This window comes from Oncorhynchus kisutch, linkage group LG23 (assembly GCF_002021735.2).
Source record: "Oncorhynchus kisutch isolate 150728-3 linkage group LG23, Okis_V2, whole genome shotgun sequence".
Lineage (NCBI taxonomy): Eukaryota > Metazoa > Chordata > Actinopteri > Salmoniformes > Salmonidae > Oncorhynchus > Oncorhynchus kisutch.
The window spans coordinates 9094149-9165761 of NC_034196.2; the positions used below are offsets into that span (position 1 = coordinate 9094149).

The 71613-nt window shown below is 44.0% G+C and overlaps 3 protein-coding genes across 7 annotated transcripts in view; 2 read left to right on the forward strand and 1 right to left on the reverse strand.

Annotated features, from left to right (window-relative positions):
• Positions 1-7608: 7608 nt before the first annotated feature.
• On the forward strand, positions 7609-46351 carry clip1b (CAP-GLY domain containing linker protein 1b). 3 transcript variants are annotated; one of them, XM_020470172.2, is made up of 20 exons: positions 7609-7729; positions 10695-10914; positions 11008-11495; positions 11621-11745; positions 11908-12109; positions 12263-12460; positions 12598-12701; positions 12943-13003; positions 18204-18308; positions 18789-18950; positions 19201-19296; positions 19547-19604; positions 19752-19849; positions 20440-20514; positions 32194-32300; positions 35234-35290; positions 42753-42840; positions 42992-43210; positions 43386-43498; positions 43633-46351. In XM_020470172.2, exons 2-20 carry the CDS (start codon positions 10827-10829, stop codon positions 43865-43867), a joined length of 2679 nt encoding a protein of 892 aa, XP_020325761.1. In that variant the 5' UTR covers positions 7609-7729; positions 10695-10826; the 3' UTR covers positions 43868-46351. The 3 variants fall into 3 exon arrangements, with proteins under 3 accessions (XP_020325761.1, XP_031658817.1, XP_020325763.1); XM_031802957.1 differs by having other exon boundaries at positions 12263-12448; XM_020470174.2 differs by lacking the exon at positions 18204-18308.
• A 666-nt stretch (positions 46352-47017) lies between these two features.
• On the reverse strand, positions 47018-55608 carry LOC109877941 (B-cell CLL/lymphoma 7 protein family member A-like). Of its 2 annotated transcripts, none has more exons than XM_020470178.2 (6): positions 55362-55608; positions 52016-52100; positions 51729-51825; positions 50374-50523; positions 49555-49685; positions 47018-49125 (listed from the first exon to the last, which is right to left on the reverse strand). In XM_020470178.2, exons 1-6 carry the CDS (start codon positions 55451-55453, stop codon positions 49057-49059), a joined length of 624 nt encoding a protein of 207 aa, XP_020325767.1. In that variant the 5' UTR covers positions 55454-55608; the 3' UTR covers positions 47018-49056. The 2 variants fall into 2 exon arrangements, with proteins under 2 accessions (XP_020325767.1, XP_020325766.1); XM_020470177.2 differs by having other exon boundaries at positions 47018-49131.
• Positions 55609-66615: 11007 nt separating this feature from the next.
• LOC109877946 (vicilin-like seed storage protein At2g18540) overlaps positions 66616-71613 on the forward strand; it is a 12481-nt gene continuing 7483 nt past the window's right edge. For both annotated transcript variants that reach the window (XM_031803172.1, XM_031803173.1), the window contains exon 1: positions 66616-66710. The gene's annotated coding sequence lies outside the window, so the exon portion shown is untranslated. The remainder of the gene's footprint in view (positions 66711-71613) is intronic.

Consider the following 71613-nt stretch of genomic DNA (forward strand, 5'->3'; position numbering starts at 1 on the left):
ACTTTTGTACCTGTTTCCTCCAGAATCTTCACAAGGTCCTGTTGTCCTGGGATTGATTTGCACTTTTCGCAACAAAGTACGTTCATCCCTAGGAGACAGAACGTGTCTCCTTCCTACCAGTATGACGGCTGCGTGGTCCCATGGTGTTTATACTTGCGTACTATTGTTTGTACAGATGAATGTGGTACCTTCAGGCATTTGGACATTTCTCCCATGGATGAACCAGACTTGTGGAGGTCTACAATTTGTGTTCTGAGGTATTGGCTGATTTCTTTTGTTTTTCCAATTATGTCAATCAAAGAGGCACTGAGTTTGAAGGTATGCCTTGAAATACATCCACAGGTACACCTCCAATTCACACTCAAATTATGTTAATTAGCCGATCAGAAGCTTCTAAAGCCATGACATAATTTTCTGGAATTTTCCAAGCTGTTTAAAGGCACAGTCAATTTAGTGTATGTAAACTTCTGACCCACTAGAATTGTGATACGTGGCTCATAAGTGAAATTATTTGTCTGTAAACAATTAGACAAAACTAGACAAAACTATAATTTGTTAACAATTAATTTGTGGAGTGGTTGAAAAACTAGTTTTAATGACTCCAACCTAAGTGTATGGTAACTTCCGACTTCAACTTTATACGTTTCTTGAATTTTCTGTCACAGGTGCCTTTTCTTGTGGTTTCTAGCTAACAATATACAAATCAAAGCAATGGAGCTTATAGTGAAGAAAAACCTTGTGGTAAAAAAAAACATTCATATTGGGGCAACAAGTTTGCAAAAGGCTATCATATCATGCAATTATACCATTTCTAAAGTGGTCATATGTATACAGTACCAGTCAAAAGTTTGGACACACCTACTCATCCAAGCGATTTTCTTTATTTTTGCTATTTTCTACATTGTAGGTATAATAGTGAGGACATCAACACTTTGAAATAACACATGGAATCATGTAGTAATCAAAAAAGTGGTGAACAAATCCAAATAAATGTCATATTTTACATTCTTCAAAGTAGCCACCCTTTGCCTTGATGACAGCTTCGCAGACTCTTGGCATTCTCTCAACCAGCTTCAGGAGGTAGTCACCTAGAATCCATTTCAAATAACAGGTGTTCCTTGTTAAAAATGTATTTGTGGAATTTCTTTCCTTCTTAATGCATTTGAGCCAATCAGTTGTGACAAGGTAGGAGGGGTACACAGAAGATAGCCCTATCTGGTAAAAAAAAGTCCATATTAGGGCAAGAACAGCTCAAATAAGCTAAGTGTAACGGCGTTCTTCGTTTGTAGAAAGAGAGTCGGACCGAAATGCAGCGTAGTGGTTACTCATGATTTTAATGAAAAAAAGTGACGATACATGAAATAACTTATGAATACGAAAAACACCAAACGGAACGTGAAACCTAAATACAGCCTATCTGGTGAAACTACACAGAGACAGGAACAATCACCCACGAAATACAAAGTGAAACTCAGGCTACCTAAATACGGTTCCCCATCAGAGACAACAAGAATCACCTGACTCTGATCGAGAACCGCCTCAGGCAGCCAAGCCTACACTCGACACACCCCTAATCAACCACAATCCCAATGCCTACAAAAACCCCCAATACGACAACACAATTACCCATGTCACACCCTGGCCTGAACAAATAATTAAAGAAAACACAAAATACTAAGACCAAGGCGTGACAGAACCCCCCCCCCCCAAGGTGCGGACTCCCGGACGCACCTCAAAACCATAGGGAGGGTCCGGGTGGGCGTCTGTCCATGGTGCCGCCACCAGCTCCGGCTCGGGACGTGGACCCCACTCCATAAATGTCAGAGTTCCTCCCCTTCGCGTCCTGGGATAATCCACCCTCGCCGCCGACCATGGCCTAATAGTCCTCACCCAGAACCCCACAGAACTGAGGAGCAGCTCGTGACTGAGGGGCATCTCGGGACTGAGGGACAGCTCGGGACTGAGGGGCAGCTCGGGACTGAGGGGCAGCTCGGGACTGAGGGGCAGCTTGGGACTGAGGGGCAGCTCGGGACTGAGGCAGCTCGGGACTGAGGGGCAGCCCGGAACTGAGGGGCAGCCCGGAACTGAGGGGCAGCCCGGAACTGAGGGGCAGCCCAGTACTGAGAGGAAGCCCAGTACTGAGAGGAAGCCCAGTACTGAGAGGAAGCCCAGTACTGAGATGAAGCTCAGGTAGGTAGTAGGCTCCGGTAGATCCTGGCAGGCTGGCGGATCTGGAAGATTCAGGTTGACTAGCAGATCTGGAAGATTCTGGTTGACTAGCAGATCTGGACGATTCTGGTTGACTAGCAGATCTGGAAGATTCTGGTTGACTAGCAGATCTGGAAGATTCTGGTTGACTGGCGGATCTAGCTGCTCTATGCAGACTGACAGCTCTGACTGCTCCATGCAGGCTGACAGCTCCTTGCAGACTGGCAGCTCTTTGCAGACTGGCAGCTCTGGCTGCTTCAAGCAGACTGACAGCTCTGACTGCTCCATGCAGGCTGACAGCACCCTGCAGACTGGCAGCTCCTTGCAGACTGACAGCTCCCTGCAGACTGACAGCTCCCTGCAGACTGGCAGCTCCTTGCATACTGACAGCTCTGACTGCTCCATGCAGGCTGACAGCTCCTTGCAGACTGACAGCTCCTTGCAGACTGGCATCTCCGGCTGCTTCATGCAGACTGACAGCTCTGACTGCTCCATGCAGGCTGGCAGCTCCTTGCAGACTGACAGCTCCTTGCAGACTGACAGCTCCTTGCAGACTGACAGCACCCTGCAGACTGGCAGCTCCTTGCAGACTGGCAGCTCCTTGCAGACTGACAGCTCCTTGCAGACTGACAGCTCAGGCTGCTTCATGCAGGCAGAAGGCTCCTGCAGCGCTGTAGAGGAGGAAGGTTCTGGAAGCGCTGAACAGGCGGGAGACTCCGAAAGCGCTAAACAGGCGGGAGACTCCAGCAGCGCAGGAGAGGAGAAAGGCTCTGATAGCGCTGGAGAGGCGGGAGACTCCGACAGCGCAGGAGAGGCGAGGCGCACTGTAGGCCTGATGCGTGGTGCGGGCACTGGTGATACTGGAGCGAGGACACGCACAGGAAGCCTGGTGCGGGGAGCTGCTACCGGAGGACTGGTGTGTGGAGGTGGCTCTGGATAGACCGGACTGTGCAGGCGTACTGGAGCTCTTGAGCACCGAGCCTGCCCAACCTTACTTGGCTCGATGCCCACTCTAGCCCGGCTAATACGAAGAGCTGGTATGTACCGTACCGGGCTATGCACCCGCACTGGAGACACCGTACGCTCACTAGCATAACACGGTGCCTGCCCGGTCTCTCTAGCCCCCCGGTAAGCACAGGGAGTTTGCGCAGGTCTCCTACCTGGCATAGCCATACTCCCTGTAAGTCCCCCCCCCCAATACATTTTTGGGGCCGACTCTCAGGCTTCCATCCGCGTCGCCGTGCTGCCTCTTCATACCAGCGCCTCTCCGCTTTAGCCGCCTCTAGTTCTTCCTTGGGACGGCGATATTCTCCAGGCTGAGCCCAGGGTCCTTTTCCATCCAGTTCCTCCTCCCATGTCCAATTCTCCAAGTGATGCAGCCTCTCCCACTGCAACTGCTCTTCACGATTAACAGGGAGAGTTGGCTCAGGTCTGACACCTGACTCATCCACTCTCCCTCTGAGCCCCCCCCCCCAATACATTTTTGCTGCTTTTCGGGTTTCCTTGCCAACCGTGTTCCCTAGTATCGTCGGCTCTTATCTCCGGCTGCCTCTGCTCTCTTCAGTGCCTCCACCTGTTCCCATGGGAGGCGATCTCTTCCAGCCAGTATCTCCTCCCAAGTGTAACAACCTTTGCCATCCAATACGTCTTCCCATGTCCATTCCTCCTTTCGCTTTTCCTGCCTGTTACCACGCCGCTCGGTCCGTGTGTGGTGGGTGATTCTGTAGTGGCGTTCTTCGTTTGTAGAAAGAGAGTCGGACCGAAATGCAGCGTAGTGGTTACTCATGATTTTAATGAAAAAAAGTGACGATACATGAAATAACTTATGAATACGAAAAACACCAAACGGAACGTGAAACCTAAATACAGCCTATCTGGTGAAACTACACAGAGACAGGAACAATCACCCACGAAATACAAAGTGAAACTCAGGCTACCTAAATACGGTTCCCCATCAGAGACAACAAGAATCACCTGACTCTGATTGAGAACCGCCTCAGGCAGCCAAGCCTACACTCGACACACCCCTAATCAACCACAATCCCAATGCCTACAAAAAAAACCAATACGACAACACAATAACCCATGTCACACCCTGGCCTGAACAAATAATTAAAGAAAACACAAAATACTAAGACCAAGGCATGACACTAAGAGAAACGACAGTCCACCATTACTTTAAGACATGAAGGTCAGTCAATACGGAAAATCTAAAAAACTTTGAACGTTTCTTCAAGTGAAGTCGCAAAAACCATCAAGCGCCATGATGAAACTGGCTCTCATGAGGGCCGCCACAGGAAAGGAAGACCCAGTGTTACCTCTTATGCAGACAATAAGTTCACTAGTGTTACCAGCCTCAGAAATCGACAATTAACTGCACCTCAGACTGCAGCCCAAATAAATGCTTCACGGAGTTCAAGTAACAGACACATCTCAACATCAATTGTTGAGAGGAGACTGCGTGAATCAGGCCTTCGAATTGCTAGTTAGAAACCACCTCTAAAGGACACCAATGAGAAGAAGAGACTTGCTTGGCCAAGAAATATGAGCAATGGACATTAGACCTGTGGAAATCTGTCGTTTGGTTTGATGAATCCAAATTTGAGACTTTTGGTTCCAACCGGCATGTCTTTGTGAGACGCAGAGTAGGTGAACGGATGATCTCCGCATGTGTGGTTCCCACAGTAAAGCATGGAGGAGGAGGTGTGATGGCGTGAAGGTGCTTTGCTGGTGACACTGTCTATGATTTATTTAGAATTCAAGGCACACTTAACCTGCATGGCTACCACAGCATTCTACAGCGATACGCCATCCCATCTGTGTCACGTCCTGACCGTAGTTCCTTTTTTATGTCTCTATTTTGGTTTGGTCAGGGCGTGAGTTGGGGTGGGCATTCTGTGTTTTTTCTATGTTTTCTATTTCTAGGTGTTTGGCCTGGCATGGTTCCCAATCAGAGGCAGCTGTCAATTGTTGTATCTGATTGAGAACCATACTTAGGTAGCCTTTTCCCACCTGTGTTTTGTGGGTAATTATTTTTTCCTTTTGTGTTTGTGTGCACCTCGGTTGCGTCACGGTCTTTGCTGTTTACCTGTTTGTTTTTTGGGTTATTTCGGTTTCACTTTCATTAAAAGATGTGGAACTACATGCCCGCTACGCTTTGGTTGATTTATGACAGGGAGTTTGAGGATAGCGAGCGTGACAATCTAGTTGTGCTTAGTGGGACTATCATTTGTTTTTCAACAGGACAATGACCCAAAGCAAACTAACCAGCCAACATGTGCTCAGCATATGTGGGAACTTCTTCAAGACGGTTGGAAAAGCATTCCTCATGAAGCTGGTTGAGAGATTGTAAAGAGTGTGCAAAGCTGTCATCAAGGCAAAGGGTGGCTACTTTGAAGAATCTAAAATATATTTTGATTTGTTTACCACTTTTTTGATTACTACATAATTCCATACGTGTTATTTCAAAGTTGTGATGTCTTCACTATTATTCTACAATGTAGAAAGTAGCAAAAAGAAAGAAAATCCCTTGAATGAGTAGGTGTGCCCAAACTTTTGACTGGTAATGTATATACTGAACAAGAATATAAACGCAATATGCAACAATTTCAAGGATTTTACTGAGTGAAAGTTCATATAAGGAAATCAATCAGTTCATATAAATTCCTTAGGCCCTAATCTACGGACATGACTGGGCAATGGCGCAGCCACCCACTGGGGAGCCAGGCCCAGCAAATCAGAATGGCTTTTTTCCCCACAAAAGGGCTTTATTACAGACAGAAATTAACCTCCTCAGATAATCCCGCAGGTGAAGAAGCCGGAGGTGGAGGTTCTGGGCTGGCGTGGTTACCCACGGTCACGGTCTGCGGTTGTGAGGCCGGTTGGACGTACTCGGCTTATGGTAGAGAAATTAACATTAAATTCTCTGGCAACAGCTCTGGGACTAGTCAGGATCGAGGAAAAGATTAACGGAGAAAAGTACAGAGAGATCCTCGATGAAAACCTGCTCCAGAGTGCTCAGGACCTCAGACTGGGGTGAAGGTTCACCTTCCAACAGGACAACGACCCTAAGCACACAGCCAAGACAAAGCAGGAGTGGATTCGGGACAAGTTTCTAAATGTCCTTGAGTGTTCCAGCCTTGAACCCGATCAAACATATCTGGAGAGACCTGAAAATAGCTGTGCAGCAATGCTCCCCATCCAACCTGACAGAGCTTGAGCGGATCTGCAGAGAAGAATGGAAGAATCTCCCCAAATACAGGTGTACCAAGCTTGTAGCGTCATACCCAAGAAGACTCGAAGCTGTAATTTCTGTAAAACCTGTTTTTGATTTGTCATTATTTGATATTGTATGTAGATTGATGACATTTTTTTAAAATCAATTTTAGAATAAGGCTGTAACATAACAAAATGTGGAAAAAGGGAATGCACTGTATATATACATTTTAATACAGACTAGATAAAAAATAAGTGAAAATTGACAAATTATCCTATGTATTATGATAATTTTCTGGTAAAGAAAAGTGGAGGTGTAAAACTCTGCACCCCCCCCATTTTTATTTGCTCCATGGCTCAGGCAGACAAGTGGACACAAGTGTCACGCCCTGACCTTAGAGAGCCTTTTTTATTCTCTATTTGGTTAGGTCAGGGTGTGATTTGGGTGGGCAAATCTATGTGTCCTATTTCTTTGTTGGCCGGGTATGGTTCCCAATTAGAGGCAGCTGTCTATCATTGTCTCTGATTGGGGATCATACTTAGGGAGCCTGTTTTCCACCTGAGTTTGTGGGATCTTGATTTTGTACAGTTACTATTTAGCCTGCAGAACGTTACGTTAATTTGTCTTTTTGTGTGTGTGTGTGTGTGTGTGTGTGTGTGTGTGTGTGTGTGTGTGTGTGTGTGTGTGTGTGTGTGTGTGTGTGTGTGTGTGTGTGTGTGTGTGTGTTCATATAAATAAATAAATAAAGAAAGATGTACCAAGCTGCGCCTTGGTCTCCATCCTGTATATAATAATAATTCCATCCTGGTGGGTGGTAACATTAAAATAAAACCCAGCCCTAAAACAAAAGGTAAACTGAAAAGAATGTGTATTTCATATCATAGGAAAAGACACTGCAGTCACACGGATTTGCAGGAAGTAGGCAATTTGGATATATCACTAAAAGACCAAATATATCATAGGTTTACTTTGACTAAAACAATTACTTATTTACATCATTGGGCAACATGAGTAAACCTGGCCATCGTCTTTCTACTCGAAAAAGTGCATTTCTACTGGAGTGGGCGTTCCAACAATATTGTTTGTGATTTTAAATGCAGTTAATAAGTAAAACCATTTTCAGGGGAACTTTTATTTTGGAAATTAGCCCGGTGATCACCTGGCCTTAATGCCGCTATGTTCACAATGCTAGGCCGTTCTTATTATACATCAGTGTGCTGGGCAGGGTTTGTGAATTAACGGGCGTACTGTTGCAGTTATTTTAATCGCTTCGATCAAAACAGTGATTTATCGACTACACTTCAGGTAAGCAATATTTGTTTTATATATACCACTCATATCCCCATTTGTTTTTCTTTTTATGCAAGGGAAAGCTACCTAGATAGCTAGTCACTATCTGAAATTCCGACAGGGAGGGACAGCAGGGAAGGAAGGCATCGGGAATTACACCCACTGGTCCAAAGCAGAAATGCGTAGCGGGTTAGGTAGCTAGCTGGTTATTATCTCTAATTACGTTCTTATTCTCTAATACAATACATACGTGGATGAGAACATATCACGTCCTTTCAATAAAGCTAAACTGTTCAAGTTGCTGCGAGTCAGTTTAATTGATTTTGCCAGAGCTCAGCTAGACAAGCAAGCTTCACATTCAGACCAGGATCTGTCATTACTCCCCTGTTCTAACCAGCTGGTTAGCCAGCAGCAACTAACCAGCTAATAGAAAACTATTAGAAGTATCCTTTCTGCTATATCAGTCAAGAGCCATATAGCTTGATAGCTTCCAGCCATGAAGACTGGTTTACTAATCGTATTATGGAAGCCAGGGATGTGGAGAGAAATTCACCTACTTGGAGAGACTGACTCGTTTAAAGGTGAGCTCAGCAAAGGCAAGCTGCATTTCTCCTCAGTAAAGCTGTCCTGTAACGGATGCTTTAGTCAGCTAGCTAGATATTTGACGAGCAATAATAGCAACCATTCCTTAATCCTCAGTCATTACTTGAACCGGTCTATCTATTTGATTTAGACACCTATACTATTTATGGTCATCAGCAAGATTCGCTTAAAAGCAACAGTTAACTTGGCATCGTTTCTATATTAATGTGTTATAATACGTTTATTACGATCTGGAAAGAGTCGTTTTTACAGAGAGTTAATAGCAGCCAGAGACAGCATCATGCTCGCATTGTTGTGGTCTGACACCCGGAGGGGGAGGAGCGTCCCTGGGTACGTCACCACGCATCTGGCCTTGACCAGACTGGCCTTGTTGTTCGACCTGCATTTTGATATTAGGACTTGAATTTAGAAATTAATTGAATTGATTGGGCCAGTTCAAAAGACCCGGTAGACCTAGACTTTGGGATAATATTCAGAAAGTACCCATGGCAATTCTGTCCCTAGAGTCTCCTGCTGTTCCCTTATTCTACCATCCATGGCCATGTAATACTGGCTGGGTAATAATTAATGAATAATGTAGCTTCATTAAGTGCACCGTCACTCCTTTCACACCCTCTTCACACACAGTCACACACCCGCCACAGTCATAGCTGATGTGTGATGAGTGTTCTGGCACCAAATGAGTGCTGTTCATTAGAAGATGGATGGATAACTTGATAATAAAAGTTGATGCACCTTTTTTTAACTTTGGCAAGGGTTTATCCACCTTTTGCGGAAAAGGGCCTAGAAAGTACAAGGTTTACTTTGTTAATCGCGAACGACGATCAGTTTACCCTCCATTTTTCTAAAACCTCTACACCACTGGATGTGACGATGGTCGAACTCGTGTTGAACTGCGTCCAAAAATTCACACCATTCCTATCGTGTGTCTCCGCCCATAGGGAAGACAACGAACAAGTAGCCAATGTTTCCCAGCTACACCCTGACTGGATGAGGGATGGGGCGGGAGTATCTCTACATAGAGGATGGCTGTTCTTCTCTGCTCTTTTTATGACCATTTAGTCATGTCATTCTGGAGCTCTTAGTCACTAGTCAGGCCTGTCCAGAAACAAGCACCAGTCTTGAATTATAATGGAGTTATAAGGATGCTGTGTCCTGTGTGTGTGTACACTGTACGTGTGAAGTGCTGCTGGGTGGGTTTGGAATGTCTTGACTTCCTGTCAACTGTGTATTTGGCCCTAAACTGACTTGCTGCTTCCTGGCTAGAGGCCAGGGGTCTCTCATTTTCTTCCCCTCACTGTCTCTCTCTCGTTCTCTCTCTCTCTTGCTCTCACCCTCTTTCTTTCTGTCTCTTGTTCTCTCTCTCTCTTTCTCTCTCACCTCTCACCCTCTGTCTGTCTGTCTGTCTGTCTGTCTGTCTGTCTGTCTGTCTGTCTGTCTGTCTGTCTGTCTGTCTGTCTGTCTGTCTGTCTGTCTGTCTGTCTGTCTGTCTGTCTGTCTGTCTGTCTGTCTGTCTGTCTGTCTGTCTGTCTGTCTGTCTGTCTGTCTGTCTGTCTGTCTGTCTGTCTGTCTGTCTGTCTGTCTGTCTGTCTGTCTGTCTGTCTGTCTGTCTGTCTGTCTGTCTGTCTGTCTGTCTGTCTGTCTGTCTGTCTGTCTGTCTGTCTGTCTGTCTGTCTGTCTGTCTGTCTGTCTGTCTGTCTGTCTGTCTGTCTGTCTGTCTGTCTGTCTGTCTGTCTGTCTGTCTGTCTGTCTGTCTGTCTGTCTGTCTGTCTGTCTGTCTGTCTGTCTGTCTGTCTGTCTGTCTGTCTGTCTGTCTGTCTGTCTGTCTGTCTGTCTGTCTGTCTGTCTGTCTGTCTGTCTGTCTGTCTGTCTGTCTGTCTGTCTGTCTGTCTGTCTGTCTGTCTGTCTGTCTGTCTGTCTGTCTGTCTGTCTGTCTGTCTGTCTGTCTGTCTGTCTGTCTGTCTGTCTGTCTGTCTGTCTGTCTGTCTGTCTGTCTGTCTGTCTGTCTGTCTGTCTGTCTGTCTGTCTGTCTGTCTGTCTGTCTGTCTGTCTGTCTGTCTGTCTGTCTGTCTGTCTGTCTGTCTGTCTGTCTGTCTGTCTGTCTGTCTGTCTGTGTTTCTTTCTCTCTCTCTCTTGCTCTCACCCTCTTTCTTTCTGTCTCTTGTTCTCTCTCTCTCTTTCTCTCTCACCTCTCACCCTCTGTCTGTCTGTCTGTCTGTCTGTGTTTCTTTCTCTCTTTCTCTCTTTCTCTCTTTCTCTCTTTCTCTTCTCTCCCTAACCCTATACTACTTCATAATGAATTACATGTCATTTTTGTGAACTTAATGAAATACAAATGAAATCTATTAAGAACTATTCCGTGTCTTGTGTCTCTCAGGCCTCGGCCTCAAGGTGGGGCAGAACAAAGTAGGTGGTGGGGCAGGAAGGCCTGGCCCCCCCATCCTGACAAGAGGCCAGCCCCAGCTTCTGCTCCAGTAGCCCATAGCCTCTTGAGGAGCAAGCAGGGACCATGAGCACAGGCAAACCCAGTGGAATCAAGCCTCCCAGCAAGATAAGCAGGCCAACTGGATTACCGACACGCACCTCCCCTTCCTCTAGTAAGAATCAGCCGCAGGGCTCATTGTGTGTGTGTGTGTGTGTGTGTGTGTGTGTGTTGTTGCTGCTACTGCTGATGATGATTGTTTTTCCAGCTGCTCCAAAGCCTGTTCCTCCTGAGAAGTCTCCCACCCAGGATGGAGAAATGGACTACCAGGTGGGGGAGAAGGTGTGGGTCAACGGCAACAAGCCAGGATATGTCCACTTCCTGGGGGGAACGCAGTTTGCCCCAGGCCAGTGGGCTGGCATCGTCCTGGATGAGGCCATCGGAAAGAATGACGGGTCGGTGGCAGGGGTCCAGTACTTCCAGTGCGAGGATGGCAGAGGAATATTCACACGACCCTCCAAGCTGACCAAGACGGCTATGCCAGAGATGGAGGCCAACTGTGGGCAGTCTAACCCTGGCGAGACAGGGGCAAACTCCCCTACCACTGCTGCTGCTGGGGCTGCTAATACCACTGGTAACAGCACCAAGACACCGCTGAGCAGAACCATGACGGGCAGTGGGTCAGTGTCCAACCTCTCTGAGACAGACTCAGCCAAGAAGACCAGAAGAGAATTGAGACTGGGAGACCGCGTGCTGGTGAGTTTGTGTGTGTGTGTGTGTGTGTTTGTGTGCGCGTGTGTGTGTCAGCTCACAGCTCTTGTTCCTTCTCTTCTACCTCCCTCTCTATCTGTCTCTCCGTCATTCTCTCTCTCTCTCTCCAGGTGGGGGGTAATAAGTCGGGGGCGGTGAGGTTCATGGGGGAGACAGAGTTTGCCAAGGGGGAGTGGTGTGGAGTGGAGCTGGACGAACCACTTGGGAAGAATGATGGAGCCGTGGCTGGATCCAGGTTAGATATGTGACACACAGGTTTATTATCAGTGGTTTTAAACTTTGACCCATATAGAGAAAGTCTTAAAAATGATACGTATTAAGAATATGTCCTTCTCATATGTTTCAGGTGTGTTCTGGATTTTTGACATCCTCTGATATCCCTTTCAAATGTCTCCAGGTATTTCCAGTGTCTGCCGCGGTACGGCCTGTTTGCGCCGGTCCACAAGGTGAGTCGTATCGGCTTCCCCAGCACCCTGGCTAAAGCCAAGGACTCCTCACGGAGACGCTCCACCATGAAGAGGAGTCCCAGCGCCTCCTCCTTGAGCTCCCTGAGCTCTGTCACCTCCTCTGTCAGTGGGAAACCCAGCCGCACTGGCCTGGTAAGACACACACAAACACGCTACTGAAAATACACACGCACACACACACACACACACGCACACACAGCGTTCTTTATCTTCTCCCTGCTATCTCTTCTCTCCACTTGTGTCCATCTTATCTGAATGTGTCCTCTCTATCTCTTCCCCCCCTAGCTGACCGAGACCTCGTCGCGGTATGCTCGTAAGATCTCTGGCACTACAGCGCTACAGGAAGCCCTGAAGGAGAAGCAGCAGCACATCGAGCAGCTATTGGCCGAGAGGGACATGGAACGCGGGGAGGTCGCCAAGGCAACCAGCCATGCTGGGGAGGTGCAGCAGGAACTGTCACTGCTCACGAAGGTACAGGGGCAGGTGAGGGGAGAAAACACAGACAACACACACACAGAAAAATACAATACACGTGGAATATCCGTCTCCCACACATGCTTTATGTTGTTGACCTATAGCAAACCATGTCAATGCATTGATATGGCACGTGTGTGTGTTAGTATGCTATGGAGATGGAGGCTAAGCTAGATCAACTGCGTGAACTGGTGGAAACAGCAGACAGAGACAAGGTGGAGCTGCTGAACCAACTGGAGGAAGAGAAGAGGTGGGTGGGTGGTGGGGTGTGTGTGTATGCGTGCATGCATGTGTGAGGGAGGGAGGGCAAATGAGAATTGTAGTAGATGGAGGGGTTTTATGGGTTGGTTATGTCAATATTGTTCTCTATGTTAGTATTTTTAAGTGCATCGTTTTGAAAGCATTGCTGTTTTTCGATGCCTGGTATGGGATAGAGGTATGGGATGTTGGAGGAGAGGAGAAGAGGATGACTCTTTCTATCTGTCTGACAGGAAAGTGGAAGACCTGCAGTTCACTGTGGAGGAAGCTTGCATCACTAAAGGTGACCTAGAGGTAAACAAATGACTCAGTACTCTGATTCTCTCTCACACACACACACACACAAACACACACACACACACACACACACACACACACACACACACACACACACACACACACACACACACACACACACACACACACACACACACACACACACACACACACACACACACACACACACACACACACACACACACACACCTGCTAACAGAATACAGACAGTGTTATTTGAGATGGTGAAATACCACGTAGAGCTGATGTGATGGTGTTACAACGTTGTTCCACCACATATTTCAACCCCGAATGAAACACTGATGCAGAATTCCTTCATATCAGCTACTTCATTTGGTCCGTCATATACATCATTCCCTCATCTGTACTGTCATGACTCAACGTTTTGTTCTATGCCACACCCTTTATACACTCAGAGTACAATGCTGGGTGTGTCTTGTTAGGTTATAAATGAACCTATTAACAGCAAGGACGATTAGTAAAGCTTAAACCAAGTTTATTCACCCATTGGGTCAATACAGCTGCATAAGACAAAGACATATTTCCACCAGTGGTAGTATATATAGCCCAATTTGGGTGGAGTCTTCTCCTTCTCTCTAAACATTACATCTTTATTGCTAGGCAGGAAGTTAAGTGATACAGGCAATAAACGGTTCCTTCTCCCTTGATGTGACCTAACCTCAACCCCCTTCCTTACTAATCCACAGCTCTCCACCCTTATCTGTGCCTGCCAACGTCTTTCCTACACTCTGTACATTCCAAGCCTAGTTGCTGCCACCATATACATTCCTCCTACAGATAAACATTCACTTCTGGTGTAGACCCTCTCAAGACCATAAGCACTCAATATTTCAATAGGATACCTGATAATTAACACTATTCCAAGATTAGGAGTCAGAACCCAGAATCCATCAGTATAAAATATAGTTTCACCAGTTGACCAGGGCTCTCTCGTCATCTCTCATTGGTTAGGTCAAGTTCTCATCCGATTGGTTAGCTGAAAATCTTTTTCATAGTCTCTCCTCAATATAGCTACTTGGTAAATTTCCTCTACTCTGTCGAAGTTCTGGTTCAGTAGCTCCAGTAGTTTGGGGATGTGCTTTTTTTTTATACCCTTATTCTCTACCCACTACAGTGTATATGTTGGCATGGTGGTGAGTTCTTTGTCCTCACAAAACTCTGCTTTTGATTGGCTTTTGCTGCTGCATTAATAAAAGTATTCATGTGGGCCTGATGATATTCTTTTAGTTATCCACACATTCTATCTGTCTTTCGTTTCATTCATTCATTCATTAAATTAAATTATTCATCTGATCATATATTTCTTTAATGTCTTTCATTTCTCAGCTCTCATTAATTCACTCATTCATGAGTTCATTCATTTTTTTTCTTTTGCTATTTCATTTGCTCAATTATCATTTCTTCAGCCACTTTCCTCCGCCCAGTACCCTACCCTGAACTTTAGCCACTGTTACTAGACACCTGGTACTCAACCCTGCACCTTAGAGACTGCTGCCCTGTGTACCTAGTTATTCAACACTCGTCACTGTTTACATACTGTTTTACCCACTTTGTATGCCACTTCGTATGCCTACCCACTTATTATGCCAATGTTGTTGTTGCAAAGTGGGATTAAAAGGGATTTAATTGTAATTTTTCTGTCAACGATCTACACAAAATACTCTGTACTGTAGAAGTGGAAGACACATTCATGAAAAACAAAACACTAATATATCTTAATTAGATAAGTATTCAAACCCCTGGGTCAATACGTTAGAATGACCTTTGGCAGCGATTACAGCGGTGAGTCTTTCTGGGTAAGTCTCTTAAGAGATTTCCACACCTGGATCGTGCAACATTTGCCCATTATTCTTTTCAAAATTCTTCAAGCTTTGTCAAATTAGATGTTGATCATTGCTAGACAACCATTTTCAGGGCTTGCCATAGATTATCAAGCAGATTTAATTCAAAGCTGTAACTTAGCCACTCAGGAACATTCACTGTCTTCTCATTAAGCAACTCCAGTGTAGATTTGGCCTTGTGTTTTAGGTTATTGTCCTACTGAAAGGTGAATTCATCTCCCAGTGTATGGTGGAAAGTAGACAACCAGGTTTTCTTCTCGGATTTTGCCTGTGCTTGCTCTATTCCACTTCCTTTTTATCTGGAAAAACTCCCAAAGCATGCGGATAACATGAGGCAGCCACCACTATGCTTGACAATATGGAGAGTGGTACTCAGTAATGTGTTGTTTTGTGTTGAATTCGATTTTCCCCAAACATAACACGTTGTATTCAAGACAAAAAGTGAATTGCTTTGCCACATTTGGTGCAGTATTTATTATTTTAGTGCCTTGTTGCAAAAAGGATGCATATATGCTTGCTTCTTTTCACTCTGTCAATTAGGTTAGTATTGAGGAGTAACTACAATGTTGTTGATCCATCTCCAGCTACTGAGTTAGGAAGGACGTCTTTATCTTTGTAGTGACTGGTTGTATTGATACACCATCCAAAGTGTAATTAATAACTTCACCATGCTCAAAGGGATATTCAATCTCTGATTTTTTTAAAACTCATCTACCAATAGGTGCCCTTCTATGCGAAGCATTGGAAAACCTCCCAGGTCTTTGTGGTTGAATCTGTATTTGAAATTCACTGCTCGACTGAGAGACCTTACAATTATCTGTATGTGTGGGGTACAGAGATGAGATAGTCATTCAAAAAACATGTTAAACATTATTATTGCACACAGAGTGAGTCTATGCAACTCATTATGTGACTTGTTAAGCAAATGTGTATTCCTGAAATGATTTAGGCTTGCCATAACAAAGGTGTTGAATACTTATTGACTCAAGATATTTCAGCATTTAATTTGTATTAATTTGTTTAAAAAAAAGAAAAAACATCATTCCACTTTGACATTATGGGGTATTGTGTGTAGGCCAGTGAAGCAAAATCTCAATTCAATCGATTTTAAATTCAGGCTGTAACAACAAAATGTGGAAAAAGTCAAGGGGTGTGAATACTTTCTGAAATACTTTCTGAAAGCACTGTATATTCTGTATTCTAGTCAAGGCTCATCCTATATTACTACTGCTGTACACACCTTTTCTATTCATATACTGTCCATAATGTCTATACACACCATCATATACATCTATATTTATATTCTGGACTGAGAGAATCTTTTCTCCCCGTGCTGCTGACGACTATTTCTGTCCGCTCATACAGGACTAATAAAGGCCCAGTTCACTCATTTTGTAAAATAAAAGATGTGTGTGTGTATATATATATATATATATATATAGTATATATACGCTATTTAGAAAAGTATGTGGACACCCCTTCAAATGAGTGAATTCGGCTATGGTGTAGAAAATCGAGCACACAGCCATGTAATCTTCATAGACAAACATTGGCAGTAGAATGGCCTTACTGAAGAGCTCAGTGACTTTCAACCTGGATGCCACCTTTCCAACAAGTCAGTTTGTCAAATTTCTGCCCTGCTAGAGCTGCAGGGGTCAACTGTAAGTGCTGTTATTGTGAAGTGGAAACGTCTAGGAGCAACAACGTCTCAGACGCGAAGTGGTAGGCCACACAAGCTCACAGAATGGCCGTAAGCGCTTAAAAATGGCCTGTCCTCGGTTGCAAAACTTACTACCGAGTTTCAAACTGCCTCTGGAAGCAATGTCAGCATTTGGACGAATCTGGGTTTGGCGGATGCCAGGAAAACGCTACCTGCCCCAATGCGTAGTGCCAACTGTAAAGCTTGGTGGAAGAGGAATAATGGTCTGGGGCTGTTTTTCATGGTTCGGGCTCCTTAGTTCCAGTGAATGGAAATCTTAAAGCTACAGCATACAATGACATTCTAGACGATTCTGTGCTTCCAACTTTGTGGCAGCAGTTTGGGGAAGGCCATTTCCTGTTTCAGCATGAAAATGCCCCCGTGCACAAAGCGAGGTTCATACAGAAATAGTTTGTTGAGATCAGTGTGGAAGAACTTCACAGGCCTGCACAGAGCCCTGAACTCAACCTCATCGAACACCTTTGAGATGAATTGGAATGCCGAATTGGAATGTTCCACGAGCAGGCGTCCACATACTTTTGGTCATGTAGTGTGTGTATATATATATATATATATATATATATATATATATATATATATAAAACCCTTACTTCCCGCGGCTATGCTGATATTGCTCATTGTAATATTTAATTCCTTTCTTTCAATTGTTTTGAGTTTGGTTTATTGTTTGGTATCACTGCACTGTTGGAGCTAGGAACAAAAGCGTTTCGCTGCACCTGCGATAACATCTGCAAAAAATATGTCTACGCAAACCAATCAAATTTGATTCGATTTTTACTTTCTTGTTTTTACTTCATTTTTTTCACCCATCCATCGCCTTCTTATTAAGAGCTCTCTCATCTCTTCTTGGCACGCCTTTTCACTTTTCACATCCTTTCATCTTGTCTCTCGCCTCCGCACCCTCTCTTCCCCTTGCTCATGAAGAGGGTGATGTCACAAAGCCTTCATCTGTCTCTCTCTCTCTCTTTCTCTCTACCTCCCTCTGGCGCTTACAGAAGAGAAAGAAGGATAAAGCGATGATGTCACTGATTGCAAGACCTTGTCAAGAAAGTGTTCGAGCACTGGGAACCAAAGGGAAGAGAACCGAATCCACCAGATGGAGCGGTCCTTAAAATAGATCCAGGCAGATCCATAAATACACTGGACAGAGTTTGGCAAACTCAATGGATCCATAGTTGCCAGACAAATGCTTAGAATGATTAGAACATTATCTTCATGTTACTCGTGGAGCCACCATGGAGGCTAGTTAGCAAAACTCTGTACTTCTGTGACTCAACCAACCAAAGATCCGAACAGAGGTAGTTAGGGTGGGGCTCAGTCTCATAGAGGTGAACTTTAGAGGGTTAGAGTCCTTTTGCAAGATTCAGGCGGTCTCAAATGGCACCGTATTCCCTGTATGTCTTGTTTTATATGGGTCTGGTCATTGAGGATTTGGCTTAATAGAATCATTGGAATAGAATAGAACCCACTGGAATAAAACATTTGGCTCTCATATGCACTTCCTACTTTCTGGTCTCTGCTATGACATCATCGTTTGCTATCCTTGTGTGTGGCATGGAGCTGGCATGTGATGCTGGTGTTGGTGTGTTCTCCTCTTCCTCTCTCTGACTAACAGACGCAGACCAAACTGGAGCATGCCCACATTAAGGAGCTTGAGCAGAGCCTTCTGTTTGAAAAGACCAAAGCTGACAAACTGCAGAGGGACTTAGAGGACACTAGGGTAATACCATCATAGGCATCATATATCCGACATCATCGGGTAATACTTCTGGATCTAACGGTATTTTTACGTTCTGGACACTGTAGGGTTGGGCGATATGTAGTGTGGATTAGTCATTAATCGCGATATGTCTGTGCGCGATATATTGTCTAGTTATTTTGCGATATCGATGTCCACAATCGTCTGGCCACAGCATTCCACAACGTTTCTCCTGCAAGCCCCAAACCCGCTGGAACAAAAAGCTGTTCTCATGCTGCTGCACTAATGCCTGAGTCTAAACTGCACACTCTTACATTGCCTTGATACTGTTTTTCATATCGTAAATAAATTAGATTTGGATTCATTTTGATATGTATTTTTGTCTGTATTGCCCAGTCCTACATCAAAGAAGCTGGAGGGGCTAGGGCTGGCCCTCTCTCCACTCTCTCCCCCCTTCATTCCCCAATTTCATTCTCCCTCCTCTCTTCCCTCCCTCCCCAGGTGGCCACAGTGTCTGAGCGGTCTAGGATCATGGAGCTGGAGAGAGAGGTAGTGGTGCTGCAGTTGAGACTACAGTCCTCCCAGCAGACAGAGGGCGCTGTGTCGCTGTCACCAGAGGAGCTCAGCGACCTCAAGGCCAGGTCCCAGTCCCAGGAGAAGAAGGTAGGATGTCTTATAGTACTGGTTAAAAAACATCCCCTTAACCCCTCTCCCAGGGATGGGCGACTTCAGTCTTGGCCTGCTGTTTGTCCTGGCTTTAGATTGCAGCCCGGCTTTGGTTCCAGCCTGTCTGTGCAGGCATTTGTTCCAGCCCGGTCATACTCATAGTCTTTGCATTTACAGTCCTCTGGTTTTTCTGTTTTTGCATCCCTTTTGACATTAGAATGTCTCCCATCTGTCTTCCCCTTTCCAGATCTGCGAAATTAGTGTGGAGCTGGACAACAGGCAGGAACAGCTTCGCTCTGTGGAGGAGGACAAAATCTCCCTGGAACAGCAGCTAACCAGCCTGGTGAGACACGTGCACACACACACACACACACACACACACACACACACACACACACACACACACACACACACACACACACACACACACACACACACACACACACACACACACACACACACACACACACACACACACACACAGTCATGATGATGAGAGTCATTATCCTTCCCTGTGTAGCTCATGGAGAAAGAATGTTATTGCTCTCTAGTGAAGTTTGTTGTGAAGTTGTTTGTTTGTTTGACCATTTCAGAGACAGAAACTGGACGCTGCAGAGAAAGACAACAAGACGATGGCACAAACCATGCATGGTAAACAGACATACAATAGAAACTTTCCACTTAAAGTTATGTTGAATGAAGGAGTAGGCTTAATCTGGGAGTAGGCTTAATCCTATGAGAGGTGCTGGTAAAGATTCATTACGAAAAGTGAAACTATCTCTACGGCTTTTGTTGCAGAGCTGGAGAAGAGAGTGGAGCAGGCGGGAAAAGAGAGGGAGGCACAGAGAGAAGAGAACCAACGCAAAGAGAAAGAGCTTCAGGATAGACTGACGCAGGTGTGTGTGTGTGTGTGTGTGTGTGTGTGTGTGTGTGTGTGTGTGTGTGTGTGTGTGTGTGTGTGTGTGTGTGTTTTCGAGTGTATAATGATGATGGTGTTTCTGTCTAATGTGTGTGTGCCTGTATGTGAACAGGTAAAGAAACGTGTGTATGCATGAAAACAGCAGCTGCGACACGCAAAGGCCACATTATGTTCTTTCATCCAGGCCCGCTGAACCCGAGCAACATCTCTGAGGCTGAAGCTGTTGCTTAACGATGTCAACATGAATATATGACTAACACACACACGCATACGAACGTCACTAACTTTTACCCGTGTGGCTTTAAAATGCAGCAGGGCGTCTCTTTCATGTAATGTTTGTTTTGTTTTGTTGTAATGTTTTAATTAAATACGTTAACATACCATAATGCTAAATTAATTAACACCGACACATTATTTAATTCCATTTTCGTAAAAATTTTGAAAAGATGTTCTTGTGGATTTAGTCATATTTTAGATGTGAAATGATAGTTTTAATCAAAAGTTAGTTATCGATCAAAATAAATTCTAGAATTTTGATATGTTTACTAAACATGTCCCCTCCCCCAGGCTGCTGAGTCGTCAGAGAGGACCACCCACTCCGTGGAGCAGCTGACCAATGAGAAGACATCGCTGGAGGCTCAGGTGAGGAAAAGGGGGCAGGGCTCAGGTGAAAAGTCAGCTTGTCATGTCGCCGATGCAAAGCAGGCTTTAACGTGGTCATACGTGTGCTTATCTAAGCTGTGTGTGTGTGTGTGTGTGTGTGTGTGTGTGTGTGCGTGCATAGCCCAAGGGTCTTGTACTTCATATTCACTTGAGTATTACAGCATGGATGTATGAGTACTGGTCACCACATAGACCCAGTCATGCATAAAATACTCCTGGTCATCTCTTGTTCTCTCTCTCTCTTTCTTACATATTTTTCTCAGTACCTTGGTCACTTTGTTGGACTCTTCCCTCTCTCCATCCATCTACCTCTGTCCCTCTGTTGCTCTCTCTCTTTCTCTGTTTACTCATCATTCATCTCTCTCTGTTTCACTCTCTTTCTCCAATCGATCCATCGCTCTCTTACTGCCCTCTTTCAGGACATCTCTGGTATTTACCGCTCTCTTCCTCATCGCTCTCTTCATCCATCCCCTCTTTCTCTCTCTGTCGATGTAGCTTTCTTTTTTTTTGTCATCCTTTGGCTCCCCCCCCCCTTCTCTCTGGACATAGTGACCCAGCCAGGCAAGCTGTGTCTGTATGCTCCAGATGGTCAGTCTGATGACTGTAGGGAAACAGATTAGAGGGGCACACACACTTAATCTGTGGAGTGAATTGCTTTGTGAGTGTGAGTGACTGTGGGTATAATTTCCAGTTAGATCTGAGTAGTATGAAAATATATGCATATAAGTCGCTCTGGATAAGAGCATCTGCTACAATGTAATGAGATTATAAAAATATTCTAAAAATCACTTTGAATAGAGATGCTGGTGGAGTGGTTTTAGTTTTGTGGAGGGTGCTTAGCCACACACACACACACAAGCGCACGCACGCACACTCTCTCTCAAACTCAAACTCACAGTCAATGTTATTCTAACACACGCTATTCTAAGTGCTGCGATGCTCTTACTGCCTCTCCTCCCCTCCCTCTCCTCTGCATCCGCAGGCTGTGATGTAATCATGCACATGTTATTGTGAGTCACAGAGTCAGTTTGGGTGTGTGTTGACCATGCATGGCTGACCAGAACATTACATTACTTGTACACACTCATATGTAGGATTTGGGGCTGTGACGTCTTGGAATTTAAGGTTATGGTAATTGGCCAGGCCAATGTGCACGTCACTGATATAACTATTCAGAAAAGGGGAGGTCATCAATTCTGTTTGTACACTTGTTTACATGGATATGCTTATTAATAAAACCTATTTGAAACAAGTCATTACACTTCCTTATGATCATGGTATTACAGTATAATTATTCAAGGTAAATATTAATCATTCAATTAAGAAATGCCAGGTTGGAGAGGATCTGTCACATTTTCGTATTGACACATGAATGGAGTCAAAATAAAGTATAAGCCTACCTTGTTCTTGTCTGTTGGATTTTCTGCATAGAAAAACAGTTAATACAGATCCTATTTCGATGCACAAAACCATTCAAACGAAGTCCTATGGGTTTCATACCACTTTACCCGACATTTTTGCCAAAACGTCACAAACCCTGCTGCTGCGGTCATTCGATAGCATTGGAATATATTCTTCAAAGAGAGGACGCCGCAATGAGAGAAATAATGTAGTCTACTGAAGACAGGCCTTTTACAATATTAAATCATGACAGCATTTGATACTTACTAAAGAGATGTAGTCCAGACATGCTACTTTAGGAAACTTTATGGAAACTCACGTAAAAGCACTCGTCAATCAAAGCCACCAGCGTATGTTTCAGTATGATATGTTAGATAAAGGAATAAAGACAGACACCAATGTCAGGTTCAATAGCCTTGTTTTTGCATTGTACAAATCCCTACAACTGGAGTCCCAGGGAACAGTCCGGCTAGTCGATTACCTATCAACTAGTCTCCGTAACATCATCCTTTTCAATAGAAAGTGCAAACATAAAGGCACAACATTAAGTTCTTAACAGTCAGGTCATAACAATAGAAAAAGCATTACATTTTCTTTTTTACTTCAGTTGTCATCTTCCTTTTTTAATTTTAATTGAATTATTTAAGAAAAAATATAGAGTTTAATTAACCGAGGGCAAGTTAACAGTCCCTTGCTTACAGAGTAAGCGAGTGAGTAAGTATTGGCTCTGACAGGGGTAGGATTAGGGGCACGGGCTGGAGAGCTTGGTGAGGTAGAAGCCTCACCTTCAGTTGGCCCATGTCTCAATTCTGCGCCCCTTACCCTTAGGCCTGGACTGTGATCCAGCTCATCTAGGTGAGTGTATGGCGTGTTCTGGTTTGTCTGCTCTGCTACACGCAGATCCACCCGATTGCGACGATAGAGGGAGCCACCAACATCCACCAGGTAAGAACGTGGTGCAACTCTCTGCAGGCATGTGCCCAGCCTCCAAAGTCCTGTGTGGTCTCCCGGCAGCGGTTTCATCCTTATCGTTTCACCCATCTCCAGCTCTGGTAGGTCCCGAGCTGTCCGGTCGTAGAAGCACTTAGCGAGCTGCTTTCTGTGACGCAGTTTGTCCGTGACGCCAACCATGACGCAGGGCTGAAGTAGCTTGTTAGCTACGGGGATGTAGTCTTCAGACGTCTGGACAGAAGGCGTTGTGCTGGGCTGCTGTCCATGTTTTCGGTGGGTGTGTTCCTCCACTGTAAGATCGCTTTACATGGGTCGTTGCTGTCGCGCAAGGCCCTGCTTAACAGGTTTTTTGTGGGTGTCACGTGGTCAAACTCCCATTCTGAGGCGAAACGCTTGAACTGTGCAGTGAATTGTGGGCCATTGTCCGAGATTACCTTGTCAGGCTGACCATGCCTTGAAAACTGCGCCTTGCAGCGCTTTATGACCGTCTCTGTAGACAAGTCAGGGAGCAGTTCAATTTCCCAAAAGTCAGAGTAGTGATCAACGATGAGAAGATAGTCCTTTTGTTTGTGGCTGAATAAGTCGATGCTGACGATTTGCCAGGCCCTTGTGGGCAGTTCGTGTGACATCATGGTTTCCTTTTGCTGTTCATGAGCGTACTCGTTGAATGTGGTACAGTTACTGACAAAGTCTTTAATTTCTGCTTGCATGTTTGGCCAGTATAATGTTTCACGAGCCTGGCGGTAAGCATGCATCACCTCCAACGTGACTGGAGTGTATGCGGGTAAGCATCTCTGGACGTAGTGATTTGGGAATAATGACCTTCTGACCTCTGAACAAGACGCCATTTTGCACGCTGATCTCATCTCGAAAGGTCCAGTATTCTCTCACTGTGAAAGGTGTCTCCTCTTTCAGGTATGGCCAACCTGCGAGAGCCATGGACTTCAGTGACTGTAGGTGTTCGTCCTTGTCAGTGTGTTGCCTTATCTGGGCTAGGCGGTGGTCTGTTACGTTTAAGTAGTCTGCCTGATTGATCTGTTGAACATCTTGTTGTTCCTGCTGTAGCGAACAGATGGCCTGCCGCTGATAGACAGTGCCTCTGCCTGTACATTGTGTTGTTGCCCTGCTCACTGTGTCGCTGATGTACATCTCTGGTCCTGGCTTGTAAATGACCTTCAGGCTGTAGTTTTGCAGAGTCAGGAGCATGCTTTGAAGCCTCTTGGGCGCATTGAGGAGAGGTTTACTGAATATGGCAATGAGTGGTTTGTGGTCAGTTTCAGCGATGACCAGGTCTCGCCCATATAAGTAGTGATGGAATCGCTGGCAGGAGAAGACGATGCTGAGGCACTCTTTCTCAATTTGTGCATAGTTTTGTTCGGTGGGGGTGAGCGCTCTCGAGGCAAACGCAACGGGCTGGCCTTCCTGCATAAGGCAGCATCCAAGTCCCCTTTGGCTGGAGTCGCTCTGGATTGTGACAGGCTTCATGATGTCGTAGTAGCGCAACACTGGCATGGATGAAGCCAGAGATTTCATCTCCTGCACTGCGTCCTCGTGCTTGGGTAGCCAGTGCCATGGTGTGTCTTTGTCCAGCAACCGGCGCAGAGGCTCACAGACTGCTGATAGGTGTGGCATGAACTTTGCAAGATAGTCTACAAAGCCAATGAGACGCTGTACTCCTTTTGCATCAGACGGGTTTGGCATGTCGAGGATCGCTCTGACCTTGTCTGGGTCCGGCTTCAGGCCTTTTGCCGAGACAATGTGGCCATGGAAGTGGACGTCTTTCACCTTGAACTGCAGCTTCTTCAGGCCAAGGTGAAGCTTAACTGATCGGCAGCGCTCCATCAGTGCCAGGAGCTTCACATCGTGGTCGCGTTCTGCTTCTTCGTCTGTGTCACCACAGCCTACGATCAGGACATCATCGGCGATGGGTTCAATGCCCTTGAGCCCAGCCAGTAACTCGTGCTGCTTATGTTGGTATATCTCAGGCGCCACTGAGACACCAAACGGGAGCTTGAGCCAGCGTTTCCGACCCCAGGGGGTCCAGAAGGTAGTCATGAGGCTGCTTTCTTCATCCAGCTTGCATTGAAGGAATGCATCTCGGGCATCCACCAAGGTGAAAATCCTGGCCTTGGGAAGCTTATAGAGGACATCCTCCAGTGTCGGCATCATGTAGTGGGATCGTTTCAGTGCTTGGTTCAGATGCTTTGGGTTGATGCAGACCCTCAGCTTCTCTGGTTTTTTCACTATGACCATATTGCTGATCCAGTCAGTTGGTTCAGTCACAGATGTCATGTGGCCATCGGCCTCATACTTGTCCAGCTGGGCCTTCACAGCCACTTTCATTGCAATGGGCACATTGCGAGGAGCACACTGGACTGGAGTGATGCTCTCATCCACTTCAAAGTGTACCTCCCCAGGCACAGATTCAAAGGGCAAGTTGAATACATCGTCATATCTGCTGAGTAGTTGTTCTTTGGACAAGGGTCCATGCTGGACATGATCCACAATGTGCAGGTCATTTGGTACAGTGAACTGCATCAGTCCCAGGCGTTCGCATGTAGAGCCTGAGAGGAGAGGATGTTGACTGGTTTTTACAATCTCAAACTCCAGCTTGTGTTTGTGTCCCCGAATAACACTTTCGGTCTCAAAGGTGCCAATAGAGCTCATTAGCTCTCCTGAGTACAGCTTTAGTCTAGTATCGCTGGGCAATAGATGTGTGTTAGGTGCCAGATTGATTTTGTCTTTGTAGCTCATTACGTTGCATGTAGCACCAGAATCCAGTTGACATTGTTGTTGCTTGTTGTGTAATCGTAGTGTCACAAACCATTTCTTCTCTCTTGAGTGTACAGCCCCAATGGATTCATGCATGTAAATGTCACTTTCACTTTTCAGCTCTGAACATTGAGTGACATCATCAACACAGTGAATCTCGCCCTCACTCACCCTTCTTTTGCTTTTGAGACACACTTTTGCAAAATGATTATTAGTTCCACAAGCTCTGCATGGTTTTCCGTAGGCAGGGCAGTGCTCTTTGCCACGTGTGTGTGTATTCCCACAGTATTTACATGCTACAGGGCTCTCTGTGTTCACCGTTCGTGGTGAATTGCTCTGCCTCGATTGGTTTAGTCTGAATGTCTGCCTAGCAACAGCGTGAACAGTATCAACGTCGGAGCGTGGGGTTTCGATTTCCATTGCTCTCATTCTCATGTCAGTGACTTCAGCAGTGCGGCACATTTCGATGGCAGTTACTAATGTTAAGTCTCTCTCTCTCAGTAGACGCTGGCGTGTATCCTCGTTTGCAATTCCCAGCACTATTTTGCCACAAATCAATTCATCTTTCAATCCCCCGTATTCACAAGTGGCGGATTTCTCTCTCAAACGGGTTACAAAGTTGTGTACTGACTCACCCTCTTCCTGTTTACAGCTTCCGAAAACGAACTGCTCATAAATTACGTTTCTGGCAGGTTTGAAGTAATTCTCCAATGCTTCCAATATAGCCTTTGCATCACACTGTTGTCGTGCTGTGAGGGTGAGATTGTGCCGGTAGATATGCCTGCATTCGCTGCCCATTAAACTCCTCAGAGTTGCAGCTTGTACCTCGTTGGCTTTCTCATGTAGACCGGTGGCCAGCGCATAGTCCTCGAATTCATCCCTGAAGTTGTCCCAATTAGTATTCCAGTCCCCTGTGAGAACCATGGGATTTGGTGTGCCGGAATGTTCGCTGCCATAGCAATTGAATATGAGATTTCTTTGCCTTCAGTCATCGATGTAGGTAGTGATGCTAGCTAGCCAGCTAACAACGAGTTGATCAGTGTTGTGAGTAGGAAACGGCGTGTGTTCGCATATGGAACATAACTGCGCATATACTGTACTTAGCTACAAAAATAACAAACGTGTGTTTTCCGAGCCACTTCTGATACCATGTTTCAGTATGATATGTTAGATAAAGGAATAAAGACAGACACCAATGTCAGGTTCAATAGCCTTGTTTTTGCATTGTACAAATCCCTACAACTGGAGTCCCGGGGAACAGTCCGGCTAGTCGATTACCTATCAACTAGACTCCGTGACAGTGTATGTCAGACCCCTCAAAACCCCTCGTGCTCTACAGTTCTGCATAGTTCAACTCCACTGCTTTCATTGGTTCAATGAGACCTTTCAGCAATCCATACTCAGTTGGACCCAAAACACTGAGAAATACGTCTGCTTTCTTTCCATCTTTGATTTCATTTGCAGCCAGCCAACGCTCAAAACGCTCCAAATAGGAATCAAAATCCTCTTTTGTAGCCTCAAACTCTGGTACTCGACCAATGGTTGCCATTTTCACAGTTAATTGTTCAGTTTCCTTATTCCTTGTATTCCTTAATGTTCATCTAATTATTCACTTCAGAAGTTTCTGCAATTACTTCATTCACTGCACTCATTTGTATTAATGTACACACCGTGTTACGTTCCTTCTTTCTTTTTTCCCCCTTGCCAATATTTCTCCACTGAGATCGCCTAATTTCAATGGGTTCAATGAGACCGTTTTATTTATTTATTTAATCACCAGAGGGCAGTGTCGCTATTCTGGACTCCAATAGTCTTGCTACTTGGCAGCTCCTGAATACTGTACTAGCAGTGCTAGCAGTGCTTAGCCTTCTATACTGGCGAAAGAAAATAAAAAAATAACTGACGAATTACATAATTATTTTGAGTTTCATTACTCACGCAACATTCTTCCCTTCAAGCAATGTCCGTTTATGTAGTTTAATCACCTCGTCGCCACTGTCAGACATTAGCAAATATTCAAATTTCCTTAAAACGTATTAAAAAACTAGACCTACTTTAGGCATTACTGAAAGTAGGCTATAAAATAATGAATTGACAAGGAAAGTATGACAGGGACAGCTATGTTATAGTATGAAGATTAAATGTACAATCATTCAAATAGAAAACAATACACGCATCATGTCCATAACCTAGGCTATCAGCGACACTGATTATCGAGGGGAGTGTTGGGAAGATTTTTTAAAATACTGTGAGGAACTATTATAATTTGAATGGATGAAGAAGAAAAAACTTCGATGATTTACTGTGTGAGGTGAAGAAAAAATGACTGAAAAGCACAGCTGGGTACTTTCCTACATTTGACATTTGCGAGAAACAGGCCAGGTACTTCAACGCTTGCGCGCGCTACATCAACAACAAGGACAGAGAAACCAGACACATGCTCATTGCTCACGTGGAACACGTAAATTATGGTATGAAATAAACCAGAAGGTGTTTCTCACAAGTGTAGCAGGTTGTGAACTCTGCAGACAACATTTCCACTCTAAGAATGAGAACGGTAAATTACTGTAATTAATACATGCCTCAACAGAAATTAATGTGAACAAATGACAGAGATACACTGTAAATTGCCTGTTTTACAAATGGTAGGCTACCACATGGGCATTCACAAAAGTGCATTGGAGGCTATATAAAGTTTAAAAAAATGTTTTACTGAAGTGTTTAGTTTATAAATTCGACCACAAGCGCACATAAAACGTCAAAAAAACATATGTGTAAATTGGTCAAATCATAGAGGATAACACACCATAAAGCCTGGGTCTTGTTTCCATTGTGGTCCTCTTGAAACAAGGTGGCTAGGTAAAGATGGTACATGGTTGAACACAGCAAGATAATGAAACAAAAAACAAAGGAGAACATCGATCTCATCATTGCAGTTACGGGGTGCGTTCTATAGCTCTTAAGTTAACTCTCTAAGTGCCAAAGCCTATAGCGCTGAAATGTTCCGGATTGACTGACCTTCATGTCTTAAAGTAATGATGGACTGTCATTTCTCTTTGCTTATTTGAGCTGTTCTTGCCATATTATGGACTTGGTCTTTTACTAAATAGGGCTATCTTCTGTGTACCAACCCTACCTTGTCACAACACAACTTATTGGCTCAAACGCATTTACAAGGAAAGAAGTTCCACAAATGAACTTTTAACAAGGCACACCTGTTGATTGAAATGCATTCCAGGTGACTACCTCATGAAGCTGGTTGAGAGAATGCCAACAGTGTGCAAAGCTGTCATCAAGGCAAAGGGTGGCTACTTTGAAGAATCTGAAATCTGAAATATATTTTGTTTTGTTGATCACTTTTTTGGTTACTACATGATTCCATATGTGTTATTTCATAGTTTTGTTGTCTTCATTATTATTCTACAATTGTAGAAAATAGTCAAAAATGAAGAAAAACCCTGGAATGAGTAGGTGTGTCCAAACTTTTGACTGGTACTGTATAGTTTAAATAAATATTGCCCTGTTGTGCACTTCCGGTAATACCGTATACCCCGGTATGTTACAGAAACAGTATGACGGTATGAAAATCTGGATACCGCCCAACCCTAGTGTGTGTGTGACTGTGTGTGTGTGTGTGTGTGTGTGTGTGTGTGTCAGAGAGAGAGCGAGAGAGCAGCAGAGGGTGGGTGAGGGAGGAGGAACCTGTTGGGATTTACATAATGAAGGCGCTGCTCCTCGCTTTAGTACACGCGACCACGTGTGTGTGAGCTAACTAGCGAGCGTGTGCCCAGGCAACACACACACACACACACACACGCCCACGCTCTCTCCCCCTCGCTCTCTCTCTCTCTCTCTGGCGTGCACTGTAGGGAGTGGGAGCTGATGGTTTATTGATGGGGAGTCTGCGTTAGTGTGTGTGCTACTGGGAGAGACAACTGGGGAAAGATAGGGTACAGTATTGACACTAGGAGAGATAGGGACTGCTCTGCCACTGGGACAGACAGACTAGAGACCAGTACTGGGAGAGAGCGAGAACTCTGACAGAGGGACCATGCTGTAGGGTAGAGCAGTGGATGTGGCTGCTCTGCACCGGGGCTATCCAGGCACAATCTACTCTCACTACCAGGTAAACACAGCTGTTCTGTTCCTCGCACAGCAGGTTTCTTACATGTTTGTGTCATCTTTCAAATGGACTGGGGATGTTTTAGCTGATTTTCTTTTTGAGCCTGTATTTCAAGCTGTATTCCAGCTGTTCGGGGAGGATTTGTTCTTGAGTGGTAATTGAGGGAGGATGAGGGAGGACGATTTGAATCTGAAAGTGCAGGAGGTTACTGATTTAGATGGCTGTATTTTCAGGAAGAGAGATGGTCATTTGCGGCCTTTGGGACTGAGGATGTGCACTTAAGTTTGCTGTCTGGTTGTTTGTATGCTGTCGGCTGTGTGTGTGCATGTATGCTAGTATGCTATGGATATGGAGTCTGTCTTCAGACGGATGTTATTAGATTATCCGGTCTAACATTGCTGTGTTCTTGTTCGACTACATCTGTCACAAACACAAACAAACTGTGAAATGTCCCAGTGTCAGAGCAGCATCCTCAATCTGACTGCTTCAAATCAGGCTACAGAGTACGGAGGTCTACTTCTCTGCGTGTTGTGTGCGTTTGTTAGTATGTGACACCTCCGTGGACTAGTTCAGGGTTCTGTCATGTAAACCGACTCACTTTAAGGTAGAGGTCTTCACAGGTCCAAATAGCTTTTCTCTCCGGTCCGGGTCCTGTTTGATTGACATGGAGTACAGCTCCCGACCACGGGTCTGCGTAGACTTTAGCATATTTATTTTATGCTAATAAGGTGCATTTATTGACTTCCAGAAGGCCTAGTCAACATATAAAAACCTATTTCTTAACCAGAAGAGCAACTTGGCTGATAAACATGATTTTTTTTGGCACTTGGGTCCAATCGGGTTGGGTCTAGGTCTGGTTGTCGTCGGGTCCGTTCGGGTCCGGGTCAACTTTCTGTACTCTTAAAGCATCCTGGATCAGTTACTCACATGTCAACCAGATACAGAGACTGTAGAGATGATAATAACTTTGGCAAAATGTTAACATGCAACACGACACACAGCACATGATTTACAGTAAGAGATTGCATTCAGGATTGCGCTGCATCTGCCATGGATCGGTTACTCACATGTAAAACCAGATGATTGGAGATTAAATACAAAAAATGCACTAGAAATATATCTACTTTATGTTAGAACGCAATCGAACAGACAGCACGTGAGCACATGACTTACCATGGCAATCCATCAGGGAACTTTTTTATTCCGTGCCGGCAGCAGTACTGTAGCAAAGAAAAACATTGATTCCGAAGCCGTGTTTATGTCCAGTAAATTAATTATTGACACGGTCACACGCACACACATACTGTACACTGCCACAATGGGACTCTAGTCCAGGGGAAGCATAGCAACAGAAGAGGGGTTGTTCATTGCTAGTCAACATGTCCTCCCTTCTCTGGTGGAAGTTTCCACTTGTTTACCTAACATCCCCTTCGGATGTCACGATGCCCAGATTTCTTTCTGTGATATGTTGGCTTTGACAAGTACAAGAGTTCATTTGAATAAAAATCCTAGAAACAAAGATTTCGCATCCCATTAGCTATTTTTATGCCATATTGTTTAGAAATAGGAGTGGGAGTAAGAACAAACAGAATGCTTAAAAGGATTTAAAGTTTGACTCATGATTTGGATGCTCATCGTTTGACCCCCCCCGCCCCCCCGCTGCTGTCCCTTTAGAAATGAACATGATCTTTTCAGTCATTATCATCATCTCTGCATGGTCTCTAATGCCACAGAGGATCCATCTCCTCCCAAATGGTGATTTAAGTGGCGATGCCAAGTCTCACATACAGTTTATCTACATATGATTTTTTTCTGATGAGCTGGGAATAAAGAAACGAAATAATACTTAGTCATGGACATTGGAGCTAGAAGTAAGGAAACAGAGATATCTAGTTAGCTGCATGCATTCTACCGAAATGTGTCTTCCACATTTAACCCAACTCCTCTGAATCAGAGAGGTACGGGTGACTGCCTTAATCAACATCTGGGAGCAGTTGTTTTGGGGGTTAACTGCCTTGCTCAAGGGCAGAACGAACAATTTTTCCAGCTTGGGGATTCAAACCAGTGACCATTCGGTTACTGACCCAACCCTCTTAACTTCTAGGCTACCTGCCGCCCAGGCGAAGTGATTTAATCCCTCACACACTTATGTCTCTGTGCGTAGGTTTGGCAGACAGTTTATATGATGAGTAATGGTGTTGGTCTTTGTGCACCGAGGAAACGGCTGTTTCAGTGGAGCAGTGTAACACGGCAGTGTGTCTTCCTGTTAATGTTCGCGACTAAGACTGTTAGAGAGGCGTGAAGAAGAGACGGCTTTATCTGTTTACTGTTTACTGTGTGTCTAAGTCTCTCTCTTTTCTCTCTCTCTCGCTCCTTTCATCCTTCTTTTCCACCCGTGTATCATTTCCCAGCTCGAGGCGCTGAAACAGCAGAATTCCAAATTCCAGGAAGAACTCAGTCTCTCGCAGGAGCGGAGCAGCACGCAAAACCAGCGCATCGGAAATCTGTGCAAGGAAATGTGAGTGCGACCGAAGGTTATTATGCTTGCTCTTCGGGGGTGATCTAATCTGTGTGTGAATGGCTGAAACCAGCATATTGGAATGTTCAAGGAAATGTTCAAGGGAAAAGGGGAATTCCATGCTTGGACGTGAGTATGGCTGATGGTTGGTTCCTCAGCTGATACTGTGGTATTCAGCGTTCAAATTATGCATTGACTACAAGCTGACCCGCGAAATAGACAGTCGACCAACATGTCAGCTTCTTTGGATCCAGAAGACACAGGAGGATTGTATGCTCTGTGGCTCTGTGGTGTTTCAGCGTGCGCGTAAAGACCAGCACATCAGAAGCCTGTGCAGGGAAACGTGAGAGAGGCTCATATCAAAGTCTTACTCAAATAAGACATAGACTTATATATATAACTCGCTCAAGCCGCTTAGTCAGAGAGAGAGGGAGAGAGAGAGAGGGGTACAGTTCACTCTTAAAGCCAGTTTGTGACACCTGTGTGGGATCATGATATGCAAAGTGTAGTCTTCTGGTATTAGAATGGTTGTTGATGTATCCCTAAAAGCCAGTAGCCAGTGATGATGAAATATGTCCCTCATATTAGACAGCAGTATGCTAAGTACAGCTGCAGTATGTCGGGAGAAAGACTGGGCTCCTCTCTTTGTTATGGTGAGCGTCATGCATGACCTAGGGTTCTATTTATAGGTCTGTGTGTGTGTGTGTGTGCATGAGTGGACGTGTGTGTGTACATGTGCGTGTGCATGCCTTCATGTTTAACTTGTGTGTGTTGTGACCCCCCCCGTGTGAGTCATCAAAGCATCGGTCTCTGACGTCGGATTGACGTGACAGGCTGAATGACAGCAACTACTTTATTATTCACTTTGTCCTGATTTCACTATTCTCTCCTCTTCTTCACTCCATCCTTTTAGACACAAGCGTTCCTCTTTCCTTCCGTCCATCAGAGACTAGGGAGTGTTACATAATCACAGCCTCTTCTCCTCGAACCGCTTGCCTCCAACATGGCCACTCCATGGGTCTCATAACCTCCATGACGTGTGCATTCGCGCGTGTCTGCAAGAGCGAGTATGCTGGCGTGTTTGTGTGTGTGTGTGTGTGTGAGAGTGTGAGTGGGAGCAGCTTTGTGCTGCCGGAGACATCTCGTCTGGGAGAACAGCTGCATCCGACCCAGTCAGTTCTCTGATCTCTTTGTATGTGTTTTGGCTAGATTGGTCTGTATTATATAGTCTATGGTTATTTTATTGTATACTCTCTAAGGAGTAGAGTGCCTTTTCACTTCTCCCAGGTTACAACCTTTGGGAGTGTGTGTGTGCACGTGTTAAATATCAGCCTCTCATATCACGCTTGATATTTGGCAGTCTGGGCCACGTACATAGGCTTACGGTATGTGACCTTCAGATTGCAGGCCTGCAAGAGTATAGCAAAAACAACTGGCTAGGTACTGCTCTGTTTCAGCTGATATGGGCAGCCTAGCTGTGTGGATGAGAAGGTACTGCTCTGTTTCAGCTGATATGGGCAGCCTAGCTGTGTGGAGGAGAAGGCACTGCCCTGTTTCAGCTGATGTGGGCAGCATAGCTGTGTGGAGGAGAAGGTACTGCTCTGTTTCAGCTGATATGGGCAGCCTAGCTGTGTGGAGGAAAAGGTACTGCTCTGTTTCAGCTGATATGGGCAGCCTAGCTGTGTGGAGGTGTAGGTACTGCTCTGTTTTAGCCGATATGGGCAGCCTAGCTGTGTGGAGGTGAAGGTACTGCTCTGTTTCAGCTGATATGGGCAGCCTAGCTGTGTGGAGGTGTAGGTACTGCTCTGTTTTAGCCGATATGGGCAGCCTAGCTGTGTGGATGAGAAGGTACTGCTCTGTTTCAGCTGATATGGGCAGCCTAGCTGTGTGGAGGAGAAGGCACTGCCCTGTTTCAGCTGATGTGGGCAGCCTAGCTGTGTGGAGGAGAAGGTACTGCTCTGTTTCAGCTGATATGGGCAGCCTAGCTGTGTGGAGGAAAAGGTACTGCTCTGTTTCAGCTGATATGGGCAGCCTAGCTGTGTGGAGGTGTAGGTACTGCTCTGTTTTAGCCGATATGGGCAGCCTAGCTGTGTGGAGGTGAAGGTACTGCTCTGTTTCAGCTGATATGGGCAGCCTAGCTGTGTGGAGGAGAAGGTACTGCTCTGTTTCAGCTGATATGGGCAGCCTAGCTGTGTGGAGGAGAAGGTACTGCTCTGTTTCAGCTGATATGGGCAGCCTAGCTGTGTGGAGGAGAAGGTACTGCTCTGTTTCAGCTGATATGGGCAGCCTAGCTGTGTGGAGGAGAAGGTACTGCTCTGTTTCAGCTGATATGGGCAGCCTAGCTGTGTGGAGGAGAAGGTGCTTTTAGTTTCCTTAAGTGTCCTTGCATCAACAACCTTTGAAATATTTGAATCCTTTATGATGTGATGTTATTTCTGGATTCAAATCAAGTATTTTTAAATGTGTGTGTGTGTGTCTGTGACTGATGCTTTAGAGTGTGGTCAATGTGATTATGCCTCAGTTGGACACACAGAAGGTGATTTAGACTGGCCCATTTGCCACACATACTGAGAGTTGGACATGACCTTTACACTCATCACTACTTAGCCATGACAACCTTTACTTTATACCCATACCAACATCACAGCCAAGCAGCGATACTGTGTGCTATAAATGTATTTTTTATTTATGTATACATTTGTTATCATTGATGTTGAACACACATTCTGATTGTCCTTTATTAGAAAGTGCCTCTAGACATGAATCATGTTGATTGTTATTGAGTCTCACAAATGTTGACTGACACTGAAAAGCAACTCACCCTCGCCCTTCTCTCTTTCTCCCTCTCTCTCTCGCCCTTCTTCTTCTCTCGCTCTCCCTTCTCTTTCTCTCTCTCTCCCCTCTCTCTCTTGCTCTCCTTCCATCTCTCTCAGTGAGGAACTGAAGCTGAACAGTCATAAGTCTCAGTACCAGCAAGACATGAAAGACAGGTAAAACATTTATTACACATTCATTATAGTATTTATAACACATTTATTACACATTCATTATTGTATTTATAACACATTTATTACACATTCATTATAGTATTTATAACACATTTATTACACATTCATTATAGTATTTATAACAATTTATTACACATTCATTATAGTATTTATAACACAATTTATTATACATTCATTATAGTATTGATAACATTCATTATAGTATTTATAACACAATTTATTACACATTCATTATAGTATTTATAACACAATTTATTCGCTGCTGCCTTGGGAAGATAGCTGAGTGTAAACATATTGCACCATACATCTGCTGCCTTGGGAAGATAACTGAGTGTAAACATATTGCACCATGCATCTGCTGCCTTGGGAAGATAACTGAGTGTAAACATATTGCACCATGCATCTGCTGCCTTGGGAAGATAACTGAGTGTAAACATACTGCACCATGCATCTGCTGCCTTGGGAAGATAGCTGAGTGTAAACATATTGCACCATGCATCTGCTGCCTTGGGAAGATAACTGAGTGTAAACTTCTAGGAAGTGTTTTGGTGTTTCCAAACTTCTTCCAATTAAGAATGATGGCGGCCACTGTGTTCTTGGGGACCTTCAATGCTGCAGACATTTTTTGGGACCTTTCCCCAGATCGGTGCCTCGACACAATCCTGTCTTCGAGCTCTACTAACAATTTGTTCGACCTCATGGGTTGGTTTTTGCTCTGACATGCACCGTCAACTGTGGGACCTTATATAGACAGGTGTGTGCCTTTCCAAATCATGTCCAATCAATTGAATTTACCACAGGTAGACTCCAATCAAGTTGTAGAAACATCTCAAGGATGATCAATGGAAACAGGATGCACCTGAGCTCAATTTCGAGTCTCATAGAAAAGGGTCTGAATACTTATTTAAATAAGGTATTTCTGTTATTTCAAAACATAAAAAAAAAATCTGTTTTCGCTTTGTCATTATGGGGTATTGTGTGTAGATTGATTAAGAAAAAAACGATTTAATCTATTTTAGAACAGAACCATTGTCCTGCTGAAGCTGAAGCGCAGCTGGGTCATGCAGCAAGACAATGATCCAAAACACACAATCAAGTCTACATGAAAATGGCTAAAAAGCAACAAATTAGAAGTTTTGTAATGGCCTTGTAAGGACCGACACCGGAGACGAGAAGCAGGTACAGGGAGAGCAAGTCAGAAACAGCGTCAGCACACGGATACACAATGACAAACGACAATCACAGCAGCAGGGAACAGAGCTGGGGAACTGACAAATAGAATAATATTATAGGTAATAACAGGTGATTGAGTCCAATAATCGCTGATGTGTGTGACGGGGCAGGTGTGCGTAATGATGGTGGCAGGAGTGCGCAATGCTGGGGAGCCCGGCGCCCTCGAGCGCAGGCGTGACAGACCTAGTCAAAATCCGGACCTAATCCCAATTGAGATGTTGTGGCATAACTTGAAATGAGCCAATCATGCTTGGAAACCAACAAATGTTGCTGAGTTAAAGCAGAAATTCCTCCACAGCAATGTGAGAGACTGATCATCAACTACAGGAAGTGTTTGGTTGCAGTCATTGCAGCTAAAGGTGGCACATCCAGTTATAGAGTGTAAGTGGGCAATTCGTTTTTCACACAGGGGAATTGTGTGTTGCATAACTTTCTTAATTAAATAACTAAAATAAGTGTCCATTTGTTTTGTTATTTGTAAACTCAAGTTCCCTGTATCTAATATTAGGTTTTGGTTGAAGATCTGCTAACATTCAGTATCAAAAATTTGCAAAGAATAGGGAAAATCAGAAAGGGGGCAAATACTTTTTCACGGCACTGTACATCCCTTTACTAACACTAGTAATGAGAGGAGAGAGATGGAGGGAAGGAAGGAAAGGAATGTTGAAGGGGAGAGGAGATAGGAGAAGAAGTTGGGGTGGAGAAGAGAGGAGATGAAATGGGAGGAGACGAGAGGAGCAGAAGAGGTGGGAGGTTATTTAAACCAAGAGAAAGATGATGAAAGCCTGAGGAAGGTTATGTAGAGCAGGACTAATCAGTCAGGGGAGATCAGGGGATAACTACCTTTTCAGGTGAATGTTTCACAGTCAGGCAGTCAGAAAAGAGACGTTATTCAGCAGCACTAATCCCTAGAAAAGTAGGCTATATACAGTGCCTTGCGAAAGTATTCGGCCCCCTTGAACTTTGCGACCTTTTGCCACATTTCAGGCTTCAAACATAAAGATATAAAACTGTATTTTTTTGTGAAGAATCAACAACAAGTGGGACACAATCATGAAGTGGAACGACATTTATTGGATATTTCAAACTTTTTTAACAAATCAAAAACTTAAGAATTGGGTGTGCAAAATTATTCAGCCCCTTTACTTTCAGTGCAGCAAACTCTCTCCAGAAGTTCAGTGAGGATCTCTGAATGATCCAATGTTGACCTAAATGACTAATGATGATAAATACAATCCACCTGTGTGTAATCAAGTCTCCGTATAAATGCACCTGCACTGTGATAGTCTCAGAGGTCCGTTAAAAGCGCAGAGAGCCTCATGAAGAACAAGGAACACACCAGGCAGGTCCGAGATACTGTTGTGAAGAAGTTTAAAGCCGGATTTGGATACGAAAAGATTTCTCAAGCTTTAAACATCCCAAGGAGCACTGTGCAAGCGATAATATTGAAATGGAAGGAGTATCAGACCACTGCAAATCTACCAAGACCTGGCCGTCCCTCTAAACTTTCAGCTCATACAAGGAGAAGACTGATCAGAGATGCAGCCAAGAGGCCCATGATCACTCTGGATGAACTGCAGAGATCTACAGCTGAGGTGGGAGACTCTGTCCATAGGACAAAAATCAGTCGTATATTGCACAAATCTGGCCTTTATGGAAGAGTGGCAAGAAGAAAGCCATTTCTTAAAGATATCCATAAAAAGTGTCGTTTAAAGTTTGCCACAAGCCACCTGGGAGACACACCAAACATGTGGAAGAAGGTGCTCTGGTCAGATGAAACCAAAATTTAACTTTTTGGCAACAATGCAAAACGTTATGTTTGGCGCAAAAGCAACACAGCTCATCACCCTGAACACACCATCCCCACTGTCAAACATGGTGGTGGCAGCATCATGGTTTGGGCCTGCTTTTCTTCAGCAGGGACAGGGAAGATGGTTAAAATTGATGGGAACATGGATGGAGCCAAATACAGGACCATTCTGGAAGAAAACCTGATGGAGTCTGCAAAAGGTTGATGAAATCCGAGCAAGGGTAGCATTCCAGAGGGACATCAGAGACTGTAACGTTCTCTGCTTCACGGAAACATGGCTAACTGGAGAGACGCAATCCGAAGCGGTGCAGCCAGCGGGTTTCTCCACGCATCGCGCGGACAGAAACGAACATCTTTCTGGTAAGAAGAGGGGCGGGGGCGTATGCCTTATGGCCAACGTGACATGGTGTGATGAAAGAAACATACAGGAACTCAAATCCTTCTGTTCACCTGATTTAGAATTCCTGATTTAGAATTCACAATCAAATGTAGACCGCATTATCTACCAAGAGAATTCTCTTCGATTATAATCACAGCCGTATATATCCCCCCCCAAGCAGACACATCGATGGCTCTGAACGAACTTTATTTAACTCTCTGCAAACTGGAAACGATTTATCCGGAGGCTGCATTCATTGTAGCTGGGGATTTTAACAAGGCTAATCTGAAAACAAGACTCCCTAAATTTTATCAGCATATCGATTGCGCAACCAGGGGTGGAAAGACCCTGGATCATTGTTACTCTAACTTCCGCGACGCATATAAGGCCCAGCCCCGCCCCCCTTTCGGAAAAGCTGACCACGACTCCATTTTGTGATCCCTGCCTACAGACAGAAACTAAAACAAGAAGCTCCCACGCTGAGGTCTGTCCAACGCTGGTCCGACCAAGCTGACTCCACACTCCAAGACTGCTTCCATCACGCGGACTGGGAGATGTTTCGTATTGCATCAGCCAACAACATTGACGAATACGCTGATTCTGTGTGCGAGTTCATTAGAACGTGCGTTGAAGATGTCGTTCCCATAGCAACGATTAAAACATTCCCCAACCAGAAACCGTGGATTGATGGCAGCATTCGTGTGGAACTGAAGGCGCGAACCACTGCTTTTAGTCAGGGCAAGGTGTCTGGTAACATGACTGAATACAAACAGTGCAGCTATTCCCTCCGCAAGGCTATCAAACAAGCTAAGCGACAGTACAGAGACAAAGTAGAATCTCAATTCAACGGCTCAGACACAAGAGGCATGTGGCAGGGTCTACAGTCAATCACGGACTACAGGAAGAAACCCAGCCCAGTCACGGACCAGGATGTCTTGCTCCCAGGCAGACTAAACAACTTTTTTGCCCGCTTTGAGGACAATACAGTGCCACTGACACGGCCTGCAACGAAAACATGCGGTCTCTCCTTCACTGCAGCCGAAGTGAGTAAGACATTTAAACGTGTTAACCCTCGCAAGGCTGCAGGCCCAGACGGCATCCCCAGCCGCGCCATCAGAGCATGCGCAGACCAGCTGGCCGGTGTGTTTACGGACATATTCAACCAATCCCTATACCAGTCTGCTGTTCCCACATGCTTCAAGAGGGCCACCATTGTTCCTGTTCCCAAGAAAGCTAAGGTAACTGAGCTAAACGACTACCGCCCCGTAGCACTCACATCCGTCATCATGAAGTGCTTTGAGAGACTAGTCAAGGACCATATCACCTCCACCCTACCTGACACCCTTGACCCACTCCAATTTGCTTACCGCCCAAATAGGTCCACAGACGATGCAATCTCAACCACACTGCACACTGCCCTAACCCATCTGGACAAGAGGAATACCTATGTGAGAATGCTGTTCATCGACTACAGCTCGGCATTCAACACCATAGTACCCTCCAAGCTCGTCATCAAGCTCGAGACCCTGGGTCTCGACCCCGCCCTGTGCAACTGGGTACTGGACTTCCTGACGGGCCTCCCCCAGGTGGTGAGGGTAGGCAACAACATCTCCTCCCCGCTGATCCTCAACACTGGGGCCCCACAAGGGTGCGTTCTGAGCCCTCTCCTGTACTCCCTGTTCACCCACGACTGCGTGGCCACGCACGCCTCCAACTCAATCATCAAGTTTGCGGACGACACAACAGTGGTAGGCTTGATTACCAACAACGACGAGACGGCCTACAGGGAGGAGGTGAGGGCCCTCGGAGTGTGGTGTCAGGAAAATAACCTCACACTCAACGTCAACAAAACTAAGGAGATGATTGTGGACTTCAGGAAACAGCAGAGGGAACACCCCCCCATCCACATCGATGGAACAGTAGTGGAGAGGGTAGCAAGTTTTAAGTTCCTCGGCATACACATCACAGACAAACTGAATTGGTCCACTCACACAGACAGCATCGTGAGGAAGGCGCAGCAGCGCCTCTTCAACCTCAGGAGGCTGAAGAAATTTGGCGTGTCACCAAAAGCACTCACAAACTTCTACAGATGCACAATCGAGAGCATCCTGGCGGGCTGTATCACCGCCTGGTATGGCAACTGCACCGCCCTCAACCGTAAGGCTCTCCAGAGGGTAGTGAGGTCTGCACAACGCATCACCAGGGGCAAACTACCTGCCCTCCAGGACACCTACACCACCCGATGCTACAGGAAGGCCATAAAGATCATCAAGGACATCAACCACCCGAGCCACTGCCTGTTCACCCCGCTGTCATCCAGAAGGCGAGGTCAGTACAGGTGCATCAAAGCTGGGACCGAGAGACTGAAAAACAGCTTCTATCTCAAGGCCATCAGACTGTTAAACAGCCACCACTAACATTGAGTGGCTACTGCCAACACACTGTCAATGACACTGACTCTACTCCAGCCACTTTAATCATGGGAATTGATGGGAAATGATGTAAATATATCACTAGCCACTTTAAACAATGCTACCTTATATAATGTTACTTACCCTACATTATTCATCTCATATGCATACGTAGATACTGTACTCTATATCATCGACTGCATCCTTATGTAATACATGTATCACTAGCCACTTTAACTATGCCACTTGGTTTACATACTCATCTCATATGTATATACTGTACTCGATATCATCTACTGTATCTTGCCTATGCTGCTCTGTACCATCACTCATTCATATATCCTTATGTACATATTCTTTATCCCCTTACACTGTGTATAAGACAGTAGTTTTTTTTGGAATTGTTAGTTAGATTACTTGTTCGTTATTACTGCATTGTCGGAACTAGAAGCACAAGCATTTCGCTACACTCGCATTAACATCTGCTAACCATGTGTATGTGACAAATAAATTTGATTTGATTTGGATTTGATTTTAAAAAGACCTGAGACTGGGACGGAGATTTGTCTTCCAACAAGACAATGATCCAAAACATAAAGCAAAATCTACAATGGAATGGTTCAAAAATAAACATATCCAGGTGTTAGAATGGCCAAGTCAAAGTCCAGACCTGAATCCAATCGAGAATCTGTGGAAAGAACTGAAAACTGCTGTTCACAAATGCTCTCCATCCAACCTCACTGAGCTCGAGCTGTTTTGCAAGGAGGAATGGGAAAAAAATTCAGTCTCTCGATGTGCAAAACTGATAGAGACATACCCCAAGCGACTTACAGCTGTAATCGCAGCAAAAGGTGGCGCTACAAAGTATTAACTTAAGGGGGCTGAATAATTTTGCACGCCCAATTTTTCTGTTTTTGATTTGTTAAAAAAGTTTTAAATATCCAATAAATGTCGTTCCACTTCATGATTGTGTCCCACTTGTTGTTGATTCTTCACAAAAAAATACAGTTTTATATCTTTATGTTTGAAGCCTGAAATGTGGCAAAAGGTCGCAAAGTTCACGGGAAACCAAATACTTTCGCAAGGCACTGTATGTATACATTTATTTTGCAATGCATGCGACGTGAGCTGTGTGGTCAGCATGTGATTAAGGTTTTTGTTCCATGTGGATGTATTGGATCATGAGACCCAGGCAGGGTAATGCCATCAACCTTGGGGTTCCACAGACAGGTTACTCACTGTGTTCTGAATCCTGCTAATGCCTTTTCTTGTCAAGTTGGATTTCAACATCTGGATTTGTGATGTTCTTTCAAACTTTGGCCCTAAACTTCCCAATGTTGTTATTGAGAAAGAGCTAGCTTCACTAGTCTTTAGTGATCCTTGTTCCAACGCCTTGAGTATCACAACTATTGTGTGAAGTATTTGATTATTTATTGTAAATCAAAAGTTAAAAAAATTGCAGTCAGAGACCTTCATCAGGCAGAAGTTTCTCACTGTACCCAAAGAGAAATGTAGGCGTGCGCACACAGTACTGCACTGCTCCTGCCAGTCCCAGTGTGGGTCTGTGAGTTCTGTATTTAGCGGTTCTCTTCCTCTGTCCCCCCCCCCCAGGGAAACTCTATCCAACCAGGAGACAGGGGAGGAGAGAAACTTCCAGAAGACAGATAAGGACAAGGAGCTGGAGACTCTGAGGAATGAGGTAAACATTCACACACAACTCTAGCAGACTGTGGGCCTTTTGATGAAAAATTCAAGAAAACTTGCACTGGGTCCTATGCTTTTTCTCTGGGCTGCCATACAATGGCTGTATCTCTATATTCGTTGAAACCTGTCTCTCTGTCTCCCTCTAGATTGTGGTGCTGCGAGGTGAGAACGTCATGGCCAAGACGCTGCAGTCTGCCGTTGAGGCGCTGGAGAGAGACAAGGCCCAACTACAGGGATGTGTCACCAGCCTGGAGCAGAGGCTCATGGGACAGCAGGCCTCCGAGGGAGGGGACAGTGGAATGCCTTCCTCAGGTGATGCAGTTCTGGACCAGCTGAGAGAAGAGAAGGAGTTTGCAGAGGGACAGGTATGATTCGCAATTAGTATTCAAATTGCATCATTGGCTTGTCACTTATACAGTATATAATTTGCATAGATAGATATCTGCACTTCCACCATTGTCTCACAGTCCACCTCACTCTTTCTCATATAAACTTGACTGTGGTCGCTCTTCTCTCCCTCCATATATTTTCCTCCTTCAGATTAACTTCCTGAACAGTGTGATTGTGGACCTGCAGAGGAAGAACGAGGAGTTGAAGGTGAAGCTGAAGAAGATGGTTCTGGCTGAGTTCAATGGCAATGACGGCACTGACGGGTCAGTCTTATAACACATAACCTCTGAACCCAAACCTCAAACTTAGCCCTCACTTACATTTGTTAACAGGCCCAATATTTTGCATTTCCCTAATCACTCTCTCTCTTCCTCTCTCTCGGTCTCTCCCTCTCTAGTTTGGAAGAGTGTGGATCTAAGAAGGACAAGAAGGCTCCTCCTCGTCTGTTCTGTGATATCTGTGACTGTTTCGACCTCCATGACACCGAAGACTGTCCGACCCAGGCCCAGAGCCCTGACTCAGTGCCCCACTCTTCCTTCAAGGGCAAGCCAGCCGACCAGCGGCCGTACTGCGACATCTGTGAGGCCTTTGGTCACTCCACAGAGTCCTGCCAAGATGATCAGACCTTCTAGACTCGCTCTCATCCACAGTATCCCACCCCTGCCCTGCACAGACCGCCAAACACCGACCAGACTCCCTCTGGGTTTTTATATTGTATTTATGTATGTCACTCACTGTCATAGACCCCTTAGGTAACTCAAAATCCCCCGCTACCTAAGACTCTCCTATTACTTATACTACTTCCTCTCACAAACGTTTCTCTCCTCCCTCACCAACTCTCCTTTCCTCACTCTCCTCTCAAACTCTCCTCCCTCACCAACTCTCCTTTCCTCGCTCTCCTCTAACTCTCCTCCCTCACCAACTCTCCTTTCCTCGCTCTCCTCTCAAACTCTCCTCCCTCACCAACTCTCCTTTCCTCGCTCTCCTCTCAAACTCTCCTCCCTCACCAACTCTCCTTTCCTCGCTCTCCTCTCAAACTCTCCTCCCTCACCAACTCTCCTTTCCTCGCTCTCCTCTCAAACTCTCCTCCCTCACCAACTCTCCTTTCCTCGCTCTCCTCTCAAACTCTCCTCCCTCACCAACTCTCCTTTCCTCGCTCTCCTCTCAAACTCTCCTCCCTCACCAACTCTCCTTTCCTCGCTCTCCTCTCAAACTCTCCTCCCTCACCAACTCTCCTCCCTCACCAACTCTCCTTTCCTCGCTCTCCTCTCAAACTCTCCTCCCTCACCAACTTTCCTCCCTCACCAACTCTCCTCTCCTCTCTAACTCTCCTCCCTCACCAACTCTCCTTTGCTCATTCTCCTCCCTATAACTCTCCTCTAACTCTCCCCCCTCCCTCTCTCTAACTCTCCCCCACTCCCTCTCTCTAACTCTCACCCCTCCCTCTCTCCCCTCCCTCTCTAACTCTCCCCCTCCCTCTCTCCCCTCCCTCTCTCTAACTCTCCCCCCTCCCTCTCTCTCTCTCCTCCTCTCCCTAACTCTCCCCCTCCCTCTCTCTCCCCCTCCCTCTCCTCTAACTCTCCCCAACTCTCCCCCTTCCTCTCTCTAACTCTCCCCCCTCCCTCTCTCTAACTCTCCTCCCTCTCTAACTCTCCCCCCTCCCTCTCTCTAACTCCCTCTCCGACATGTAATATCCATGTTAGGAACTAAAGGAATTAGTCTTCTGTTATTAGTTCATAAAGGAATCATCTCCTGTTATTAGTTCATGAAGGAATAATCTCCTGTTAATAGTTCATAAAGGAATAATCTCCTGTTATTAGTTCATTCTTTTATTTTTTTTTGCATACAGCATGGGTTGGATTTTGACTTCAGTTCTCACAGGAAATAAACGTCCTATATGTAACCGGGCAAGAGGGAAGGCATTTGACGATGCAGACGTACGTGAAGGTGAAGGGCCTGGATGCACCAGAGTGGTTCACTGCTAATAGCACAATTAATGATGAATGTTTCTCCAACACATTCCTGTCTTTCACATGTCACGTTCCCAAGTCAGTGTGCTGTGTCCAGACCCTGACCTGTGTATTTATTTATTTAACCCTTATTTTACCAGGTGAGTTGACTGAAAACACGTTCTCATTTACAGTAACAACCTGGGGAATATAGTTACAGGGGGGAGGGGGGGTGACCCTATGGATGTCCCCTCCACAAAGGGAACAGGGTAATACCACAGGACACACAGTCTACCTGTACTACCAGGTTGTGTTCAGCAGGCACAAAATGATAGAGGACATTTTGGAACTAAGGAGGTATTTTGGGAAATTCTCCACAAAAAAACGCACATGTTGTTTTAATGCCTACTGAACATCAACCTGGTGCTTGTGGCGGGCGCTCATCCGAACTAAGGCAACCGAACGCCAGCCACTTAACTTGTTGTTGCACTACTCACTTTAAAACTCCCTCTTAGAATCCAGGACCCACTTAGAAACTGCCATGTTAAATGAAAAAACAAACTTGTTGATTTGATAAGAAATGTCGAGACAGAAAACAACTTAGTTACTGTCACCTTTTTATGTGCTGCCTGTGTATTTTATGTATTGTCTTTTTAAAAACGACCTGTCCTGTAATAGATATACGTGTACTAGAGCTATGTACTGAAGCACACAGTTTGGATCATATTGAATCGCCCGGTGTAACAAAGCTACGTATGATAGATCTATGTGACTAACCAATGACACCGGCCTTTGTAAATAACCATCAGAAGTTTTCTGAAAAACTAAATGTGCACAATGTGCCATGGAAACAAAAAGGATATTTTACGTGTATTTTATTTTTCTGCTCTGCACGTTGGACCGACTCCAGGGAACAAACGTAACGCAGTTGTAATGATGTTATTAACTCTATAAGCACATTGTGGACTGTTTACTAAGTGACGTGACTGTTTAGTGCACTGTTTTCTGTTTCAAATAGCGTTAAGGCATCGTCTATAAAGGCTTTATAAAGGGTTTGTTCAATCGGTAGACTGTTATAAACCCTTTACAGATGAGGACCCTACTGTAAAGCGGTACTGGTTTTCTATGTTGTGTACCAAAAAAAATACAATAAAAACAAATACTCTACCTGTAGAATGTTGATTTCCTCTTATCTGATGATGTAAGTCATAGTCCAAAAATCAGTAGAGTTGTGGGCTGGAACAAACAACCATATTGCTTACGCCGATCCAAGCCATCCTTTCAGATCTACACAGTGTGTTCAATGGGTAGTAGAGATGGTTTCTGGACAAGACTCCTCTCTGCTCAGCCCCACAAACAAATGCCCCCCCCCCCCCCCCCCCCCGCCTACGAACCACACCAGGCTGTTTCCATCTCACCGACCAATAAGTACAAGAACTGCTCATAATTAATTCATCCCCAGATACATTACCCTGACAGGACGAGGGGTACTGAAATAACACTCTCCATTTTTCATGAGTTCCCCTCAAATACAACAGAAGGAAAATAGTTTCACTGAAAAACAGGCCCCTAAAAGAGAAGGGGAAGTCTGTAGGGAAGTGTTTGAGTGCCAACTGAAAACCAGTTGCTACCTCAGATTGCCTTCCCTCTAAGTCTTATGTGCTTCTCATTGGAGTGCAACAAAGCATATGCATTAGAAAGATAAATGAGTAGGAAGAATTGGTTCTTTTGACATATAATTCAAACAGAAGAAAATGACCTATGTCGAAGAGTTCTTTAACCTAGAACTTGAGGTAATGCGTCTGAAATCAATGGGCAACAGGAATCACTGGGTAAAATAAATATTTTGGGGCTTTTTATTAATAAAACAAAACCATTGGACATGATCAAATCTGAGCACTAGCGATGGAATAAATAAGTCAAACCAAACCAACCTGTACAAGATCATTCTAAACTGAAACAATATGGTCCCAAGAAAACAAGCATCTGACATGTTCTCAGCTCTTTATACACACAGTTTATAAGAGTTAAACTAGAAGTATTAACCGGTTCAATCAGAATCAAGTGAAAGCTAAAAACTAGAAGCATTAACCGGTTCAATCAGAATCAAGTGAAAGCTAAAACATAAAAGATATCTAAAAAACGGAATGTTGTACATACTTCTCATGTCAATTACATAGCATCACTAGTACCAGCTCTGCTGGACTGTAAATGAGGTATATGCTAAAGCCGTCCTCTGTCTCCACTGAAATGTAATTTCATTTCTCTCTATTGAACTGATGTTTGGATGTGTGTATCCGCTGATAAACAGTCGGTCAGACAGGCTCACGCTCTTGAGATACCCATGTCTACATCATCTGCCATCTGAACTCATTGATTTCCGGGGGGGGGGGGGGGGGAATTGATTTGTTTGATTGATCAAGTCACCCGAACAAAAACATACATAAATAGGTTTGAGGCAGATTATAATTTTTTTTGTGTGTGTGGAGTTGACAGATTTGTGAGAATATGCGTTCCTTCCTCTATCCTGAAGTTAGGTTGCGACCCACAGAGAGCACCTTGAATGAGGATCTGAGCACCTTGAATGAGAATCTGAGCCACAGTTTGAATTACAAGACAATTACTGGACACTGAGGGGAGGTTATGAAAGGTGATACATGTAGTAGTACATTTAAACCACCGCGATGGCAATGAAGACTCATAGAAAAACGGTCATTGCTGTTGACCAAGTGGGAATTTAGCCCGGACACCCACATTGTTTCTGTCTAACTCCTCAACTCTTTTGTAGTCGTCATGCCTTTTGACAGGAAAGAAGCTGGGAAGAGAAACTGACTGACACCCAATGCTCGTGGGAAGCTGCTGACTCCCTCAAAGTCAATTCTTCTTTCGAGATATTTGCAGAATGCGGTTTTGTACAGTACATGTTGTCTTTCTAACAGTAACCAATGCGAAACAGAAACTGTTTATAGTTGAATGTAAATGCTGAATAAAATCATTAGCGTCAGCTCAATGTTAAAACCGTAAGGAAAATAAAAACATGGTACAATAAAAAAGTAGTTAAAAACAGTTTGACCTACCAAGTATGTTATACCACAATAATCAAAGCACACCCTTCGATAAAACCTACGTATGCTACAAGCATGTCCTCGCGAAAAAATAAATGTGACCAGAACCACTCTTGTTCTTCCTCTAGAAAAAAAGCAAAAAAAAGCCAAAATAACAAACTGACAGAAATCCACACCCAGCACAGCAGCAGTAAAACCATAGCGTACCGTTTTTGTGACATTATACCTTAACAGCGCATTGACCCTCCTGGGCTAAACAACAACCCCTAAACTAAACAACCTGGAAACTGTCCTAAACAAACACCGGAACAACCGAAGGTGAGTTAGGGCGAGGTTTGACGTGGCTCCTGGGTTAGAAGATGAGAGCTACAGATCTGGGATCAGTTTACCTTCCCTTGCATCCTAATTTTAACCATCAGGGGGGGGGGGGGACATAGAAACTAAACCTTAGATCACTGTCTAGGGGAATCTCCATCCTACTCTGTTAGCGTGTGGTCCCAGCGTAGAATGTGAAGTCCCATATTGTCAGTGGGTTTGTGTCACAGGTGCAGGTCAGTGTTTCTCTTCTGGGAAGAGCTGGGCTCACAGCTCCACCCCTGGCCATGGAGGGGATAACAGGCTGGTTCATAGAACTACTTGTGGCATTAATGGGGGAGTGAGTGTGGAAGAAGAGGAGGAGGGAAGGAAGAAGGCTTAGTGGAGGGAGACAAAGTCCTTTCTCCCTCTGCTCGGAGGAGTGTTAGGGGCTACGGGGGGAGGAAGAAAGGGAGGTGAGGAAGGAGATAGAGAAGAAAGGATGCAGCACGTCTATTTCTCCTCGTAGTCCTGAGATGGAGACTCCTGCATGCTCTTCTTACTGGGAGGAGCCTCTTCCGCCTGTTCCTGCCAGCCCAGAAACACAGTCAGATAAGGGCGTTTTAGCAAAAACAAGGCTGTACCAGCTTGTCTCTGCTGACATAATTTTTAAAACATTTTAGTCATTTAGCAGACGCTCTTTTCCAGAGCGACTTACAGGATCAATTAGGGTTAAGTGCCTTGCTTAAGGGCACATCGACAGTATTTTCACCTAGTCGGCTCAGGGACTCGAACCAGCGAGCTTTCGGTTGCTGGCCCAACACTCTTAACAGACAGGCTACCTGCCGCCCACAAACATACAAACAACTACAGCTGATGAAGTTATCGGTTCATCTATTTATTTAGAAATGTGGACGGGATAAAAATGTAATTAATAATCTGGAGGTCCTCAGGCCACTCGTCTTCTTCATGGAGGAAGAGTAGAATATACAGTATAGTAGAACAGAGTACCTGAGTGGCTTCGCGGCTGTCTGAGGTGTCCTTGTCTCCTGAGGTGTCCCTTTCTCCTGAGGACATCGGTCTGCTGTCTCTCTTGTCCCCCTGTCCTCTCTCTGAGCCCTCAGTGGACAGGTTGCTCTTCGCTGCACCACAAACACATTAACACACGACATGAATCACCTGGTAAACCCGTCAGATCTGTACTGTTGAGTGACTGCGTTTGACCATCAGTTACAAGACATTCTGCTACAAGACATTCTAATGTCTAATGGGATACTGGAAAGGAATTCTAAACCTATTGATGCCACTTATTGGTAATATGCAGTAGTTACAAATGTTCAGCAACCAAGGTATAACTGGGGAGGAGCATTACATGTAGAGAGAAAGGAGTAGAGAGAAAGAGAGAGGGGTAGAGCAAAAGAGAGAGGGGTAGAGCAAAAGAGAGAGGGGTAGAGAGAAAGAGAGAGGGGTAGAACGAGAGTTCTATTTTGCACCAGGCTGAGAGAGGTCCCTTGTTCGTAGGTGTGAAGATGGAGAGTTGGCAGTTGAAGCCCCGAGGGTCTGGTCACAGCTGAACTCTCTCTCTCTACATCCTTCTCTCTCCCCCTCTCAGCGTGATGAGTCCCTGAGTACTGCCCTGTGACTTCAGGCCTAACCAGCTAACCAAACAGGAATTGAATATACACTGTTCTTCTAAACCCTGCCATCAGCTTCACCCATCCAGTTGTATTAGAAGTGTCTAAGGAAAGGGCCACAATAGGAGGGGATTTCAGGGTTGGCAATTGTCCGTGATACGGTTGGTAGTGGTGGGTGTGTGTGCGCAAGTCTCACTCCTCTTGCTGCCAGGGCTCTGGTCGCTCTTGGCCTCACTGCTATCGCCGTTTGATACGGCAGAGGGTTCAGGGGCGGGGCTAGTGCTGCAGCTGGTTTCCTGTTTGACGGGGGAGGAGTCTGCGATGGAACTCTGGTTACTGTTGTCGTCTGAGAGAGAGAAGGAGAGAGAGATGGGCTTTTAATTTGGTTTAACTTTCAATTCCATTCTGGGTCCACAGACATATACACCAACCCACACACCGGGTGTTAAGTGTCCCACAGAGTTCAAAGCTGCAGAGCCACATGGTTTATTGTGAGATACAGCCGTGACTAAATATCAGCCAATGAAATGAGGTTTGTAATTAAGTGATAATGCCCAAGAAGCCGGTGCTTGGAGGATATATTGGCACGGGGGTAGTTAGGCCCGAAACGGCTGTCTAGCCGTGCCAATATATCATCCAAACACCGGCTTCTTGGGCATTATCACTTTAATACAATGGGTTACTGACATATTTTCATAAAAACATTAATTTGCTGAATATATTCACTCTATTTCATCCTTCCATGAGATATAGTCCCGACACAAATCTAAGGTTCCTACCCAAGCCGGCTGGTCGTTTGTTCTATTGGTTCGGTTGCCAGAGACGCGACCCAGTTGTTAAGTCTTTTTGTTGTTCTGCATCTATGGACGTTCTAAATGTTCCATTGCCATACTGGCTGGCAACATTTTTATACCTTGCTTGCTAGCTAGCCAGCCAACTACGGCTAACTCACGGTCACATCAAACAGTGCAGCTTGAACAGCAAAGTAGCTGCATTTGCCTTTGTTTAAGCTTTCTAGTGACATTTATTTGGATACATCCATAAGAATGAGCTAATGACACGCGATTTCACCTGGCATAGTGCTCTCTCATCAGGACACTGTTGTTCAGAGGAGCTAGCCAACAACACAGCTAACACAATCACTTCATAAGACTGACTGTCCTGTCTCATCCCGACATTCATTACTATGGGACAGCTAGAGATCGTATTTTAAATGTCGGAGAGACAGACAGCAAGATTCATACAAATCTCCGTGGTGAAAACCAAATGCTAGTCTAAAAGAAATGTGAGAATTTTCATAGTGGAGATCAAGTTTATAAATTGCTTGGCTGGGCTGATGAGACAATGGTTTGCGCAGTGAGATGGAACAGAGTAAATAGGCATTTTAATATCATAGATTTAGCTGGTGGTAACTTGTGGAATAGACACCAGCTGGAATGCCTTTGTAACCAATCGGCATCCAGGATTAGACCCACCCATTTTATAAATCTGTAATAATGGACCGTTCGTCAGAGTATGGCGGCTATGGACTCTGAATTGAGCATTACTCACCATGCATGTCCATCATCCCAGGAGAAGAGCTGTTCTCAGGTGTGGTCAATTCTGACCCATACTTCTCATCCTTCCCCTTCTTCTTCTTCTTACTCTTCTGCAAGACAACAGACGGGGGGGCAGAAATACTGGTTACATACAACACAGTGATGTGAGTTTGTGAAGTTTGAAGAGGTGCTTAGAGAATTCCTGTAAAAGACATATCTACTGAACTTCAATGCGGCTGACGTGTGTGTGTGTGTGTGTGTGTATGTTTGTGTGGGAGGGAGGGAGGAGGGGTTACATACATCATCTGCTGATTTGGGCTCAGTCACTGGAACCCACTTGAAGATCCTCAGGGATGTGTCTCCTACGGTCACCCATTTCTTCTCCCTGATAGACACACACAGGTTTAGAATTAATTGAATGGTTCACTTCAATTCACATTCAATGTTTCTTTAGTGATATCAACTGGACCAGTGGTACACGCAAAACACCATAAAGAAAAAAGTCAGGCAGAAACAAGAACACGGAGACAGTCACAGACGATAGTAATAAAAGTAAATACAATTTGATTGATTGATTAATAGAATAACGGTTCCCAGTGGTAATTTTAGCATGCAAATCTTGGTGGGTAAACAGCACATTAATTGCACTATACCACTGCTACACCTGGCTATCAACGGAGCCTTGTCTGGCAGCAAAACAGTTGATTTTGCTTCATTTACTGCCTTTAAAAAAAACATAGCTGATATGGCTGACTTGCTTAAACAAATGTGATTTCTACTGACAATTGAGATGTACAAACAAGCGGATAAGAGGCAATCCGTAATTTCGATTAAGACATTAATGAGTGAGTTAGGACGAACGTAGTCAACATAACTATTTGTTCAGCACTTTTGAAATGTACAGCGACAGAATTCAGAACATGAGTCTTTCTTTTTTTTCTCAGTGTTCTCCCTGTACACCAAGTAAGAACCGTAGGATAAATAAAGGGGGCGTATAAGCAGACAATGAAAGCTCTTACAATATTTGATGATTACATTTCTCAAAAACAGGTTATAGGCTACATGTGGACCACCAAGTCAGAACAGTGGGCAAAATTAAGAGGTGAAAATAGAACAAATTATTAGGGTGAGGCACATGGGCCACTAAAGGCTAACTTAAGTGATAATGCCCGAGAGGCCAGTGTTTGCTGGATATATTGGCATGGGTGTTGTTAGGCCCGAGACAAAGTATTACTTTCTTAGCTACAGTGTAGATATCTCCCTGGCATATTACATCATTTATGCAGCAGCGTACAAGACATGTTTGGACTCACCTTGTTGTGCTGTGCTCACTTGAACAGGAAGGTGGCACGGCAGTCCTTCCTGGGCAAATTTTTCATCAAACTTTGTCATCAAAGTCTGGCATTCTCTGGATTTATGGTGCTTTCAAGAGAACTGGGAACTCGAAGAAAAAAAAAAGGTTGAATCATGATGACATCAGTGATCTTCAGGTCGTAGCTCTAGAAAGAGGCCCGAGTTCCCGATTTACAATTCCGAGTTGGATGAAAGTTTAAAATGTATTTGACTAGTTTTAGCTAGTTTTTTCCGAGTTCCCAGTTGTCTTGAACTCACTAAAGTCAGATTTTGCAGTTCTGAGTTAACAGTTGTTTTGAGCGCAGCACAAATCATGCTTCTTTGACAGCAATGTTGAATGTTTATAATTTTAAACTAGGAAAAGAGACCCTTAATCTTAGACTTGGGACCACAGAGCCAATCCACTGAATAGCAGGCTAATGATTGATTTGCAATGCTTGCAGTTAGCCACTGATTCCTTCCAAACCACTCATTGTTGAATTTGCGAATTCCAACTTGTTGTGTAATGTTTATGTCCAATGGCCGATGAGCACCGATACATTTTATCTGTAATTTCTCTTCATTATTTCTCTTCATATGACAAGGATTAAATATGATTTGCCAGTAGATTGTCGACTTGATTCATGATGATGACTGCTAGCTAAGATTTTGAAAGTATGATGTTGACATGATCAGTCCAATCAAAGTTACTGTAGATATAACGTGATTTGACATCATTTTATCTGTGGCCAATGACATTGAGCCTTCTTGGCTGGGCACTTCTAATGTAACTCTATGGCTGCACCCAAGGGGCTAGAATTTTAGAGCTCTACCCTTAGACTTGGCGGTGACGTAGTGTCCCCATTAGTGACAGAACACTGAGCCAATCACGGCGTAATGCTCAATATTTTCTGCTGGCTTGCCCCAACATCACAGAAAGCACTGAGCTAGGCTGAAACACTTGAATTTTGGAGCTGCCTTAATCAAGAAAACAAAAAAAGAGACCATGTTTGTATGCGGCTTTATTAACTCAAAGAGATATATATATGACATTGCTTGCAAAATTATATGTGACAAGTATTAATGCCAAAAATTATGACTTTTTATTTTTTGCTATAAAATGTAGGGCTCAAAACTGTCTTGAATGACAGGTCGCAACTGATGGTTCCCATCCCTCCTAGTTAAAACAAATATGAGGCCTTTTTGCATAATAATAATAAAACAGTAATTTAATTTGTGCACCAGTATGTGGTTCGATACGAATGTGGGCCTATTACAATTGAAAGTCGAAATAATTTTGATTCAACAGGTACAGACACAATTGAAACGAATATGAAAACAAACTTTAGTAGGCTATTAGAATGTTTTAATTACGATACGAATGTGGGCCTATTACAATTGAAAGTCGAAATAATTTTGATTCAACAGGTACAGACACAATTGAAACGAATATGAAAACAAACTTTAGTAGGCTATTAGAATGTTTTAATTATTTCCATCTTGAAGGTTTCATGATTGTAATTTGCAAATAGCCTTCAATATGTCCCTATCGCTTTTTAACAGTGAGCTTTCAATTGTTTAGCAGATTTACTTAATAATGGAGACACTAGCGCAGAATCTAAATTTTTATTCAGAAAGATTCAATCTAATCCACTGTTGAAAATAAATGGTGCCTTGAAAGAAAGCAATTAAATTAACATTATTTTTAAATAAATAAAAAGGTAATCCAGTGGTATTGCTAAACTTTGAAAGTGTTATATTTGTAAAACCCTGACACTGACTCATTGCGTGTTCAGTCAAACATGAGTAGTCCCTCTCCCAGCCCTCACGCGCACTCTATTTGACAAAAAGGGCGACTCGAAGCGCTTAATTTAAAACTCCAGACGGTCTAAAAAGTACTCTGACTCTAGAGCGCACCAGTCGTAGCCTATAGTCCCGAAGTATATTTTTGAATGATTTGCGTCGTTCTGAAACAGTCGACTCTCTTCTCTCTCTCTGCTACTACAACGGCCAGGAAAAAGGAATGGCTTCATGTGACTGCAACGAAATGGCTTCTGGGTTCAACCCACATTAAACCTTGGTGGAAAATTCTCTAAAATCATTGGGATCTGGTTTGTAGACGATTAGAGATACGTAGTCGCGCACACCACGAGTGCGTCCTAGCGCACCTGAGTAGAGAATCTGTCCTAAATTCCCTTAAAATATCTGCCGTCTTTCAATTGCATTCTCGCTCGTTCTCTCCCCTCACCCCCACCCCCAACAAGCAAGGCTTTTCCTCATGTTAGGCAACGAGTGTTTTTTCCCTCTTTCTTACCATTTCCGTACTTTCTCAATCGCGGCCATAACCCGCTTGATGTCATCTTTCGCCCTGCTCCGGGTCTCCGCTCGGACCGACCTGCCCGACATTGCCGCGGTTGGAAGGCTAGAATGTTTTTAAAGCTCACCGGCAGTTCAGACACAATGCAAACGCTCAGTACAGAGCCAGCGCGCCTGCGCCGAGTGGAGAGGAGAGGCGCGAGTAGAGGCCGCAGCTGCAGAGAGTCGCTCTGTTTCCCCGCTGTGATCCACACAGGAGAACAAAGCGACCCAAACTCAACTGCGGAAAACTATGCCTAAAACTTATTTGCCGGAAAAAAATACTCTTGGTATAACAACAAAGTAAATCTCATGTTGTGGCAATATAGTCGGCAATATTGCCAGGTCGCAATTGTAAATGAGAACTTGTTCTCAACTTGCCTACCTGGTTAAATAAACGTGAAATAAAAAAATAGGTATATGCCGAAATGTACGTGTTTCTATGCATAGGCTAGATAATAAACGAGGTTACTTGAACCACACACAAAAGTCTTCCAGACTTAACAATACCACAATTATTTGAGGCATCCTTTACAAAATTGCATAGATCACAAATGAGTGCCTTGGTTTATATGCAGACTTTCCATTAGACCGTTTTTGATACATAAGCAGCACAATATTTTATTCTCAGTCTATTGGACCCAATTTTTTATTTTTATTTTTTTAGTCAGTTAAGAACAAATTCTTATTTTCAATGACGGCCTAGGAACAGTGGGTTTTGTACCTTGTCAGCTCGGGGATTTGAACATGCAACCTTTCAGTTACTAGTCCAATGCTCTAAGCACCCTTTTGAAACAAATTGCCTATGTTTTTCACAGAATCAATGCAACGCTCCCTATTTACTGTTCTACTGGGGTTTAGTAAAGTTTTATGTCTTGGACTTTAAAGAAAAAATTTGATTTCAGCCTTGTGACTTAGTACACAGTTATAGGGACCATTATTCAGTAAGTTTATTTCATGTTGATTTTGTTTTCCATGTCATACGTCTCTTTATGGCTAGAATTTCCATAATTTTATGGAGGAATGAATAAAGTCAGAGATGAGATCAAGATCATGAAGTGAAAAACAATCATGTTTACTTCAAAGTATCATTAAGACCACACAGCTGAAGTTCCTGTTACTTCCCTTATAAGGTCATAATAACACAAATGACCCTCCTGTCAACTACAGGTCTACAGCACATACAAATGTGAAGGTCCTACGCTTCTTCATTTACATAACCTCCATGACAACATACACCCCAAAGTTGAAGTGTTCCTTTTTCACCTCTCACTTCCCCTCAGCATCATTAGCACACAAACAACCACAGCTGTCAACTTCAGCAGGTTCTCACTGTTTAAAGGGGCAATCTGCAGTTGCTACAAAAATGTTTGGACCTATAAACTAATGATATGTACCCATTGCATCTTGAAGAATACAACGTATACAGTGCCTTCAGAAAGTATTCACACTTATTCCATATTTTTTGTGTTACAACGTGGGATTAAAATTGATTTAATTGCCATTTTTTTAGTCAACGATCTACAAAAAATACTTTACTGTTTATTTTATTTATGGAAAATAAAACGCATAAAAAGTGCATTCGGAAAGTATTCAGACCCCTTCCCTATTTCCACATTTTTTTTTTACGTTACAGTCTTGTTCAAAAATGTATTACATTGTTTTTTCTTCTCATCAATCTACACACAATACCCCATAATGACAAAGCAAAAACAGAAATACCTTATTTACTTAGTATTCAGACCCTTTGTTATGAGACTAGAAATTGAGCTCAGGTGCATCCTGTTTCCATTGATCATCCTTGAGATGTTTCTACAACTTGATTGGAATCCACCTGTGGTCAATTCAATTGATTGGACATGATTTGGAAAGGCACACACCTGTTGACAATGCATGTCAGAGCAAAAACCAAAGGAATTGGCACAGATCTGGGGAAGTGTACAAAAACAATTCTGCAGCATTGAAGGTTCCCAACAACACAGTGGCCGCCATCATTCTTAAATGGTAGAACTTTGGAACCACCAATACTCTTCCTAGAGCTGGCTACCAAGCCAAACTGAGCAATCGGGGGAGAAGGGCATTGGTCAGGGAGGTGACCAAGAACCCAATGGTCACTCTGGCAGAGCTCCAGAGTCCCTCTGTGGAGATGGGAGAACCTTCCAGAAGGACAACCATCTCTGCAGCACTCCACCAATCAGACCTTTAAGGTAGAGTGGCCATGCGGAAGCCACTCCCCAGTAAAAGGCACCTGACAGCCCGCTTGGAGTTTGCCAAAAGGCACCTAAAGGACTCTCAGACCATGGGAAACATGATTATCTTGTCTGATGAAACCAAGATTGAACTCTTTGGCTTGAATGCCAAACGTCACGTCTGGAGGAAACCTGGCACCATCCCTACGGTGAAGCATAGTGGTGACAGCATCATGCTGTGGGGATGTTTTTCAGTGGCATGGACAGGGAGATTAGTCAGGATCAAGGGAAAGATGAACGGAGCAAATACAGAGAGATCCTTGATGAAAACCTGCTCTAGAGCACTCAGGACCTCAGACTGCGGCGAAGGTTCACCTTCCAACAGGACAACAACTCTAAGTACACAGCCAAGACAACGCAGGAGTGGCTTCAGGACAAGTCTCTGAATGTCCTTGAGTGGCCCAGCCAGAGCCCGGACTTAAACCCTATCGAACATCTCTGGAGAGACCTCAAAATAACTGTGCAGCGACGCACCCCGTCCAACCTGACAGAGCTTGAGAGGATCTGCAGAGAAGAATGGGAGAAACTCCCCAAGTACAGGTGTGCCAAGCTTGTAGTGTCATACCCAAGAAGACTCGAGGCTGTAATCACTGCCAAAGGTGTTTCAACAAATCATTGAGTAAAGGGTCTGAATACTTGTGTAAATTTGATATTTCAGTGATTTATACATTTGAGAAAATGGTTGATGAGTGGAACAAAAACAACTTAATCAATTTTAGAATAAAATGCGGAAGAAGTCAAGGTGTCTGAATACTTTCTGAATGCACTGTATACATATATATATATATATAAAGCTCAACATGTTTGTACAAAAACAAATCAATGCAAATGTGTGGTTTGCATCACTTATGAGCATTTTGTATGCATTGAAGTTCAGAAACTCACCTTTTTGACAGCATACAAATGCATTCGGAGGAGAAGATTCTTTAAAAAATATTTTCAGTGCCAATCTCCAATCTATTCTTGAAGAGTGGTTTCCTTTTATGTATTGATCATGTACAGACACTTTACCAGGTGTTTAAACACAATATTGCATACACAGTATGTAACATTAGGCTTTAACTATAACTGACATCATGGATGGTCAGTCCTTGCATCCAGTGCCAACCCAAACATATATATTTTTTCTCTCCAGGAAGTCAGTCAGGGTCTCAGCTTACTGTTTGGGGGGGATAGTAGAATACACAACTTGTAATTTCAACATTTGGTAGTGCATCAGCAGTTTTCCTATTAAGTCAGTCACTGACAGTAACTCAATTAGCCCTTGTCAGGTAACATTTTACAGATTGCTATTTGCTAGGTTGTTAAGGGAATTTTTATCAATGATGACTAATTATGTATACATTTCAATCAGGACTGACTAATCAGAATACTAGTGTGTTACTGTATATGTACTAATCCGAATACTATTATGTTACTGTATATGTACTAATCAGAATACTATTCTGTATATGTATGAGTTTTCTTTCTTGATCCCAGTACTGAAAATAATGTGGGTGTGAATGTGGTCAAAAGTTAGAACAATGACTGTCTGTTCCTTGGTACAAATCTTCAGACTGCTATTTGAATGCTTATCTACTCGAGAAGGCCTTGAGTCATAAATTATATTAAATTGGTAGGGAGGCGGATGTGGGAAGGCTAGAGAGACAGCCTTTGTACTGGAACGGAGATGGCACGGATTGGGGCTGGAACTAAGGACGTCATTTTCAGTTTATAAACCTGTGGTAAACCTGTATTGTGGGTGTACTCTCTTGAATAAAGGCTGTTACTTGACTTTAAGACCGGGCTCTGTCCATTCCTATAAAATAAGGGTCTTACAAATTCTTATGAATTGACAGAGTGTTTAATTTTAATTGGGAATTAAAACAGAGGAATTAAATTCCTTCAACAATTGGTCCTTCGAAGCCGGGATCTAGAAATCCGTCCCTGCCATCTGGAGGTCGTACGCAGGAAAAAAAAATCGTGCACGTTATTAAAGACCTGGCCCCTGAATGGAGGTTAAAAACAGGCCGGTATACACTACAGACGGCAGGTACGGTGACAGATCCAAACGAGCAGTGCTTTTCCCAGTCGGCAGCAGGTCAGTAGCCTTTATTCTCGAATTTGGGAGGGATTATTTAGGATATTTATTGATTAAATGTTATAAAGGAGTTTGGATTTGATCAATAATAGGTGCTTGAATATTCTGAACAAATACAATGGGTTTCTACCTTGGGTTTTAACCAAAATCGATAGGAAGGAAACAGGTCTGAAATTAACCTGTGGTAATGTGCACTACCATAAATAAACTAGAGCTTAATAAATCCTGGTTTTGCAAGCCAGAAGGTTATTAAGGAGGGATATAGTACGCATTGGAAAATTAGGACGCTTGTTCCGTACAAATAGGATAGCCATTAATTCAAAAAACATACCTAAATCAAGTTTGAACCTGAGTAGTCTATCTGTTTATGGGAAGTAGTCTGACTATCAAGAAGTAGCGGATAAGATATATATAAAACAGGTGAGGATAAATTAGGCTTGATGAGAAGGCAGGGTAATTCTAGGCGAACAGAATAATTGAACCTGTACGATGCTGAAAGAAATTAATATCCAAAAGGAGAGGTTAACTTAGTCTAGAGTAGTGAGATATGAGATATTTGTAATATTTGTGTTGTGGAGAAATGACCAGGCAGGAGACGGGAGTACAGTTAGTTTTCGTTTAGTCAAAAACCCCTCGTGCTCTACAGTTCGCGGCACCCCAGTGCTTATGTGCATTTCCTATTAGGTGTAGTAACGTAACACTGCCGTAATGCATTACTGCTTAGTAACAGCACAGTAACTAATATAAACAGATGTAGATCCCAGATACTACACTCCTCCCCCATAGTGTTTAACTCCCAGAGAACAAGGTAAATATGTTAGGTAACTACTAATGCAATATCTGAACAATGCATTCTTAAACATTTTTCAACTACTGGGTTGAAGCAGACTTTTCAGAGCCCAGCCCAAATCCAGGGGACTATTCTGCCCTGAAGATGGAGTTTGTGTCCTAATAACTAACCCAGGTAATGTCCTTTTTCTTTCCTTTAATCTAGGACATATTAAAGTGTTTGTTTTACTGTCCGTTACCTCCTTAACCAGCTCAACTCACAGGTCAAGCTTTTGAGGTGCCCTTCGCTGTCGAATAGGATATCTCCGCTCCTCCTGGGCTTCCTGTGGTGGGCCAGGTTCGGGTGGAAGGTCAGGCTCGGTCTCTCCCGTACATCCACAGTCAGGAGAATAGTCCTGGGGGTCGTTATTGTTCTTGTTCTCTCGGCGTGTCTCTGCTGGGGCGTTGGACCGTAGCAGATGATCCACATGAACGTTGACCTGGCGATGACCAATTTGGTCAAAGGTCCTCTGCGTTGCAAGATCACACCTGAGTTCCACAGGCGCTTGGGGTGTCTGAAATCACGTACCATCACCCTCTCTTCCTCTTTGAATTCTCTGACAGTCTTTGAGTGTCTGTCATGAGCTTTCTTCTGCTGTAGCTGGTGCTTTGCCACAGTGCTTGACAGGTCTGGTTTCAACAATGTCAGGCGGGTACGTGGTTGGCGTTTCAGAAACAGTTCAGCTGGTGTACATTCCGTTACTGTGTGTGGGGTGTTACGGTAAGTAAACAGGAACCGGGGAAGCCTTTGGTGGACGGGCACAGACTGAACCTCGAGTCTAGTCCAGGCCTTCTTAAAGGTGCTCCGTTTGATGCCGGATGGTAAGGTGGTGACAGGATGTGCCTTACTCCGTTGTTCTTGAGAAACATTTAAAAATCGTTTGACGTGAACGGAGGGCCATTGTCCGATACGAGCTCCTTGACTAGTCCAAAGGATGCAAACAGGTGTCTGAGAAGATTGATGGTCTTCTCAGCTGTGGTCAGTTGAGTAGGGAACACTTCCATCCACTTGGAATGGACATCGACGACAACAAGGAAATGTTGCTTGTCAATTTCGGCGTAATCCACATGGATGCGTTCCCAAGGTGTAGCAGCCCAGGACCATGGATGAAGAGGTGCAGCAGCAGGCTTGTTGCGAACAGCTTCACAAGGTGAGCAGTGGCCTACATGCTGTTGAATGTCCTGATCCAGTCCAGGCCACCACAGATAACTGCGGGCGAGTGCTTTCATTCGAGTGATCCCTGGATGTCCCTCATGCAGGTCAGATAGCAGTCTCCTCTGGAATTTGTGAGGTACCACCACCCTTGATCCCCACAGAACACACCCTTGATCAGTGGACAACTGGTCTTTCTTGTCGATGAATGGACGAAGGTTATCGTCATTTATGAAGGTTGGCCAACCGCCTAATGTTAAGTCCAAGACTTTGGAAAGCACTGGGTCTTTCCTTGTTTCCTCTGCTATGTCAGAAGCAGATATGGGCAGTTCATCAATGAGAGAGATCTGGAAGACTGCTCTATCATCTTCACTGTCGGAGTCACTATTGCACGGTAGTCTCGATAGTGCATCGGCATTTGCATGATCACTGGATCGTCTGTACTCAATCTCGTAGTCCTAGGCTAACAATATCAGAGCCCAACGTTGCATTCGAAGTGCAGCAAGGGTTGGTATAGCTGATTTTGGTCCAAGGATGGCCAACAGAGGCTTGTGATCTGTCAGCAGTTGGAACTTCCTTCCGTAGAGGTATTTGTGAAACTTCTTCACTCCGAATATTATGCTCAGGGCTTCCTTCTCAATTTGAGCATAATTTTTCTCACTTGGTGACAGAGTCCGTGATGCAAATGCAATAGGGTGTTCTTCACCTGACGGTAGAACATGTGAGATGACGGCTCCTACTCCGTATGGAGATGCATCACATGCGAGTCTCAGCTTCATCTCTGTGTTATAGTGGACAAGCCACTTGCTCTTTAGCAGACGCTGTTTGCAAGTCTTGAATGCTTCTTCGCATTGTGGGGACCAATTCCACTTTGTATCGGCCTGCAGCAGTTGGTGAAGCGGATGCAACAATGTGGACAAGTTTGCCACAAACTTTCCGTAATAGTTCAGGAGCCCCAAAAATGACCTCAGCTCTGAGATATTTGTGGGTGCTGGAGCGTTTACGATTGCTTCCACCTTGCTGTTGGTTGGGTGCAGGCCTTGTGCATCAATCTTGTATCCGAGATACTCCACTGAGTCCTGGAGGAACTCACACTTGCTGCGTTTCATTCTCACTCCGTATTTCTCCAGTCTTGACATCACTTTGTCCAGCACTACAAATTGCTCTCCAATGGTTGGTGCTGACACGAGGATGTCGTCCATGAAGCACACAACATTGTCTATACCGTCCAAGATCTGATCCATTGTGTGTTGGAATATCGCTGGAGCTGTCGAGATTCCATAGGCCAAGCGATTTAATCTGAATAGCCCCTTTTGTGTATTGATGGTCAGATACTGTTCTGACTCCGGATCCAGCTTCAGTTGCTGATAAGCGAATGCCAGGTCCAGCTTACTGAAAACCTTCCCACCAGCTAGAGTGGCAAACAGATCTTCAGCGTTTGGTAGTGGATATTCCTCTGGTAGTATGCTGCTATTTACTGTGACCTTGTAGTCACCGCACATTCTGACGGTCTTGTCTTTCTTTGGGATTACAACAATCGGAGCGGCCCAGTCGCTCCTCGCTACTTTCGTGATTATGTTATTCTTCTGTAGGCGGTCCAGTTCCTTTTCTACTGCTTCCTTAAGAGCATAGGGAACTGGACGTGGTTTGTGAAAGATAGGCTTGGTTCCTTCTTGCACTCTGACTTTTGCTGTGAAGTCTTGTATTTCACCGTAGCCATCTTTGAAAAGTTCTTTGTGCTTCTCCAGCATGTTAGTGAGTGTAGCCTGACTCACTGGTTTGTCATTTCTCAGACTGAAGATTTCTCCCCAGTTCAACTTGATCTTTTGTAGCCAGTTTCTGCCTAGCAAGGCTGATTTTTCTCCTTTAACAATGACAAGCGGTAGCGTCCACTCCTTCCCCTCATACCGGACTGGTACCTGGATCTGCCCTAACACAGGAATAGTGTCACCAGTGTATGAAGAAAGGCGGATGGACGCGGGCTGAAGTGGGCACTCTTTCAGTTTTTCTTTGTATAGTCTCTCTGGAACCAGGGATACAGACGCTCCGGGGTCCAGCTGCATTTTTACTGGTTTTCCCGCTAACTCCATGTTGAGATAGATTCCATCTTTTAGTTGTTGAGCTGTGTACACTGTGAACAGTTCCAATACTGTTTCTGTTGTACCTTCCTCGTCTTGTGCGCTTGTGCGCTCTTGCTGTGCGTTTCGAGGCTTTACACACTCTCTGTAAATGTCCAACCTTTCCACAATTGTGGCACTTTTCATTTTGGAATCGACATTCACTGTGCTGATGATTATCTCCCCCACATCTGTAGCAACTTGGCTTAGACCTTTGAGATGTGGGCTGCTTTGTTCTTGTGTAACCTTGAGGACGGGACTGAAAAAAATGTGACCTTTGTGAGCTTTTTTCACCACGTGCATCACTGACCTTGTGAACACCTTTCTGACGTTCTGCATGTCCCGATAGCTCAATAGTATCCCTGTGGGCAAGCTCGAGTCCAAGTGCTATATCACAGGCTTTCTTAAAGGTCAGGTCCTTCTCTGACAGGAGCCTTCTGTGATATGCTTCACCTGTGAGACCACATACAAACTTGTCTCGGAGAGCATCATCAAGAAATCGTGCAAACTCACATGTACTTGCCAGCCTTTTCAAAGCAAGGATGTAGTTCAGCCACGGTTTCCCCTTGACTCTGGTGACGTTGGTAAAATCTGAAACGTTCTGCAATGAGAATTGGCTCAGGCTTGAAATACCTTGCAAGAGTTTCAGTCAGTTCAGTCAACTCCACTGCTTTCATTGGTTCAATGAGACCTTTCAGCAATCCATACTCAGTTGGACCCAAAACACTGAGAAATACGTCTGCTTTCTTTCCATCTTTGATTTCATTTGCAGCCAGCCAACGCTCAAAACGCTCCAGATAGGAATCAAAATCCTCTTTTGTAGCCTCAAACTCTGGTACTCGACCAATGGTTGCCATTTTCACAGTTAATTGCTCAGTTTCCTTATATTCCTTAATTTTCTGAATTTTCATCTAATTCTTCACTTCAGAAGTTTCTGCAATTACTTAATTCACTGCCCTCATTTGTATTAATGTACACACCGTGTTACGTTCCTTCTTCCTTTTTTCTTGACAATATTTCTCCACTGAGATCGCCTAATTTCAATGGGTTCAATGAGACAGTTTTTTTTATTTAACCACCAGAGGGCAGTGTCGCTATTCTGGACTCCAATAGTCTTGCTACTTGGCAGCTCCTGAATACTGTACTAGCAGTGCTAGCAGTGGTTAGCCTTCTATACTGGCGAAAGAAAATAAAAAATAACTGACGAATTACATAATTATTTTGAGTTTCATTACTAACGCAACATTATTGCCTTTAAGCAATGTCCGTTTATGTAGTTTAATCACCTCGTCGCCACTGTAATATTTGTGTTGTGGAGAAATGACCAGGCAGGAGACGGGAGTACAGTTAGTTTTCGTTTAGTCAAAAACCCCTCGTGCTCTACAGTTCGCGGCACCCAAGTGCGCATGTGCATTTCCTATTAGGTGTAGTAACGTAACACTGCCGTAATGCATTACTGCTTAGTAACAGCACAGTAACTAATATAAACAGATGTAGATCCCAGATACTACAATATTAAGACCGGGCTCTGTCCATTCCTATAAAATAAGGGTCTTACAAATTCTTATGAATTGACAGAGTGTTTAATTTTAATTGGGAATTAAAACAGAGGAATTAAATCCCTTCAACATAGGTAAGTTAGTCTAGCCGGTTATCTAAACCTTGTAGTTATCACGGCCGAGTTACTGACCGGGCACACAAGGCATGGGTCCTGACCTCTACGGGGCCCACATTGATCTTGTTAGTCACTCAGATATCATATGAACATGGCATAAGTCATGGCAAAATGAGAAGAATCGTATGAAATTAGTTTTAAAACTGCGACATGTTCTCTCTGCCCCATGAAAAAATATGTAGAATTGCAAAAGATGTCCTTTAAAACTGCAACATTTTCTCTACACCCCATGGCAAAATGTGTGGAATTGGCGGACGTAAACTTTATTACTGCACAATTTACTCTCTGCCGCCAAGAGGGGGGCCACTAAAACGTTTTGCCTACGAGATGTGGGCAACCAAATCTTGCTTAGGGCCCCCAAAAAGCTAGATATGGCCTGTTTGCATCCATAGTTTTGTCTTTGAGTTTGAGTGATTACATTTATCAAGCCCTATCCCTTAACTTTTTAATTGAACAGTGGCAGGGAGAGAGCTTTCTTATTGTTTCAACTGCTGACAACTCATTTATTTGAACAGAGTGGGTTATTTTAAACAGCTTTTTATTTGAGGCCTCATCACATCACATGTTCACGGTCACATGTCACCTGTGTTTTGCACCACAAAGTTACACCACAGTGCTAAAGTGTCTTTCTGGACCGTTTACTTCTGTTTACTTTCAGCACGTCGTGTGTTTAAGAGGCCCTTTCACAGAAGTGAAATGCAGACTTGAATTTAGTATCTTTAGGAATAAAAAAAAGTGAGATATACAGGTTCTCCAATTGTTTAAAAATCATATTGATTACACCAGACTCTCATCACACTTTTTCCTCACTCTTTCTTTCATCACCAACACACGCCATGTTGGAATGTCTCAGTTGAGCAAAATTTATGATTTACAATACCTTTTACAACCTCTAATAAAACGTTATCCTTTAAACTTATATATGGTGAGAGCAAGAGGGCATAAACAGCTGTAAAAAATACAGTAATCTCTGCTCTTCAAATATATGGGAAAAGTAAAACAAGGATGCTGGTCTTTGAAGTGTGAAAGTGAAACCACTGTGGCTATTGGCTGTGTCAGGTCAAGGTCAGCTTCTGAAAAAAGTACATAAAAAGCTGTGCAGTGTCTCGAAGTTCACTGTGTTAGAGGTGTTTTTAGTCCTTCTTATTTTCACCTTCTTTTTTACCTGCTGACTGAACACAGAGAAGAGGGAAAGTAGAGGAAAAGGTTAGTTCAAATCTTGTTCACTGTGTAGGCTATTCTACATAGTACAACTCATTTTCTAGGCTTTCATTTATGTTAAAAACTAACTGGATGAAACAGGATTGTTTTCAATGGGCTATTTGTGTGTAGGGTGATATATGCATATGAGTGGGACACTTTTTGGTAGATGATTATGTACACAATCAAAATCAGTCTACCCCTACTGAAGTGATGTTTATTTCATTAAGGTCTTATCTCAAATCAAATGTTCATAGTCACATGCGCCGAATACAACTGGTGTAGACCTTACAGGGAAATGCTTACTTCCGAGAAACTAACCAACAATGCAGTTTCAAAAAAGGGGCATTTGGGCATTTTTATGATGAACAAGTTGATCATGTATTATGTACAACCACTAAAACAACATCAGACCCATACTTTTGCTAAAGCGTGGCTTTAAGGTGTAGTGGGACACTTAAGTAGATGAAGTGGGACACTATTTTCTCATTAGAAATACATTAGTGTCCCACTTCACCTGGCACTTGTAACTTTGTCGACGCTTGTAGATAACACACTGTTTTTACCATTTTGTGTCAATGACCTTCTACTAGACCATCTCCATACTATTGGGAAATGTATTTGGGAACATTCCAAGGTCTGGGTGAAAATCTATCGAAAGGAGTCTGCACAGCTTTTACTTGACCCTGAAACACCTATTATTTCCCAAATGCCCCTTTCATGAATTCAGCCTAATTTCTTTCCTCAGTTTCTTAAAACTGAACAAAAATATGAACACATGTAAAGTGTTGGTCCCATGTTTCATGAGCTGAAATACAATATTCCGGAAATTTTCCACATGCACAAAAAGCTTATTTCTCTCAAATTTTGTCCACAAGTTTGTTAACATCCCTGTTAGTGAGCATTTCTACTTTGCCAAGATAATCCATCCACCAGATAAGTGTGGCGTATCAAGAACCTGATTAAACAGCATGATCATTACACAGGTGCACCTTTTGCTGGGGACATTAAAAGGTCACTCTAAAATGTGCAGTTTTGTCACACAACACAATGCCACAGATGTCTGCAGGAACATCCACCAGAGCTGTTGCCAGAAACTTCAATGTTAATTTCTCTACCATAAGCCGCCTCCAACATTGCAGTATGTCCAACCGGCCTCACAACCGCAGACCACATGTATGGAGCCGTGTGGGCAAGCGGTTTGCTGATGTCAACATTGTGAACAGAGTGCCCAATGGTTGCAGTTAAACTATGGACAACAAGCACACTCAATGGTAATTTGAATGCAGCGAGATACCGTGACAAGATCCTGAGGCCCATTGTCGTGCCATTCATCAGTTGACATCAGCTCATGTTTCAGTATGTGTTAAAGGAATTAAATTGCTCTATGTTTTTATACCCAATTAAAATTAAACACTCTGTCAATTCATAAGGATTTGTAATTCCCTTATTCTATAATAATAGACAGAGCCCAGTCGTCAAGTCAGACAGCAGAGTTTATTCACGAGAGTACTCCATACGATACAGTTTTACCACAGGTTATAAACTGAAAATGACGTCCTTAGTTCCAGCCCCAATGTCATCTCCGTTCCAGTACAAAGGCTGGATCTCAAGTCTTCCCACATCCGTCTCCCTACCAATTTAATATAATTTACGAGTCAAGGTTTTCTTGTGTAGATAAGCATTCTAGCCAGTCTGATTAATTTGTACCAAGGAACAGACAGTCACTGTTCTAACTCTTGACCACATTCACACACATTATATTCAGTACTAGTACATATACAGTAACATAATAGTATTCTGATAAGTACATCCTGATTGAAATGTATACATAATTAATCATTATAGATAAAAATTCCCTTAACAGTATAATAATGCATGGCCCCATGTCACAAGAATCTGTACACAATTCCTGGAAGTTGAAAATGTCCCAGTTCTTCCATGGCCTGCTTACTCTGTGTATTCCCAGTCATGTGAAATCCATAGATTAGGACCTAATGAATTTATTTAAATTTCCTGATTTCCTGAACTGTAATGATAAAAATTGTGGCATGTTGCATTTATATTTTTGTTCAGTGTACATGTCAGTGAGTAGGCTTCAGTTACATGCACACAATAATGCGATTATTGTGGATAATCAGATTAATATAGTAGTTCGGTTAAAACGTTTACATGCATTGCAAGAAGAACGATTTACATGGACACATCTGAAATCAGGCAAACTGATGGCGCTCAGATAACAGCCGAAAATGACCAATCAATATAAACGTTCTACCACCGAAAACATGTTATTTTTGGGAAGCATATTTGATTCTGAGTTCGGACATATAAAGTTTGCATGTGAAAACTACTTCAGTTGTGCCGAACTCTTCACTTGCACGAAGGAGGGAGGCATTTCTGCTGGTGCTAGCGCATGCGCAGATTAAACACCACTAGAACGCCGCATAAGGTGCTTACATTGGTGGTGCGCAGGTGAGCAAACTGTACACATCCGCCTGACTAGAAAATGCCCGTAGGCTAAAGGCAGAGATGGCAGAAGGATTCTATGCCTAATTTAGATGTTTCTCTCTATAATTTCCTACATCTTGGTAGACTATTTGTTTGTTAACTTGTCTACAATTAGATACATGCAGCTTCTCTTTAGTCAATATGTGTTAACCTAGAAGACTATATCAACCCTTGCTCACCAGAATAATGTCACAAATCGATAGAATAATTGCTTCAATCTATTCTATCGGTAAAGTTCTCTGTCATTGCTGCTACTTTCGCGGATCAAAGACGTTTAGGGACCGGGATAAAATGCAATACATCTAAAAAAAGTTCATTTGGACCGGTCTTATGGAAATAGAAACGACTCAACATGGTTCTGATAATATTTCAGTTCGATTTGGAGGCTAATTTAATGTGGTTGAAATACTATCAGCTTGTATGATGCTGATAAAGATAGCACCTCTACAAGCAACCTGGTCTCATAGACTAGCCTAACATAGTCAATGTAAAATCCGGGACACTGATATTAGTACGATATGTTATGTTTAGTCTGGTTACACAAGACAGATGGTTTAACTTAAGGTAAAAACAAAAGTTGTTGCAACCCAAAGGTTGCAAGTTCGAATTTCATCCCAGACAACATTTAGCTAATAGCTAATATGCAACTTTTCAACTAGCCTACTTACTACTTTTTAGCTACTTTGCAACTACTTAGCATGTTAGCTAACCCTTCCCCTAATCCTAACCCTTCACGTAACCTTAACCTTCACCCTAACCCTGATTAAGATAAACAGGGTAAGGTGTTTAGGCCTACATGACTATTGCATAATCTGCCTTCTGCAATAACCAGTTTAGCCTAATATCAAATTATTACGGTGCAAATACTGTAATATGTATTTTATTATTTTATTATTTGATTTCCCTTTAATTCCTTCCACTCATCCTATGCGGTTTATGTGCTAGGCCTATTTAGCAGTTAGACTAGATTGAGATATTATGAACAACTACAACAACATATTCCAATGTATTTTAGAATTTCTAATGAAGGAAATTACACTTTAAATGATTAAAGGTTTATTTTGTGCATAGTTAAAAAAAGGTACCTGTTCCACTATTCAAACTCCATTCACGGGAAGTGGGACAATAATATAAATCTCATTTTCATAAAATAAAAAGCTGTTTACATGACTGGTTATTATGTTTCAAATCACTATTAATTTTAACACCAAAAGATAGATTGTTCAATGATAATAATTGACAGAATGACAAACATCATTCTAGCGCAAGGTATCATAGTATGGCAGTTTTTTTTGTTTTCAACAGGTCACTTGATCTAGGAAACCTGACCACGCACGCTAAAGTGAGGTAACGCTGACACCAAAAATGTTTTATGCACAGGACACAAGCAGAACCAACCCAATAATATTTGTTGTGATTCGCTTGGAAAGTTACTATATGTTACGGCTTTCTTCCGTCGAAGGAGAGTCGGACCAAAATGCAGCGTGGCTATTGCAATCCATGTTTATTAAATAATAAAGAAACACCAACTTTACAAAAACAACCCTGGCCTGACCAAATAATTAAAGAAAACACAAAATACTAAGACCAAGGCGTGACAGAACCCCCCCCCCCCCCCCTAAGGTGCGGACTCCCGGACGCACCTCAAAACCATAGGGTGGGCGTCTGTCCATGGTGGCGGCTCCGGCTCGGGACGTGGACCCCACTCCATAAAATGTCATAGTTCCTCCCCCTCGCGTCCTGGGATAATCCACCCTCGCCGCCGACCATGGCCTAATAGTCCTCACCCAGAACCCCACTGGACTGAGGGGCAGCTCGTGACTGAGGGGCAGCTCGGGACTGAGGGGCAGCTCGGGACTGAGGGGCAGCTCGGGACTGAGGCAGCCCGGGACTGAGGGGTAGCTCGGGACTGAGGGGCAGCTCAGCACTGAGGGGCAGCTCAGCACTGAGGGGAAGCCCAGCACTGAGGGGAAGCCCAGCACTGAGGGTAAGCCCAGCACTGAGGGTAAGCCCAGCACTGAGGGTAAGCCCAGCACTGAGGGGAAGCTCAGCACTGAGGGTAAGCCCAGCACTGAGGGGAAGCTCAGCACTGAGAGGAAGCTCAGGCAGGTAGTTGGCTCTGGCAGATCCTGGCAGATCCTGGCTGTCTGGTTGACTGGCAGATCTGGAAGAGTCTGGTTGACTGGCAGATCTGGAAGAGTCTGGTTGACTGGCAGATCTGGAAGAGTCTGGTTGACTGGCAGATCTGGAAGATCATGGCTGACTGGTGGATTCTGGCTGACTGGCGGATCTAGCTGCTCTGGCTGCTCCATGCAGACTGGCAGCTCTGGCTGCTCCATGCAGACTGGCATCTCTGGCTGCTCCTTGCAGACTGGCAGCTCTGGCTGCTCCATGCAGACTG

What these genes read in the sequence shown, in the direction of transcription:
- clip1b (XM_020470172.2), top strand. Translation starts at nt 10,827, where the DNA reads ATGAGCACAGGCAAACCCAGTGGAATCAAGCCTCCCAGCAAGATAAGC. An exon ending in AACCCAGCCGCACTGGCCTG is followed by an intron (nt 12,110 to 12,262) that starts GTAAGACACACA and finishes TTCCCCCCCTAG; the next exon opens with CTGACCGAGACCTCGTCGCG. An exon ending in TCACGAAGGTACAGGGGCAG is followed by an intron (nt 12,461 to 12,597) that starts GTGAGGGGAGAA and finishes TGTGTGTGTTAG; the next exon opens with TATGCTATGGAGATGGAGGC.
- LOC109877941 (XM_020470177.2), bottom strand. Translation starts at nt 55,453, where the DNA reads ATGTCGGGCAGGTCGGTCCGAGCGGAGACCCGGAGCAGGGCGAAAGAT. An exon ending in AGCCCAAATCAGCAGATGAT is followed by an intron (nt 51,826 to 52,015) that starts GTATGTAACCCC and finishes GTTGTCTTGCAG; the next exon opens with AAGAGTAAGAAGAAGAAGAA. An exon ending in ACAGCCGCGAAGCCACTCAG is followed by an intron (nt 49,132 to 49,554) that starts GTACTCTGTTCT and finishes CTGGGCTGGCAG; the next exon opens with GAACAGGCGGAAGAGGCTCC.